We start from the raw sequence: 60,948 nt of genomic DNA, 5'->3' as shown, positions 1-60,948 counted from the left end.
CATTTAAACGTTTTCTGTAAAACATTTTCGTTTGCTGAGCAGTAGATTATCAAAAATGTTTTTAAGGTTATGAAAACGTTTTATACTCTTAATATACCCTTTATATAACCCGACATTTAAACGTTTTTTGACAACCTTTTATAACCTTTTGCGAATGATGACGAAAACGTTTTGTGTTTGCTGGGTAGTACGTTCCACAATTTGTTTGGAGTATAGACCTTTATTTTTGTGCAGGTACAGTAATTAAAGCCTTAATGTACGATCTTTTTAAATTTTTAGATTTTTCTTTTTTCGTTCTAAAATGATAATATGCAATCATTATGAAAGTTCCTAATACATTTGGACGCGAAAAACATTGGGAATTTGCAAAGAAACAGCATCATAAACTTCACCTCTATCACTCGAAACATCTCGCACTATTTGGATTAGGACAGCGAGTGCGGCCTCATAGTTAGTCTCCTACGCGGCCAGTTTGGTTACGCTCCCTCCACATGTGGAGGGAGCGTAACCAAACTAGTTTTGTACGAGACTACGGTTTGCGATCGTGGCCGACATAAAGTCATAATCTAAAAAAATTATGACTTTATGTCGGACCAACAGAAAATCGTCCCGTTTTACTACAAATATGACGAATTTGACAGTTTGCTCATAGATTTAAGTTAGAACATGTGTAAGTATTACAAATATGCCAAAAATCGGTTTTGAAAAAATAAAGGTAAATTCTGAAAAAGATCGTACATTATGACTTTAACGATCACTGCGGCCTCCGCGGGCGCATAATTCCGTTACCCTATTTCAGACAATGGTCAAGTCCAATTCTCGTTTAACCTTTGAATTTTATACACTAATAGTATGTACCTCAAACAACGTGCAAGGGCATGTAAACATGTTTAGTGCAAGGGCAAAAGTCGGTGAAGCTATTATATTAAAGTACGGTGATATATACGGTGGTGATATATTATAGTATATAGGAAGTTAATCACAATCTATACACAGTACAAGAAGAGGTCGCATGATCGAAAGCTCCTTTGATAGGAAAAACCGCAGGTATGTAACGTCCTAGATATGGGGATTTGTAGGCTATGCCTAATAATGGTTAGGGGTGGTGCAATAATTATGTGTACTCCCGGGGTGGTGAATTATAGGGGGGTGGAAGGGCAAAGATTTTTGGCAGGCCTAAAGTTTTTTTTTTTTTTTGGGGGAAAGCATTTTTGGCAGGTCGAAAGGGATCAAGATTTTTGTCACAGATATTTTGGGCATCGTTTCTATATTACACCCTAAAAAAGTGTAGGAAAACATTAGGAACACGTTCAAATATGCAAATATGCAGTGATGATCAATTTGGCAATATCTAGTAATACTTGATTCAACGTTCTGTGCATTAATTGAGAGTGTTGACAGTCCATTCTCTCAAAGCTGGCAATATTCATCTCATGTTTCTAGGTCAAATCTGTCTCGTTCGATTCGAAGGAACTCACCGCTTACAGTTGGTTTTTGCGGAATATCAATTTTAGCTTGCCAATGACATGATGTTGTCCGAGCAATATATATGCCCTTTAAGCAAAGTCATTATTCATTGAATTTATAACTGTATGACAAAACAGGCGAAAATAGTAACTTTTCGCACAAGCTTTGCATTTTAAAGAGAATTGGCATTGCTCATTGAAATGAAGCTAGTATATGAACAATGTAAGTGTGCTCTTTCATTTAATGACATAAAATTTGAAAAATATTTTAAGTATCACCTGAAGTTTTCACTTTTAAAACCTACATTTTGGTCAAAATTGTGCGTGAATAGGTTGTTTTGAACAGATTTACCACGTTCGCCTTACTATAAACATTGTATTGCATCATCTGTTGACGTAATGAATAAGAGTGTTTTTAGCGGGAAGTGTTAGCTTTCGTTAGATATAAAAAAAAGTCTGATCGGATGAAGGGAACACTTGAGGTTTTGAAAAGAACCAATCAAAGATTTTTTCATTTTTTCATATCATTTTGCAAAAGTTTCTAACTTCTGAGGGGCACATCCCCTCAGACACCCCCCTGCGTCGCGTTTCTATGTCATATTGGGTCCGTCTATTGGGCGCCCCACTTTTATACGCCTTGCTACGCGCCTGATCATTGCCATCCATAACATCCTTTGGCCATACTGGGCCCAAGGATGTATTCCAATAGGCCCAATTGATATCAATAACTAGGTTTCAATTGTACAGTTCTTTCCCTGTCACCTTGGTCTGGGGCGGACATTTTAAAAACGAATTTAGAAGAGCAGCAACGATATCACTTGCATTACATTCCAGATGTTAAATCTACATCATATGCAAAATTTGAGGAAATTCGCACGAGTCCGTTTTATTTTAGGGCCAATTGTTTATAACTGGTCTTTACATGTAGCCCTATGGAGAGAGTGTCCGTTGAGGGCGCTATAACCCCCATTTTAGGAACAAAAATGTGATTAAAAAAAAACGGACTCGTGCGAATGTTCTAAAATTTTCAGAGTATGTAGTATGAACATGTAGAAATATAGTCAATTAGTTGCCTTACCTGCTCTTCTCCCAAAAAATAAAAAGTCCTATACCTCAATGATAATGAAACCTAGGTGAGCTCCCATTTCTGTAATAGCCAGGCGGTGTCATAATCACCACCGTATAGGACGCACGTTGGCAAAATTAATAGAAATTGTTCAGAAGTTGTATTGGTTGAAAACACTGTCGTGAGCAAAGAGGGGAGGCTGACGATCTACTTGCGGTTCCCAAACTATTTCTAAATGCATCAGACCCTATGAAAGAGACCATACAGAAGGCTCTATTAAGCCTTCCCTATAAATATTTAAAGCACGGAATTTTAATTCTCACTGCACGGATTTTAAATCTCACTGCACGAACGTGTCAGGAGGCACGTTAAAATAGCCCCTGAAGTAGAATCAAGGCTAAACGGAAGTTTGACCAGTTAATGTAGCTAAAAAAGATTTGTTTGGTTTTTAGGAAATTAATGGTATTTAGGAATTCAAAGGAAGAATTATACAACCCTCAACTGAAGGCCTTATTTCAGCTCATCCACGTTTCTTAACTGTCTTTTATTTGCAGTTGAAATGGATCGGAAACTTGGAATTGCCATGATTGGTCTCGGACGACTAGCAAGATTTGCACATTTTCGCAATATTTTGTGCCATCCTAAACTTGATTTGAAGTATGTCATTGACATTGACACGACAATGGCTTCTAATTTCATAAAACAGTATCGAGATGACATTAAGGTTTTGCCACCGTCTGATCTGCAGACTGTTCTTGAAGATAAAAGGTAATTTTTCAGACAGCCATTTCATGTGTGTGCGTGAATATACAGTAAGCCAAAAAATTAAGGTACCAGTTGTGTTCACCCCTGTATATCCTAAATAAAGACATGTCAAATTTGTTGAATTTGGTTGAGAATTAAAGAAACGGTGATCTAAAACCTACTGAAGAGACGAAATCAAAAGTTGCTCTTTTGTGTTCTAATCAATGAAAGCATGACGCTAGTTTTAACGTGCTAATCAATGGAAGCACAGCGCTAGTTCCCTTGTTCGCGAACGCTTTGTGTATATAGCGCATGCAATGGAGGAAACTGCAACTTTTAAATTGGCATCTTCCTTGGGGTTTTGGATCATCGTGTCTTTATTTCTTGAACAAATTCAACAAACGGCGTCTTAAATTCGAGGTAAAAGATGCAGCTATTGGCTGGTGGTTCCAATTATGACATATTTGTCTTTGTTTAGGATATACAGGGGTAAAGATAACTGGTACCTTAATTTTTTGGCTTACTGTAAAGAGCGTTGTGGTTGTGGTGGTGGTAGAATCGGTGAGTGTTGTGGGAGTGTGGTTTATTTCGTTTCATATTTCCAGATAAACGTTTATTCAAACGTTTTAAAATGTCATGTTATATAAAAATCGTGAATACATTTTGAAAAAGTTATTGTAAAATATTTTGGGCGAACATTTTTGCAAATTATTTTGTCAACAGTTCAAAAATGTTTTACACTGCAAATATTTGAATACATGAATTCATTTTCAAAAGTCACTCTCTAGCAATGAATGTGTTACAAGTGGACTTTTATACATACTGGATTTCAATCAATGTGTTACAAGACTCACATCCTGGACTTAGGAGGTTCTTTCATACATGCTATTTTCACATGCTCAGTACACTCTTGTTCCGGCAGTTAACAGTCGCCAAGTATAAGAAGAAAAGTTTAAGATTTGTAAACAATTAATGTTCAAAGGCGTGATTTTGCGCTTAATCTGCCAAGTTTAACGTATGTTAAAAGACTGTTAAACTCGAGCGTATAAAGGTGGTTATTTGTTGTTACGTTAAAAGGCGTTAAACTGTGTAATGTTAGTGGAATTGTACTTTACCTGTTTAACGATACATCTCGCGCCACGGAATTTTAACCAATTATTGTTTAAAATGACAAAAGCAAATGGCGGCCACGAGTGAATGCTGGTCGTGCTGCTTATGGTATCCTGAAACTTCGTTCAAATAGGTAGGTTTGAGTCAATCAGGTTGCATCAAGTTATGCATAGACATCATTGAGACATAAAGGATGGATATTGATGCGTTCATTTGCTAGATTTAACAACGTCATTGGGATTGACATTCTAGCGATACTGTACTGTACTGTTCTACGTGCACGGCACATGTATATCACCAATGTGTGTACCGCGATGTTCAGTTTTGGGCATACGCACAATAGCTTACAATGTAGACGAGATGCATTGAAGTATCGGTATGCTGGATACCGTATCGAGTGTGTGAATTTATTAGCGTTGATGTATTGTATTTTAGCATTGTATCATAATGCATGCGAGAGAGAAAGGCTTACTAGATTTTAATTTTTTTTACTCGGATACATTGCCTGGATACATAGCGGGTTGAACTGATAAAAAAAACTTTATGCATGAAATTGTATTTTTGAACGAATCTCACAGTTGAACAAGATCTGATGACTTCAAATCTATCATGAATTATGTTTCAGTATAAAAAATTTTTAAAAAGAAAGAAAGAAAGTCCCAATCATAATTAAATCCAATACAACCATTGATTAAGCAGTTGTATTTCTTAAACAATCCTTAGATAAAATAGAACATATAAATCATTATCTGTTTAGAGTTATTAAGCAAATATTGATTAAAAGACCTTAAACAACCTAGTTGGTTAAGCACTTAAACTTGAAGCTGGTTAAAGTGCTATATGCATTTATTGGTTTAAAGTTTTAACCAACTATTGATTTGAGCCTTAAACAACAAGAAAATTAAGGGCCCTTAACCAATATTTCGACGAGAGGACCACGTAACTAACACGAGTTTAAGATTGATTAAGATTGTTTAAGACTTTTTTAATTGGCGAAATAAGAGTGTATAGACACAGAGGATGAATTTGAGTTGTTCTTTCATACATATAACAGGCCTATGTATAGCAACAATTTCCCATGCTTAACTCAATTTGGCCAAAGTATAGACTTGGGTGGGTTTTGTATTCATATATTAATTTGTTACACAACTGTTGAGTAAAAGTGAACACAGCAATAAAATTAGTGAATTCAACTTAGTTTTTTGTTTACAATGTATGAATGTTTTATTAAAACGTTTTTACACCCTTTACAACCCGACATTAAAACCATTTCTCTAAAACGCGTGTTTGCTGTGATTATCATGATTTTTAAATAAATACGACTGTGTATCTGCAAGCGTGGGTGAGTAGTGTCGCAGTGAGAACTGTTTTTGTCATACAAAAAGAAGACATCGGGGAATTTTTAATTAGTTTTTGTTTGTTTTATATGAACTCAGCAAAGACCTAGACTGTTACGGCTCGCATTATCCGTATCCTCGGTCTACGTCGTACTGGTAAAAGCTGGCCAAATTCTACAAACCTTTACGTCTTTCAGTTAGATTTACGTCCTGACAATCCCTTTCCAAGTCTGATACCAGTCTTGAACAGCACTAAGGCTTGCTTAAACATGTGACAAAGAGAGGTAGCAATATCTTATAGGGTTATACCATGCGCTTTATGTCTGGACAGCTACCAGCGCAACGAAAATGCGTTTTTCAACGGATAGGGCCCTATTCGTCTAGCATATCAATGGCTCAAAACTCCTCATGTTTGATTGCTTTTTGAACAGTTTAAGTTTCCACCGACCATCGATGACGCTTACTCGTTAATTCGATGTATTTTCTTTGTGGACAAAGACGGATATCGGGTGATACGTCTTCGTTGGTCAGAGACCAGCCGTAACTTGTGTATCATAGCGTATGGGACAACGCGTCCTTTCTATTGATTTCCCCCAACAAATTTAAATTGTCAATTTCAAACGTCCTTGAGGCGTTACATGTGGAAGTTTGCATCAAAGATGCTAATCGCAACCTCTAATTTTATACGGCCGATCAATGGACAATCTGCACATGTTGATATACCCCTTCTGCAACATTTGCTATAGGCATAATAGAACTGTTAATTTTGATCGCATTTTCAGTGTTGACGCTACCTTTATATGCACACAGGCAGATTCTCACGAGGAATACATCAAAGCCAGTCTGAACGCAGGTAGGTGATTACCATGTATGTAAAGCTCAGGTAGCTGTGACAGTCAGGCGACTCTTTTTGCGAATCAGTGCTAGTTTAGTTACTCCACTTTGAGAGTCATTTGACTCCATTCTGGCTGACAATCATGTAAATCTCTGTATTCGAATTCGAGAGAACTCATGCGTTACTAGATTTAAGCAAAGCGACGAATCACAAATCGGCATTTTGACTCATAACGAACATGTCCAATTTTCAGGTAAAGGGGTCTTTTGTGAAAAACCATTGACGACCGATGAAGCCTCCACCCAGTCGTGTTATGAAGAAGCAGAGAAAAACGGACGTATATTGTTTTGTGGTTTCTGTAGGTAAGAATGTATAGCCATTTTAACAGTGGAAGATAAGAAGGGGGAAAGAAGAAGAGGATTCGGTACGAGTTAAAACGCGGAAGTTCATTTCTCGTTGTGTTGATGCTGAAGAAGATGATGGAGCTAGATATTCAACGATGTTGTGTAATGTGCATTATTGTAACGAGAATAAAACATAACAGCATTATACAAAACAATGTCTCAAAAGGTGTTGTATTTGTTAACATGTTATGTTTTACTTATGTATCCCAAATTTGCATTTACAGCATTGACCAACAGTGTCATAACGCTGAAACTTATTTTCTTTTGCATTTGCAAGTGGCAGACTTTAGCCCCGGACTTAAGCCTAAAATTTACGTACGTGTGTACAACAATGCTGTGCCTACTGCTTCAATAATAAAACCGATTTATCCCGTATTGCAAGCACAGTTACCATTGTATTTTGAAAGTACATTTTGTTTTAAGAAAGAAATACCCATTTTCATGAAATTTTGTTTTCTTAGAGAATATATTCCCATACTTATTTTTTGAGTTTCGAGCTAATTTTCGGAAATGCAAATTTAGACCGCTACGCTATATATACAATAATCAGTCTTGAGTCAAGTCTATCATCGTCAGGCTAAAACTCTTTAACGACTTAAAAAAAAAGACTATCGATGAAGACTGTCCAAGATGGCGAACGTCAGGTAAAATATATTCCTAACATATTGAGATAATACCTCAGCTACTTGGTATACTTTACAATATGATAGAAATGAAAACAAATCCAAATGTTCGTCATTTTTCAGCATTTAGATTTTGTTTAATAATGACAAACTATGCATCACCTCTTCCACAAGGCAATCTCTTACGTAATACATAGAATCACATGTTTGCTTGAGCAATGAACATTGGATATGTGTGAGTGAGTTGACATGCACAAATCATGTAACATGATATTATGCTTACCTTTGCTAGTGAAGACTGAAAACAATTCGTGGCGGGCTGATGCAAAAAAACGAAAAACTCAGAGTTTTAATTAATTCCAAACTGTTTTCGTTTAATTCGTATCACAATATACAGAATGCTTGCCTATCAGTTAATACACCCAGCAAACACAAAAACGTTTTAAAAACGTTTTAAATAAGTTATATTTTGGCTTTTGGTTTAGGTAAAAACGTTTTAATAACATTAAAATGTCGGGTTATATAAAGGTCATGATAACGTTTTAAAACGTTTTGTATAAAACACACTACAACAATATTTTTAAATGTTTTCAAAAATGTTATTGTAAACTATTTTTGCAAACATTTTTGCCAAATATTGTGTCAATACTTAAATAACATTATGTTAAAATGTTTGAACCCAGCAAACACAGAAATGTTCTTAAAATGTTTTTTCAAAACCTTTTAATAACATTTAAATGTCGGGTTATATAAAGGTCATGAAAACGTTTTTAAAACGTTATTGAAAATATTTTGGGCAAACATTTTTCGCAAAATATGTTTTCAACCCCAAAATAACATTTTGTTTAGAATGTTTTGTATCAAGTTTTCAAGAATGTTTTTGGAATGTTATTAAAACGTTTTATACCCTTTATATAACCCGACATTTAAACGTTTTGCTGTAAAACATTTTTGTTTGCTGAGCACTAGATTATCAAAAAATGTTTTTTAAGGCTATGAAAACGTTTTATACTCTTAATATACCCTTTATACAACCCGACATTTAAACGTTTTCTGACAACCTTTTATAACCTTTTGCGAATGATGTCGAAAACGTTTTGTGTTTGCTGGGCAGTTAATAGCATTAATTATTTCAACGAATTACATATTAACATAATTAATTTTAATGCTAAAAAGATCACAGAACCCATAAAATATTTGTAAAAAACTTTTTTTTTCTGTTCACAGACGTTTCGACCCTTCAATTAGCAGTATTCATCGGCGTTTCAAAGAAGGAGAAATAGGACAGGTTAAAGATATTCGAATAATAGCACGAGACAAAGTCCCTCAACCAATAGAATATTTAAAAACGTCGGGTATGTATTAAAAGATATCGCAACACCAGATGAAATGTGAATATAATTCAAATGCAATTAAATCTCAAATTTGACATGGTCAAAGGCAAAATTGGCAAATAAGCCAATAATTCCAGCAGGTGCGTGCCCGTAGCAAAAGCCTCAGGGGCCCATTGACAAGGAGCAGTGCAGGGCCCTTTTAGCATATCCTTTATCAGCTCTTTCCCCCTTACTTAATTTTTTGCTTTAGCTCGGGGCCCCTAAACCCTCGGGGCCCATGGACTTCGTCCACCCTATCCACCCACTTGCTAAGCCCCTGAATTCCAGAAAAAGATGATGACAGTATATACTAGCTGGGGGTGTAAACCCCCCAGCTAGGTAAAAAACCGACAGTATGTGAAATGCAAAATTTTAAAAATCCAACATAACAACATGAACCTAATTAATATCTAATTAGACCATATATAATATTGAAATTTGTTGTACATTTTATTTTGATACGTATGACACATATCTTGAAAAGTCATCTTAACTGAGAAATTCAAGATGGCGTCCAAGATGGCTACCATTTTCTATTTTTCTCAAATCGTTGGAACCAGACATGATAGAAATCTTACCAAAATATACTATTAAAACATAAGTTTTTACACCCCCACATACATATACATTTGGGTGTTATAAACGGGCCCTTATAAAATTTCTTATAGGGTACCTGTAGGGAATACCGGACAGTTGGGAATACCGGACACTTACGTGTTTCACTCCTTTTATGCAGTGTCATCTGCTTGTTTTGCACCCGGGTTTTGCATTTCACCGCAAAGATGCTGTGCTGTATTGAGCATTATTATTAAGTTTCTCTTTGGCATGTTTGGTGGATACATTGCACCAAAGGGCAAGCATGAAGACATATTTTAATAAAAATATTATGTTTGAGTTGTTACTTGCTTTATTTCATTTTTACTTAAGGTGGTATTTTTGTGGATTTCGCTATTCATGAATTTGACCTCGCCGGCTGGTTTATTGGAGGTTTACCGTCTGTTGTTTACGCACAAGGTCATGCTTGGGTCGAAGAATTACGAGAACTTGGTGAAGTCGACCAAGCCCTCGTTGTCATGAAATATCCAAGTGGAGCCATTGTGACCATCGATCTTGGACGTGTAGCAAATTATGGCGCTGACCATCGTATGGAGGTATACATTAAATTAAAAACCCTTGTTACAAATTTACCACAAAACATTATTCATGATATTCCATATTACAAACATTGTATATTCTAGCCATGTTTCTAAATCAGAATAGGATTGGGTCATCAAGGTCATGCTTACAAGCGAGTTAACATGCAAGTCTTGTTAACACTGGCCTTACATTCGAATGTTACTCGCTACATGTAAGGAAATCGTCACTTGTAACTTGCACGTAGCTACATGCGAGTGCGTTTAGACGGGCACTACATACAAGTTAACAATTGAATGTAGTTACAAGCGACAAGCGAGAGGGATGCCATTTTCATGACCCCCTTATCGCCGGCTAAATTTTTATGAACCCACTATCTTGGGTAGAAAATGTTTATGACCCCCTGGCCGCCCACCCAGCTGTGAAATATAACTTGGAAATAGCACTTACTGATCATGATCCAAATGTTGTACTATAACACATTTTTAAACTCCAGATACACGGAAGTAATGGAGTGTGTTTACAACGTGAAGCCGTGTACCCGACGTCTGTTGTCAGTTTAGGAGACAGTGGCGAGCTACGAGAAAACCGATACGCTGACCATTATACGCTGTGGAGAGATTGTTTCGAAGCCGAACTTGACCAATTCGTGAATGCTCTCCAAGGTAGGTCATAGGATAAGTAGACATGTTAAAATCGTTAACAGAGAAACACAAAAGGAACATGCTTACCTCTCCGTTCCACTTCATGTATTCGTTAAACCACATGTTTAAGGGGGTACTACACCCCTGTGGTAAATTTGTGACTATTTTTGCATTTTTCTCAAAAACAAATAATACACTGGTAACTAAAGTTACACATATTATTGGGGCAAGGAATCCAATTACTACACTGAAATGTCAGCGACTCAAGACAAGCGGTTCAGTATATATGATAGGAAACGAGGTACATCATAGCGGTACCTTATTTCTTATCATAAATAACAAACCGCTTGTCTTGGGTCACTTAAATTCCAGTGTAGTAATTGGATTCCTTGCCCCTATAATATACACAACTTTTGTTACCACTGCGTTATTAGTTTTTTAGAAAAATGCAAAAATAGACACAAATTTATCGAGGGGTGTAGTACTCCCTTAAGCAATAGATAAAATTCATAAAAATCATATGGAATTAAGAGAAGATACATCATGGCTACCATAAAATGTAATTTTGTCGAGCGACACTCACATTTAGGCCATGAAATGGAAGCTTATAATCTTCAATTTATTGCTGGTGAAATACGCGCGGAATAGCATTGAATTTGTACTGTAGTTTGGTAGGTAAATTTTCCATTAATATTCCTTAATTACAATGTATGTATAGAGAAGACCATTTAGTTGGTTTTCAGCTTTTAAATTTTATATATACATCGATATTATTTAAAACGTAAATAATGGCCGTTTGCGCGACAATAGGGGGTGTCTGAGGGGAAGAAGTGAGAAACTTTTGCAAACTGAAGGCCCAAATGAAGCCATTTGGTGGACCATTTTGGCACTATTATTGTGTACAATTTTTTATTGAAAAATCAGAAGAAGGATTAAATGAAGGTCTAAATATTTTATTATTATTGTATAAATTATATAGTGTTTGGTGTCCAAAGCTGAAACGAAAAGGTGGATTTATTTATCCATGCACAAATGCTTTGGAAACTTGAAGGTCCAATAGAAGCCATTTGGTGCATCATTTTTACACTTTATGTCAGGGTCTATAATAGAGAATTGATTATTTATTGTCATCCAGATATGTGACACACAGCACATTAATGGGTTTGAAAAAGTGGGGGAGCGGTGGGGGACACTGGTCCCTGCACCCACCGCCGCCGTTGGTCATAGAAATTTAATCATAGAGTGTTTTTTTTTCCTAAATTTTTAGGGTTTTTAACTCTGTTTATATATTTTGTGTTACTCCCCCATTGGATGTTGTGTCATATTTTCCCTATTTTTAATTTTATCCATTACTAGTGTGACACTGTTGTATCCTTTTGGATCCATCATTTGGTTCCCTGCTGGTCAGTTGGAACAGATTTGTCCTGTTTTTATAAAGTAGTTTTTGTCAGGTGTATTTTTAAATATCTTTAACATCTTACCTTAGTTGAGGGATAATGCAGGTTATACCAATCAATTTCTAAAGCTTGTGTTTTCTTGTTATTGGTTTTTGCAGGGAAAAGTGAAAACGTTGTTACGGCAAAAGAGTGCAAAAACATTCACAAAGTTATAGCAGCTTGTAATGAATCACTGAAGACCGGCCAGCCCGTCAAGCTTTAAAACCACATAATCCTGCATGTATAGATAGTCTGTCAGTGTACCAACAACCCAGAGGCCAGAGGAGTATGCACCCTCAACTATACATATACCATTTGCAGTATCATATTTAATATGAGGCAAAAAAAAACATGTTTGTTTCCTGTAGCAGGTCAAAAAAGTCAAATGCGAAATGCGGTTTTTTTTAATAATCCATATTGATCAATCATATTTCTTCATATTCAAGAATATTTATGATCCCCTTTCAACCTGCAGATAAAAAAAGTATTAAAAAATTTGTTGTGTGATGTGTAAATGTTTACTCCAGTAGTGTTTTATATTAATTTTTGCGATTTTTTTCCCGGTTTTTTCCAGAGGTATTAAATATGTGATTTTAACCTTTTAAACTTCGTTAATTTACCACAAACAACGTGCCAGTGCCATTGTAAAACGCAAACACGCAGTGTAAGGGCAACACTAAGGGGTGGTGCAATAATTATGTGTACCCTGGGGTGAATTCTCAAAATGGTCTGCCAAAATCGCTTGCCCCCTTTGGCCGTGCCAAAAATCTTTTCCCCTTTCGACGTGCCAAAAACCTTTGCCCCCCTTTTGACGTGCCAAAAATCTTTGCCCCCCTTACACATGCAAGATTTTGGGGAACCCGAATTTAAAACATTAAATTGTCTTATCATATAATGCGAGCGCAGCGAGCAGGAAATTTTGCATATTTGAATGTGTTCCTAATGTTTTCCTACGCCTTTTTAGGGCGTAATATAGAAACGGTACTCAAAATATCTGTGCCAAAATTGCTTGCCCCCCTTTCGACCTGCCAAAATCGCTTGACCCCCCTTTGACCTGCCAAAAATGCTTGCCCCCCCTTCTGGCCTGCCCAAAATCTTTGCCCCCCCTATAATTCACCCTCCCGGGGTACACATAATTATTGCACCACCCCTAAGGGAAGGTCGGTGAATGTATACCCTATAAATAGAACTATATAGGCACCAAATCCTTCCGCATTTGGTGTTAAACTTGATAGTTCGAGTAACCTAGATCCGTACTGTAAACTGGTCATGACCTTTGGGACTGGGAGCAAGATGATTAGCCATTATCGTTTATTATAATTAAATTTAAAGATATGCAAATTGATCAATGTTCACAATTTTACAAAATGGTTCATCTTGATCTGATTAAAAAACTAATCCGCGCGCGAACTCGGTAAGGATGCATAAACAAGCTGAACATATGGGTGGCGCTGTGCCCGTAGATCAAAAGTGTATCAAAAAATAATTCTTTTATCAAATTTTATAGTTTGTACTATCTGGTCGGACCTTTCAAAATAAGCACATGGGGTAGCAAAACAAACTTACTTTTTTACGTGTATAATTTGACGTTTATTTACTGGTGCGCTCCCTATATGAAGCGAACTACAATCTACCACTGTGACAATCTGACAAAAAAAGCGTAAGAACAGGTTGGATGCCCGGTTGGATGATCGAAGGCACCTTTGTTTAAAGATCCACAGGTAGGTAACTTACTCAATAAAGGTATTTATTTCTCGAATAACTATTTAGTGAATTATTAAACTGTTAAATAGTCCAACATGGATTTATAGTAGTTCACAAATTAACTGATTGTCTGATTCACGGTGACTGAATCCCGGAGACTGAATCTGCCCTTTTCAACCAATATTCCAACCATGTTTCGTATAATGAATAATTAATCAGGTGACGTCATTACAAACTCGGTGTCATGCTTTGCCTGTTCGACTATTAATACTGCACTTGTTTTGAGCACGTCTCCTTTATCTGTTTAACCCGGCTGGCATTTCTGTAAAGTGACATGAACTGAGATATTTTGGTCAAAAATTGTGTTTTTTGTGACTTCTTTCCAATTTTTACCCGGCCAAAAATGTCAAATCTCACCATGAACAATGCTATAATACGTTTCAAATTGTGTTTGAAGTAACCCTTACTGTTGTCACTGTTGTACAGTTATTACTTTACTATTCAACAATTGACGGGCTCACTAAATCCACACATACCCATATCAAAATATAATAGGTATCGGGATAGTATCTGATACTAATACCGGAATAGTACCCGCTACCTAGTGGGATATTAGTATCGGTATAGTATCCGGATATGTTTCACATGCAAATTTTTTGCCCATATATGGACATATAGTATCGGGATAGTATCCGATACTGTTACTGGGAGACACTGATAAATAGTATCGGAATAGTGCCCGATACTAGTATCGGGATAGTACCTGATACTAGTATCGGGATAGTATCTGATACTATTTGTTTCGCATGTAAATTGTTTTGCCCAAATATGGTCATAGAGATATGTCCAGAGATTTACATGGTATACGGACAAGGTCACTGGAAAATTTCAAATGATTATAGTTGTACATACATTAAATGTGAAATGTGTAGCAATTGATTATTGCACATACATGCAGCATTGAAATTTGTGGCAAAAAGCAATTGAAAATGTACCTTATGAATGCTCAATTGCATGCTAAAACATATAATATACACATTCACATTTATTGCATGCATTGAGCACCATTTTGTCTTGGGTGCAGAATTCAACATACTCCGTGGTTTGATATAGCCTACAGTGTACGATGTTCTTAAGCTTATACTAAATTTCTGTTCAAAAACTGTCACCCAATACAACCATACCTGTATTGTGAAGCCCAGAAATAGAACACACTGTACAATTCCTTTTACAACAGTATATATTATCCCGGGATATTATCCTTTGAATCAGAGGAACTCATTCCTTGACTGTATAGCAATTTGGCTCCAAGCCGATATGGCAGTTATTCTAATTAGTCATGTGACATGGATTGGCGCCAGCTGAAAGCGGGTACTATTCCGATACTATAGTATCAGATACTAGTATCGGAATAGTATCGGAATAATACCACTATACCGATACTAGTATCCAACTAGTATCTGCTAGCAGATACTTTTGGATAGCTCCAAAATACCTACCGGATACTATTCCGTATAGTAGCCGGAACTATACCGATACCTTTTCTTTTTGCTATGGGTACTATACCATGCAGTTTAGGAAGTGATCCATTAAGTTATTTTGTAGAAAGGCTAAGGTTGTGGTCGAGATATTTAATGTCATTTTAACCTTGTCATTTTAATAATGTAAATTTGGTTAATCTACTACAAACAACGTGTCAGGGCCTTTGTAAGACGAAAACACGCAGTGTAAGGGCAACACTAAGGGCAGGTATACCCTATAAATAGAACTATATACTAAGCACCAAATCCTTCCGCATTTGGTGTTAAACTTGATAGTTCGAGCAACCTAGATCCGGCTGTATACTGCAAACAAGTGGGTATCATGTCCCTTGGGACTTGGAGCAAGATGATAATAGCAATGATCGTTTATTATAATTAAATTAAAAGATATGCAATTTGATCAATGTTCACAATTTTACAAAATGGTTCATCTTGATCTGATTAAAAAACTAATCCGCGCGCGAACACTGACGGTAAGGAGGCATTTGTGCAAGCTGAGAATAAGAGCTAATAAGGGTGGCGCTATTCAGGTGCCTGTAGCTCAAACGTTTGTCTTAAATGTATCAAAAATTATTCTTTTATCAAATTTTATAGTTTATACTATCTGGTCGGACCTTTCAAAAATATTGTCACATGAGGTAGGAAAACAAACTAACTACAATATTTTTAACGTGTTTTTCAATTTGACGTTTATTTAGTGGTGCGCTCCCTATATGAAGGCAGCACACCACTAAATCCTTCCGCATTTGGTGTATAGTCCCGGTAAACATAGGTCGGTAGTGCAAACAAGTGGGTCTCCCTTGGGAGCAAGATAAGTAGCCATGATTGTTTATTATAATTAAATTAAAAGATATGGTCAGAATATCACAATATGGTGCATCTTGATCTGGTCAAAAAGTTTGGCTCCCGAAACTAATCCGCATGCGGACATGGTAAGGAGGCATTCGTGCAAGCTGAAAATAAGGGTGGCGCTGCATGTTCCGGTCCCCGTAGCTTAAAAGTTAGTCTCAACTTGTTTAAAAAAAAACAATTTTAAATTAAATTTTAATCTTTTATTTAAGACATTGGTGCTACCAAATATGGAAAATATTTTACATGGGGTAGAAAAACAAACTTACTTTCGTGTATATTTACACGTATTTCAATGGGAGTTTATTTAGTGGTGTGCGCCCTGAAGCGAACCGTGTGGAAGCGAACTGCCCACTGCACTGTGACAATCTACAAAAAAGCGTAAGAACAGGTCGGATGATCGAATGATCCTTTGTTTAAAGTAGGTTACTTGCTCGATAAAGGGATTTATTTCCCGAATAACTATTTAGTCAATTGTTAATCTGTTAAATAGTCCAACATGGGTTTACAGCAGTTTATAAATTAACTGATTCACGCCACTGAATCCCGGAGATTGAATCTGGCCTCTTCAACCAATATTCCATATATGTTTCGTATATATGAATAATTAATCAGGTGACGTCATTACAAACTCATGCTTTGCCTGTTCGACTATTTTAATAGTCGAACAGGCAAAGCATGAGTTTTATGCACTTGTTTTGACACCAAGTCAGCCTATTAAACATCTATTATTATATTTTGATTATTATTATTTATTATTATTATTACTATTATTATTATTAGTAGTAGTGTTATTATTATTATTATTATTATTATTATTATTTTATTATTATTTTATTATTATTATTATTATTATTATTGTTATTGTTATTGTTATTGTTATTGTTATTATTATTATTATTATTATTATTGTTATTGTTATTGTTATTGTTATTGTTATTGTTATTGTTATTATTATTATTATTATTGTTATCATTCCAAGAAAGAATCCCATTGTGGTCCAATCCCATTGGGATAACCGTGAAAAGGTTTATGTATAACTTTCACGTGAAATTTGGGAGTAATGGGAACAGATTGGCTCCGGAACGGGGTGGGGGGGGGGGGGGGGGGGGAAGTGTCGGCCAATAATTTTGGTAGGTGCCCAAGTACCCTTTGGCTTCCCAAAAATCCAAGGTATAATTCATAATTTTATCAGAAAACTGATTTAAATTTTATAAAGCGTTTTTTGGAATTGAAAGCAAAAATCACACTACATTTCTCACCTGACGGCCTTCAGCTCATCCACGTTTCTTAACTGTCTTGTATTTGCAGTTGAAATGGATCGAAAACATGGAATTGCATTAATTGGTCTCGGACGCATTGCAAAATTTTCTCATTTTCGCAATATCCTGTGTCATCCTAAACTTGTTTTGAAGTATGTCGTTGAAAAAGAGACGGCAATGGCTTCTAATTTTATAAGGCAGTATCGGGAAGACATTGAGGTTGTGCCACCGTCGGATTTACAAACTGTTCTTGAAGACAAAAGGTATTTTTTTTAAATATAGTTTTATGTATATTTCTGTAAGTGTGTGGGGGTGTGAATTATAGTGTTATGAGTTTCACCTAGGTTTCATTATCATTGAGGTATAGGACTTTTTTAAATTTTTTTCGGAGAAGAGCAGATAAGGCAACTACTTGATTATATTTCTACATGTTCATTCTACATACTCTGAAAATTTTAGAAAATTCGCACGAGTCCGTTTTTTTTAATCACATTTTTGTTCATAAAATGGGGGTTATAGCGCCCTCAACGGGCACTCTCTCCATAGGGCTACATGTAAAGACCAGTTATAGACAAATGGCCCTAAAATAAAACGGACTCGTGCGAATTTCCTCAAATTTTGCACATGATGTAGATTTAACATCTGGAATGTAATGCAAGTGATGTCGTTGCTGCTCTTCTAAATTCATTTTTAAAATGTCCGCCCCAGACCAAGGTGAGAGTGCTGAATATCAATTCGTCCTTTTGTTAAAAATTATGTTACGCACGTAACATACGAAAAGGTTTGGCTACAAAAACGATTCTCTTATAAATGCATCAACGCACAGTTTCCACCTCGATACACCCGAGTACACAGATAATTCCAAAAGCACAGCGAGTCTAGCCTCTACGCAGTCTGTGAATATACTACAGGGTTGAGCGCATAGCATCATAAGAGCTGTGTGAGATCTAGTGAAAAATAGGAATCTGTGATTAGTTTTTGTCAAAACCTCGAGTGTTCCCTTCATCAAATCATAATTTTTTTATATCGAACTAAAGCTAACACTTCACCCTAAAAACACTTTTTTCGTTACGTAAACAGATAATACAATTCAATGTATATAGCAACTACATGTCAAAACGGCCAAAATGGACAGAAACCCTTATTACTTTTAGCATTTTGAGTATCAAAGAACAAATTTAAGTCTTTAAACGCCCCTTCATTCATATGACATTCCGCATGAGGCTGCACAAATTTAAACTCAAGCAACGATTGTCCATACGGAGTTTAGCATGTGCAGCATTTGGTTTATTGGTAACTGGCGAATATGCAATTGAATATGAATACAAAACAAAACCCACCCAAGAAAAAAACCCGTGTATCATTTTAATTCCTTCAGTTAGATTTACCTCGTCAATATGGTAAGTTTTGCGTGCAAATGAGTGGGTTAAACTGTATTAGGTATGACGATTAGCATTTCAGAGACTTCGTGGGGTTTATTTTAAATGCTGGACTTGGGTGGTTTTTTGAATCATATACAAAGACAACAATGTTGGAACGAGATTACCACTAATAAGATAATACAAAATAAAGCACACAGGTATGTATAATGTTGATAAGCATTCTGCCATGTAATATAAACCACACACTTTCCTTGATTAAACCCATATATTTTTTTCAAAAGTCACTCTCCAGCAATGAATGTGTTACAAGTGGACTTTTATACATACTGGATTTTAATCAATGTGTCACAAGACTCAAATCATGGACTTTGGTGGTTCTTTCATACATGCTATTTTTCACATGCTCAATAGACACAGAGGATGAATATGCTTAACTCAATTTGGCCAAAGTATGGACTTGGGTGGGTTTTGTATTCATATATTCAATTTTTACCTCTCTTTTGGGTCTCTCTATGTAAAAACCTTTAATTCAGCCTGCTTTGTCAGATTTATGTGAATGTTATGGTTTCAAAAACACGAATATTTCGGGACCACTAGATGTATCCTGACAGTAATTTTCAATATGCGATTATTCATGATAACAATATGGCAGCTCACATGAAAGCTGAATTGTAGTGTCTTTTAAACATGCTTTGACCGTGCTTTGGTGGAATCTTGGAAAAGGCACAAAGCGATCCAGGGTGCGAGTCCAGTATAGAGAAATAGTATTTTGCTGCGTGGTCAATGGGTGAAATATCGCTGTGCGCACTACAATATTTTCAATTTCAAAGTCTTTCGGGCGTTACAAGTGGACGTTGTTTATACGGCCGATCAAAGGACAATCTGCACGTATTGATATTTCTTTGCCCCGAAATTTGCTTTCCTACTGTTGGGATTCAAAGCAAAACCTGACTATAGACGAATCCAACGAGCCATGGTCAGGATTTGGTCGGCCATCCATCTTTGGGTCCCCGCAACACCAAAAGCCGCTTAAAAATCGATGTTAGATTATTTTGTGTTGTAAACTGTCATCATTCTTTCGTCTACGTGAACACGGGTGATAGAATGCAGTTTAAAATACCCTCCAAGACCGCATTATTTCAAATTTTAGGTGAGATTGAGCCGACGGGGACCCAACTTTGGCAGCCATTAAGGTATAGGAATGCGTGAAATTGGATTCGTCTATAGGCATGATTATAGAATTGTTCATTTTGATTATATTCTTTAGTGTTGATGCTACTTTTATATGCACCACGGCAGATTCTCACGAGGAGTACATCAAAGCCAGTCTGAACGCAGGTGAGTGATTACCATACACGTTAAGCTCAATTTAGCCGACCGGTGCATATTTAACGGTACCTGAGTTAAAAAGGATCAAACAGTTTTACGAGTGTAAACTAAATTTTTGCCACAATAAATAATTATAATCGTTACATGCTCCTTATCATACTGCAGTTACTGTCCGTTTTCCTATACACAATACACAGTGCTCTTTCCCATTGACGCGTGACCTCTACAAATAGCCCTACGTTAAAAGTATGGGGATATGACTAGTATGGCCAATATTAAAAGTACTCTTCTAAAGTTCTAGAAAATATAGTTTTTAACATGTCCTAAATTTTAGCTAATTTAGATGTTTGGAAATATTCGTACTTTGGTGTTTTAGTTAATGTTATAGGTAATAGTACATTGCCTAGTTAACGTCGCTGTGTGAAAAATAACCGGCCAATATTAAAAGTACTCTTCTAAAATTCTAGACAATATAGTTTTGTAACATGTCCTAAATTTTTAGCTAATTTAGGTGTTTGGAGAGGGTCGCACTTTTGTGTTTTAGGAAGGATATGTAAACGACAGATAACACCAAAAATATGAAGAAATTATTTCCAAACCGTGTTAAGTCAACAATCATTATGTTGCTCATTTTCAAGAATGCTGGTTTACAAAAAGCAGGCCATTGTCTCATTTCGTGAACAAAGGTACACATACCATTGTTTCCTTTCGTTTCCTTTATAATCGGTTACCCAACTGAAGCTATAATACCAGCTTTATTGCGATATCGCACATGAAAACAGACACATGTGCACAACCAGAGAAGATCCGATTTAATCAGTTGAGCTGTTTCAATGAGTGTTATCTTGGTTTAATAGCTTTTAATGGGGTTTAAGTCCTGCAAAGGTCGAGATGAATTCTACTGTAGACATGACTGCATCATGTTGCGAAAGAATATATATAATTAGTAACACAGAACTGTCAAAACTGGAATTTTACTAAAAATGCCTATATAGTTTATGCTGATGTAACGCTTCAGACGCTTAGGAGTCTGCTGTGTCAAGTGAAAAGAAAATGGGCACTGGGCAGCTCAATATCGAAGCATGTGTAGACACAAGTTCCACCTTATGCCGTAAACCTTATGCTGGGTTGCAAATATTTGAACATCACCTATGCTCGTATGTTAAACTAATAAACTTGCTTAAAATAGTTCGCCTTTTGTACTATGATTCGTTTTAATGCTGAATAGTGATTCGTTTGTTTGCTAAAATCATGTTACGCATGAATTCTCCTGCATTAGATATAACATGGAATCATATGGTAGTGAGCCAGAGGGCAAGGGAAGCATATCAATTGAGTCTTTGCAGATGTGCCTGAGAAAGATCATGGGCGTATCACGTCTGGACAGAATACGTAACACCATAATACGGGACTTACTTACTTACTGCTTACTGCTCCCTTAACCGGCTTGGTCGTCGGGGCACCACTGATGACATCTTGACAATCTCTCTCCATCTGTTCCTGTCTTCCACTGCCCTCTGTGAGGTGGCGAAGTTCAGGCCAGTCCATTCTCTTATGTTGTTTTCCCATCTCTTTTTCTGTCTTCCTCTTCTTCTTGTGCCAACCACTGTACCCTGTAGGATTGTCTTTGCTAAACCAGAGGAGCGGGAGATGTGGCCGTACCAACGTAGTTTACGTTGCCTGACTGTTGTTAGTAGGTCATCGTAGGGACCAATAGCGTGCTTCACTCTGGTCCGCACCTCCTCGTTGGTCACATGGTCTTTATATGATATGTTAAGGATCTTCCGGAAACACCTCAACTCCAGTGCTTGTATTCTCCTTTCCAAGTCAGCTGTCAGTGTCCACGTTTCACAGGCATACAGGAAGATGGATATGGCGAGGGTGCGCATTAGTTTGATTTTTGATCCCAGTGAGATGTTCTTGTCATTCCATAATGGCTTTAATTTTGCCATGGCACTGGTTGTTTGAGCAATCCTGGAAAGCACTTCAGGTTTTGACCCCTCATCTGATATAACCGCACCAAGGTATTTGAAGCTGGTTACTGTGCCTAGCCTTTGGTCACTTATTTCCACTGCTTCATTGATTCCTGAAGGATTGTTGGTCATCAGCTTGGTCTTTTCTGCACTTATTTCCATTCCATACCTCAGTGATGTTTGATGAAGGTTATTAATCAGGGACTTGAGTTCTTCCTCACTGCCAGCTAAGCCATCTATATCATCAGCGAAGCGAAGGTTAGATACTGCTCTGCCTCCGATGCTAACAGTTCCCTCATGGTTCTCTAGTGCATCAGCCATAATTCTTTCCAGGAACAAGTTGAAAAGCATTGGTGATAGCAGGCAACCTTGTCTCACCCCGACTGATGTTTGAAACCAGTCTCCTATGTTACCATTTGCCAGCACTGCACTCATGGCATTACTGTACAGCTGTTCGATGGTACGCACTAATGTTGGGTTGATGTTATACGTCCTCAGAGTGGCCCAAAGTGCAGCATGCCACACCCTATCGAACGCCTTCTTAAAGTCAATGAAGACATGGTATAGGTCCTGCTGGTGTTGGAGATGTTTTTCACAAAGTATTCTTAGGTTGAATATCTGTTCTGTGGTACTCCTTCCTGCTCTGAAGCCTGCCTGTTCTTCAGCGATGATGTTCTCCGCAAGAGGTTTCAGTCTGTTCAGGATAAGTCTTAACATTATTTTGCTGGGGTGGCTGATGAGGCTGATTGTGCGGTAGTTCTGACAAAGCTGGAGATTCCCTTTCTTGGGGAGTGTGTCCAAGGTGTAGGCCATTTGCCCGTCTTCCAAATGTTGTTACATATCTTTGTAAGCACGTCAATAGCTGCATCACCTGCTGCTTGAACACGGGACACACTTGGACAAAAGCACACAGTCATTGATAAAATTACTCAAAAAAGGATCCGCTTCTTTGTCCACATACAGCAAATGCGAAATGACGGATACCCCAAAATTGTAATAGATGGCGCGGGCAATGTACATGGGAAAAGACCACGTGGAAGACCTCCCAAAAGATGGATGGACACTATCAAAACTGCTTAGCTCGAAATATCACGTCCATAGCAGTAGCAGGAAGAATGACCGAGTGGTCTGGCATGGATTCACCATGGATAGGTCAAGGTCAAGGTCAAGGAGTTTATGCTGCGCGATATAAGTAAGCGATACCGGTGTATAGGGTTATAAACATCTCAAAAAATGTAACTAACCCCCCTTAAATAATGGTCATTATTCAACAAATCTGTCAAATGTGTTGGAAGAAGAACTTTTTTTTTGCACATTTAGATTTAACCCAAGATTTGAAAGTTGCAGTAAATTCTATTGATCCGTATTCAGTATAATGGAAGGAAATATGTGTAATGATATCTGAATGTTTTTGCAGTGTTGTCCAACTTTCAAATCTGGACCTCACTACATCAAATTGACGGGTGTTTTATTGTTTTCTAGGCTATCGTATCAAATAAGGTGTCAAAATGCGCAGATTTTAAGTATGTTTCCAACGCATTTTACAGATTTGTAATACAATAGCCCGTTTTTGAATAATGACCATTATTTAAGGGGGTTAGTTATTTTTTTGAGATGTTATAACGATGCATTGCCGCACCGTCTGATCCCTGTCCCAGATTTCATGATAAATCATGCGTAACATGATTTTAACAAAGAGACAGATTACTGTTCGGCATTCTGCCAAACTCATAAGGGGTGGTGCAATAATTATGTGTACCCCGGGGGGTGAATTATAGGGGGGGGGCAAAGATTTTTGGCAGGCCAAAAGGGGGGGGGGGCAAGCATTTTTTGGCAGGTCAAAAGGGGGTCAAGCAATTTTGGCAGGTCAAAGGGGGGGCAAGCAATTTTTGGCACAGATATTTTGGGCACCGTTTCTATATTACGCCCTAAAAGGCGTAGGAAAACGTTAGGAACACGTTCAAATATGCAAAATTTCCTGCTCGCTGCGCTCGCACTATATGATAAGACAATTTAAGGTTTTAAATTCGGGTTCCCCAAAATCTTGCATGTGTAAGGGGGGGGGCAAAGATTTTTTGGCACATCAAAGGGGGGGCAAAGGTTTTTGGCACGTCGAAGGGGGGCAAGCGATTTTGGCAGACCATTTTGAGAATTCACCCCCAGGGTACACATAATTATTGCACCACCCCTAACTTATATCAATTTCCAGGTAAAGCGGTATTTTGTGAAAAACCATTGACGACCGACGAAGCCTCCACCCAGTCGTGTTATGCAGAAGCAAAGAAAAGGGACTGCTATTGTTTTGTGGTTTCAATAGGTAAGCATGTATAGCCCACGTGGCAGAGGTAAGGTGAGAAGGAGAAGAGGAAGAGGAAAAAGACGAAAGAAAAATCGCAATTATTTATAGTCGTTATGCCTACGGCCATAAACCCATAATCCTCAGCACAATTTACATGAATTCGCTCACCACTATGGCCCAATACACATTATAGAAACCACTGAGGAACAATCAGGGACTTGACAGACAGGATCACAGACAGGATCAGCTCCTCGATTTCCGTATACGGGTAACCGAGATAATAGTGAGGTTGCAATATGCAAACGCCGCGTCACTCTCCTGTGACGGAGCGATGTCGCTTATTAATCCAGTATTGAAGATTCTGCACGTATATACGAAATGAACGTGCGAACGACGTAGAAAATGCACACAATTGGTCCGCTTTACAATATTTAAAAGGCAGTCAAGGACATTGAACACACGAAGGAAATCCTAACTATTAATAATGACATGATCAAGGGGAATGAGTCACATGTCGACCCTGGTCGAAAATGAGTTTTACATATGTTTCTAAAGAGGACATTTAGGGCTTTCAGAAACTGAAAACCCCAAGTTAATATGATCCATTTTGTTTGGAAGAAACCATCATTACAATATAGCACAGTGAGGTGTGAAAATTTAACTTCATTCATACGTGTGGTTCATACGTGCAGATTGTTCATTGAAATGCGTGTGAGATCGGCCGAATAAAAAAGAGAGACAAACGATAAAATATGTATTTGATATGTATTCCGAGTTTGCATTTAAAATATGACCAACTGCTAGTAACGCTGCAACTCAGTTTCATTTCTATTGCAATAGCACCATTACACAATTTTCAACCACATCGTTAGTGAAAACTTAAGTCTATGGTAATAATTGGTGGCGCGCAAAAGGCGAGAAACCCCGATATTTAAATACATGCCAAGCTGATTTCTTACAATTCACGCCAATATTTCGCCTCACAATATACATAGAACTTGTCTAACAGTTAATTCCAATCAGTTTTTATTTGCTGACACAACGATCAGATATTTTTTATAGCATTAACTATGTTAACGTATGATACATTAACATAATTAATTACAATGCTAAAAGAGCTATGTATGTCTGTCACACCTGTACAAACCTTATGAACAAACGTTCCTATAATAAATACATAAAGTAGATTCTGAAAATAAGTCAACGCTATAAACATAATAAGTACGGAAGCCGAATAATATTTGTATGAACTATTTTTTTCCGTGTACAGACGTTTCGACCCTTCAGTTTGCAGTATTCATCGCCGTATACAAGAAGGAGAAATAGGGCAGATTAAAGATATTCGAATAATAGCACGAGACAGAACTCTTCATCCAATTGAATATTTCAAAACGTCGGGTATGTTGTCAAAGAAATGTACCTTATTGTATTAAGATACCACAACACCAGACAAGATGTGGATATACACTAAAAAAAAAAAAAAAAAAAAAAAATCATATAATTTTTCTTAAAATCCTGTGCATCAAAATGAACCAAAATTACACACAGGATTACTTCAATACCCTACTCTAACATGTCTAAACATATGTCAGTAACCAAGCAGTTGTCCAACTGACACAACAGCAAAATGCACTGACATTGAACAGCTTCCTGGACAACATTCACATTGGTATAAGAACCTTACACAGATGACATTTTGAGTAAGTGGAATAGTGTGGAATGGGGCTGATTTCTGCTATTCACGCACTTTCTTCAAGAAACAGTTCTTGTTCTACACTATTCCACTTACTCACAGATTTCTTGTGCTGGGTGCCATTTATTTGGCCGTGAATGTGGTCCAGGAATCTTGGGAACCAGACATGATATACATGTAGATTTAAAACAAGGTGTACTAAACAAAAGTTTTCTACCACATACATACATTGGAGTCTTTCTCACGAAAGAAAGTGAACCATATCCTATCAAACTCTTCTAAACATGAGCATACCGTAAGCGTTCGCCTAATGGCGCAAATGGGCTCATTTGCCTTGGGGTAAACTTCATGTGCAAATAAAGAGCTCCCTCTGAAATCCCAACAAGAATTAAGGTTCCGTGCCCTTATTTGCTGGTGGGGATTTTTGCAGGAGGCCACTTAGGTTGTGCCCGAAATTCCATTCAAGGGAGCCCATAGCACCATTAGGCGAACGATTACGGTATTCACAAAAAGTGTCCCTTTGGTGGGGGATGGGGATACGTTGCACCATGCAATTGCAAGCAATAAATTCAATCGAAATTTGTTTGAGTTATTCCTTATTTGATCTATCTTTTATTTTTTACTAAAGGTGGTATTTTTGCTGATTTCGCTATTCATGACTTTGATCTCACCGGCTGGCTTATGGGATGTTTACCGTCGGTTGTTTACGTACAAGGCCATGCTTGGATCGAAGAATTACGAGAATGTAATGACGTTGATCAGGCCCTCATTGTCATGAAATATCCAACTGGAACAATTGTTAGCATTGATCTTTGTCGTGAAGCTAAATATGGCGCTGACCATCGTATTGAGGTATACATTACATTACATTACAATACCCTTTGGTGGAAATCTAACATAAATTGTATATTATTTCTGACCTTCCTGGATATACGTGTTCCTAGATGGTATCGGTAAAAAGCAAACATTGTAGATTCTTGCTGTACTATATAGTACTCCGGTCATCAGTGGGGCAGGGTTGCCAACTCTCACCTATTGAGCGCGAGTTTCACTCATTTGGGCACTTACGCACGATCTCACGCCAAGGTATTAAAATCTCACGCCAAGTTATTAAATGTCACGCACCTCAAGGTAGTAAATTTTCCACGCATCGTCAATATATAATAATACCATTTACCATGGTTTAAACCGCTTGGCAAAAACAGTTTTTAATATTAATAATAATAATAATATTTATTTCTTATATAGCCCATTACATACAAAATCTCAATGCGCTTTACAATATATTAAAAACACCAAAACTACAAAAATTAATTTCACAACTCATTTCAACTATATCAAAAATATACAACTGATACCCAGATAAAACTCAGAACCAGCTGAGATGAGACTAGGTTAAAAGGTAAACAAATTTAAAAGTTTAAGAAACATCACTAAATGCATTGGTAAAAGGTGAGTTTTAAAATACTCTTGAAATGATTGATGGAATCTGCAGATCTGAGTTGTATAGGCAAGTTGTTCCACAAGACTGGAGCTGCATTACAAAAAGCTCTCTCACCATAAAACTTTGTATTGCACTTTGGGACACTCAACAACTTTTGTGTAGTGGAACGTAGTGAACGGGTAGGTTGATATGTATTAACCAATTCTTTTAAATACAATGGGGCTAGATCATGCAAGGCCTTGAAAGTAATCAGGAGCACCTTGTACACGATACGCTGTTCAATCGGAAGCCAGTGGAGATCGTATAAAACTGGCTTCATGTGGTCACGATATTTTGCACGAGAGACCAGACGTGCAGCAGAATTCTGGATGCGTTGCAATTTGGCAATCTCATATTTTGGCAGGCCAAACAGAAGACTGTTGCAGCAGTCTAGTCTCGAAGTGACGAATGCGTGTACAAGGCGCTCAGTTGATTTACTATCAAGATACTTGCAGATCTTTCCAATCTTGTAGATAGCAAAAGAGGCAGATCTTGTAAGCTTTTACATGCTCTTTCATGTTAAGTGCACTATCAATCACAACACCAAGATCTCGGGCTGAGGTCGATGGATCTATAGCTGCATTACCAATGGTAAGTGGTGGTAGTGGCAGGGTCTTGACAAATTGAGATGACAGATGAATAACCTCAGTTTTTGTATCATTCAGCATTAGCTTATTGGTAACTGCCCATGCCTTGATATCTGAAACATACCGTTCAATTATATCAATACTCTCACTACGCTTGGATGGATCAAGAACTATGTACAACTGTGTGTCATCAACATAAATCATATGACTCAACCCATAGGATGAAATGATGTCACCTAGTGGGGCGGTATACATGGTAAATATGAGTGGACCCAATACGGATCCCTGAGGTACGCCCTCATGAAGAAAGAATTCATCAGAGGTGACACCGCAAACATCAATGCACTGAGAACGGCCCTTCAGATAGGATGACATATATTTCAACGCAGTGCCTTCAATATCATAGCGTTGACGCAGTCGATGCAGCAAGATGTCGTGATCAATCAAATCGAACGCAGCCGAAAAATCAAGTAAAATGAGAGCGGCTTCCTGACGCTGATCAACTGCACAAAGCAGGTCATTCTGAACGCGCAACAGAGCCGTTTCAGTGCTGTGATGTTTGCGGTATGCTGACTGCATTGGAGCATGCAAATTGTTTTCATCAAGATATGAATTCAACTGAGAAGCAGCAACTTTTTCAATTGTCTTGAACATGAATTTAAGATTTGATATAGGTCTATAATTATTTAGTTCTTCTGAAGCTAGACCGGATTTCTTGAGCAGTGGAACAACTCTCGCGACTTTGAGTTCTTGTGGCATTTCGCCTGAAATCAGCGACATATTGACCACGCGAGTGATACTTGGGAGAAGAGATTCCAAGCAGTCTTTCAGCAGCGATGATGGGATCGGGTCCAAAGGACACGATTTGATTACCGAGCTTGATATGATGCTACCAACATCCTCCTCAGTTACAGCTCTAAATGCGGTGAACTCACTAACACATTGGTCGCGTATTTCAGCAGAAATGTTGAGCGAGTCCGAGTTGTCAAGTGCACTCCTGAGATTCTTGATCTTGTTTTCGAAGAATGTTCCAAATTTGTTGGCCAGCTTTTTTGCGTCATCATGTGGTGGTAAAATTGGCGCAGACGTAGGACGTGTCATATCATTGACAAGTCGAAATAATTGCCGATCATCACATTCGGAGATCTTGTTACGATGGTGATCACGCTTCGCTTGTTCTAGTTGTCGGGTGTAAGCTTTGCAGCTCTCAATAAATACTTCACGATCACATTCTAGTTTGGTTTTCAACCATCTGCGTTCATGACGACGGTTTTCTTGCTTTGCGGAGCGAAGATTCTCGTCATACCACGGTGCGTTAGGTCGTAGTACCATTGACTTCGATTTCAATGGCGCATGTTTATTCAACAAATCTCCAAGCGTCTTTTCATAATTTGAAACAAGGCTGGAAAGATCATCAGCTGGATCTGTGGACAGAGGAGAGTTTCGGATATCATCCTGAAACTTCAAAATGTCTATCTTTCTTAATTCACGAAATTTCACAACTTGCTTCACCGATCGCGGACGTGAAATGTCAATATCACACTTGACTGCGTAATGACGAGGGTGAACATCACGGACTACCTCAATGTTGGAAACCACGTCTTCCGCTTTCCTGGTGATAATAACGTCAAGTGTATGCCCATCACAGTGTGTCGGCTCTGTGACAAGCTGTTCAAAATCAGCAGAGTCGAGCAAGTCTTTCATGATGTTTGCATTTCTATCATCACTGACGTCGAAATGAAAATTCATATCACCAACCATTACTACCCTTGACGGCTCAATTGTCATCAACTCCAAGAGCGAAGAAAAATCGTTGAAAAACATGTTCGGTGTAAGTTTATTTACTTTCGAAGGTGGTGGTCGATAGATAATCAGAAGTCTCAATGGCGGCGAAACTTGACCGGTGTTGGTTATGAAGAAGTTCATATATTCAAAGGATGGATAATGACTCACTTGATTTTCTTTTACATCAAGTCCTTTATGAGCCAGAAGACAAATTCCACCGCCTCGACTGCCCTTACGGGGCGGGTGATGAACTTGAAAGTGAGGCAGAGAATTTTGGAGATCAGCAATTGGATGATCATCACGATGATCACCATTTAACCAACTTTCTGTTATTCCAAGAAGATGAACTCCGTTGTTTACGACAAAGTCTGCAATTGATGTTGTCTTATTACATAGCGAAGTGGCGTTATATGTTACTAGGCAAGACTTCGGGGAGTCTACCACTTTCGGCGGGAAAATTCCACTTGAGATTGGAACACGCGTCAAGTTATGTTCAGATACTGTTCGATGATGAACAAGATTGTGCAATGGATCGAGACGATGATGAATGGTGGTGTGTGTTGGAATAGTAAAAGTTCTACGTAACCTTCCACCGCGGTAGCCTCTCTTTGTTGGTTTATCAATGTTCCATTCTTTCAGTTGTTTCCAAACTTCGGGTATGAATGGCCGCTGGACAAAAGTGTTTATCACACCTCTGCCGATGTTCATCAACATGTCCTTGGAGTAGGTCAAGCGAGGCATCCTAAAAATACACAAGTAGTAACTACACAACTGCCGAATTCTGATTCATAACAACAATGTAAACGTATCGAGTAGCGCAAATGTCCAAAACGTACTTCTTATTGATGACGAGAAATCAAAAACGATTAAAAATCACCAAGAAAGAGTCTTTGATTACTCACAAAACAGATGTTATATACAGACGAAAGTTTATAATTTCATAAAAGATGAACTTTGATGATAAAATGCATAGCAAAAAAGTAGAGTGCAGCCGTCAAGGGCGCCACCAATAGTTTTTGCCGGCAAAAATGGCAAAAACTAAAAAAGTGATTTAAAAGTTTAGATTGTTTATGTCAAAACGAATTTTTGATTTAAAAAATTAATTTCCTGAGTGGAACAAGGCCAGGTTTTGTAATTATAAGTAACCTATTAAGAAATTAAAGGCATGCGTTTTCATTGCTCACTGCATTTTAAGGACTTGATGAAACAAAAAAATATGTTGAAAGATTTGTATGATTACTGTTTATGAGCTTTCTGTGTTACTTGTTAATATTGAGTGACTATATACGAGTTTTTGCCAGTTTTTGCCATTTTTGTCGGTTTAAAACAGGCAAAATAAGGTTTTTGCTAATTATTGCCACTTTGCTGGCAAAACCGAACCCTGTGGCACGTTGTTTCTTACTATTATATATAACTTTCAAGTATCCCTTACTGACTGTCGAAATTCGCATGTTGTACTTTATATATTTAAATTCCAGATACACGGAAGTAATGGAGTGTGTTTACAACGTGAAGCCGTGTACCCGACGTCTGTTGTCAGTTTAGGAGACAGCGGCGAGCTACGAGAAAACCGATACGCAGACCATTATACGCTATGGAGAGATTCTTTCGAAGCCGAACTTGAACACTTTGTTAATGCGCTCCAAGGTAGGATCCTAGGATAAGTAGACATATTAAAATCGTCAACAGAGAAACACAAAAGGAAATTGCTTGCTTCTCCGTTCCGCTTCTTGTATTCCTTAAACCACATGTTTAAGCAATACATAAAATTTATATTTTATGTATAGAGAAGACCATTTTCTTGGATTTCAGCTTTTCAGTTTTTTCAGCTACATTTTTATATATACATCGATATTATTAATAACGTTAATAATGGCCGTTTGCGCGACGAAAGGGGTGTCTGAGGGGGATGTGCCCCCTAGAAATGAGAAACTTTTGCAAACTGAGGCCCAATTGAAACCATTTGGTGAGCCTTTGGTGGACCATTTTGGCACTATTATTGTGTACAATTTTCGAATATAAGATCCGAAGATGGATTAAATGAAGGTCTAAAATTTTCATTATTATTGTATAAATATTATTGCTTCAAACATGGTGTCCAAAGCTGATACGAAAAGGGCGATTTATTTATCCATACTCAAGTGGGTTGGAAAATTTGGCAAAATGAAGGGGCAATTGAAGCCATTTGGTGCATTATTTTTACACTTTCTGTCAGGGACTATAATAGAGAATTGATTGTTTATGTCCACCCAGATACATTATGTGACACACAGCACATTATGGGTTTGAAAAAGTGGGGGAGGGGAGGGGGGGGGCACTGGTCCCTGCACCCACCCGGTTCTGCCGCCTTTGGACACGGACAAGTTTGATTATAAAGTAGTTTTTGGCAGGTGTGTGTTTATGTTTGTCATTAACATCTTACCTGAGTTGAGGGATAATGCAGGTTACCAATCAATTTCTAAAGCTTGTGTTTTCTTGTTATTGGTTTTTGCAGGGAAAAGTGAAAACGTTGTTACGGCAGAAGAGTACAAAAACATTCACAAAGTTATTGCAGCTTGTAATGCATCACTGAAGACAGGCCAGCCCGTGAAACTTTAATGCCATACATTCCCTGTATAGAGTCACACATTCCCTGTATTTCAGTATCCACCAACAACCAAGGGGCCGAAGGAACATGCACACGCAACATGTTCAACTATAAATCTACCATTTCGTCTGTCGCAACACATAGTGACGTAGAGTGATTTTTCCAATTTTTTTTGTTTCATATAGCATAGTGACATAAAGATTTAGAGTTAGCTATATCCTATAATAGTTGTTCCTTTTGAACTATTAAAGGTATAGTTTAATAGTTTGAACCTTAAACTTTAATTTCAAACGGAATCGGGTCACTGAGAGATAACAGTGGAGGAGTAATTATTCTCAAACCCACTATCATGAGTATGCGTTGCGACCGACGATTTGAAGAATTATCATGCTATACAAATATATGCTTTATCTGGAGCAACAGTGTATTTTCAAGCTTTTACAAACAACAAAATCAGTCAAGAGATATTACCATCTGTCATCAATACAACAAGCAGATCATAAACATCTACCTACTATTGCTACCCCTTTATTACCCTTTATTATGAGATAACTCAAAATCTATGCATAAAAATTTGAAATTGAAATAGTAAAAGGAAACCCAGATTTGTTATGCAAATTTTGATGCCTCATTTTGTCTTAATAACTCAAAATTTGTTGCCATGGTGACCCTTTGAATGAAAAAGACTCCCATTCAAAAGTTGCACCTAAACCCAATGTTGCTTTTGCTGCCTGGTCGTCACTGGTCACCGCTAGTCCTTCGAGAAGGACAATATCCACACCGGCCCACGGACTATATAAGCCGGCACACACCGACACCGCCTGGCTAATAATTATTTGGTGCAGAAGGGACACTAAAATGAATACACGGGATCGATACACGTGAATTGCTATGCACGATTTTGATATCAGACGAAAATCTTCTGATACCGGGTTAGAAAATGATGAATATCTCCCGTCATGATTTTTTTCTCAAGAAACCAGATTTGGTCTCATAAACTTGGAAATACGTGTTGAACAGATATGATAGTCGCTAGAATGCGCTTTGAAAATTGGCCGTGCGCTTTGAACTCAAAATTTGACCATTTTATATTGCGTTGGTCCTGTTATGGACTACAGCGTGCAGCGTGTAGTACAGCTGCACTCACTGTAGGCAGTATAAAAGTCGATGACCATTGACCTCAATGGGGTATACAAGCTTAATCACGCACAACCAAGATCGATTACCCGGCTATTGTGAGTAGCCTTAGTTATGTCCCTCGACTAATTATTAGTTTAAAAGAGCTTTAAAGGTTTGAACCAAATGGCTAATCGTGGCTGTGGATTTAACCTACCATGGCGATTCCTGCCATGAAGATATAGGGTCGAAGACACTGTGCGGCAGTGGTCCTTCCTAGATTCGACATATCTCCCTTCGGAAAGTCGAAGGAAATGTCAAACTGACGAGTCACGCCTGCTAACAGCTACTGAGGATATTCACAAGGGGGTGACACTAAATTCACGGTTATTCTATCAAGCACGCAAACGAATGACAAATCTCGTTGGTTTGCTAGCTAGAAAATGAGGCCAGTTATCGATTATCGGTTGTATCCATTATGAATAATTCATATTCGACCACATGATCAAGTTGGTGAATACTGACGCCGTTAGTTTTACGAACTTTGTTCAATGAGAGTATAGCGCGCCCCCAATACATCTGGGCACAAACCACTCGAACACGATCCGGTTTATGAAATGGCGGACGCGTATCTCCCATCAGGCACCAGTGATATGTTTTTCAAAGAAAGTCTACTAAGTTAATTTGAAAATGACTTTTTGCAATAGTAATGTTGAAATTAGGACTTGCTGTCAATAATACGAAGGAAATTCGTGACAGGTGTAAGGTATGAAATACAAGTACATGTAGTATTTGAAGTATAGAAAATATTTGACATCACGTCTGACCTTCATCACATCATCTATTGTGATGTATGCCGAACTCACAGAAGGAAAGAGAAAACGTGGTGGACAGAAACTTCGGTATAGAGATGTTGTGAAGCGTCATCTGAAGACAGCTGACATGGATGTTGATACATGGGAGACGAAAGCTAGTGACCGGGTCAATTGGAGGAAGAAGATCCACGATGCTGGGAAAACAGTGGAGCGGAAGCGAAAGGAGAAGTACCTTGAAGGATGGAGAAAGAGACACCCATCAACTTCGACAACTGAGCCTTCATCGAACTCGATGGGCAGCCGATGATGATGATGATGACCTTCCAGTTTGGCGCAATTTTGTATGTGTGTTTTTGGGCGAGAAACGCACGGCGTGTCTCGCCCTTTTGCGCTGAGTCTTGACCTACATATTACTTACACTGTTGCAGAAAATATTCGTGCTGTCTATATACTCGGGAAACTACAGAGGCGATAGTGTTCATGAACATTTGTAATTATTACTTCATTTTGATATCTAATCAGTGCTATAAAGTCATCTTAGGTAGCAACGTGTTTGTATTAAATGAAAAAATTAGACTAGAATTACTTGTATGCAAATCCGAAAGTTGCAACAGATTATTTTCATTTCTTTGTTTGTTGAACATGATTGCCAGTTTTTACGTAAGGTTGGGCCCATGGTACCACGAGGGCGTAAACAGATTAATTTACCGTACCCACTGATAGTCGGTCACTGAATCAACTATTCACACACGGATTTATTTGTCAACCTTGCAGTCAATTAGTTTATGTCAAAGTGTCCTTTTTTGAGATCACATGCAAACATTGAACATCTCATTTACATAATAATGAACTCATGTCTGTGAGCCCATTTTAGTGGCCATTATCTTATTTACATAATGGTTTTGACCTCAATTCATGAGTGGTGATTCTATGTTTAATTAACCTACTCCTCTAAATATTTTACCGTTAAGTCCTATGGTGGAGGGCTTTTTTGTTGTTTAGTCCTACAAAGGTGGGGTGACTAAAAAGTAGTCTGCTGGTAGACATGTTTTACCGTACAGTCCTATGGTGTAGGTTTTTTTATTTTTTATTTTGTTGTCCTAAAAAGGTGGGGTGACATAAAGTAGTCCTACAGTCAGTATAGTCCTACAGTGGGATTATTTTACTGTGTAGTCCTACGAGGAGGTGGCATAGTGCAGTTTTGTCCACGACAAATTCACCGTGACCTTTTCAGCCATAAAACCGCTTAGTGAAGATTAAACCGAAATATGAAGTACTAGACTAAACCATTATAGTAATCGATTGTCCAATGCAAATTTCTTACCACGTGATAATATTAATCCAATGAGCGATCGAATTGTCCGCTACGGTCGACTAATTCAATCGATAATGACGCTATTGACACGTACGGGCGGAGCTCCACTGACTGAGTTTTGGGGTATTTTTCACTGGTTTGCTATCATTTACTTATCAAGGCGGTCACCCGTTATTATAAGGACAATGCTAATAATTTAAAGATTGACATGTAGAGAATAAATCATACTTGATTGACAGAAAGTACTAAATTTGTACCTATTACGGTTTCGTGACACCCTTCTTGCAAATGCGACCAAGTCAGGGCGGCCCGGTTAAGCAAAATGAGCATTGGATTAACACGGGAGTTTGGATAAGATGTAGATTTCCTATCTCATACAAATGTATGGTCCCCCGTTATTAAAGCTTGTACCGGGTTAAAAAATACAGCTATTTTGAAAAGAGTAAGTAATTGAAACATAGAGAAAGTACTAAAATCATAGCTTTTATACTTTTTGATATATGACGCTAACTAGTTCATCTCCTATATCTACAACACAGCGCTACCAGTACGGGTCAATTGCCTATTGTGAGTGCCCCTGTGTTGTGTGCATACATGTAGTTAACAATAACTGCATGGTGGGTCAATACGTAGTCCTACATAGCACTGGCGTCTGAGCTGTACTCTGATACCTGTATGATTAGCTCGCTGCGCTCGCTGTTCGAGAGGCGTCGCGGTTTGAGAACGGGGCTAGTTCTAGTCCTACAGTGGAATTCTAGCACGCAATTCAGTCTTACTATGCAGCAATTTCTTACCTTACATACTTTGCAAGACTGTATTTCATGCTTCAAAACCTAACTCAATCAAACAATTACAATAAATGTAAGTTTATATCATACGGAAAAAACAAAACACCTTTGGATATATTACAATATCATTTGGCAAATTTGATTGCTCTCCTTGGTCTCTTCGTCATTTAGATAACTTCCAACACCAACCTTCCTAGTTTAATCAAAATTTCACTCCTCTGCTAATGATGACAAGTGGAAATCGAAGTAATACTGCATTATCAATATGGAACTACACTTTTATCTTGACAATTCATTTGCTCGCCCTATTCCTTTTTAAAGGAATTTTTATTATTCGTTTCCTCGCGTGATAAATGATAATATATATTAAATTATCAATCTGCAATTATCAGACATACTGGTACTTGGCTTCCGGAGTGAATAAGTATTTGATAAAATGCCATATTATTGGGATAGGAGTCTATGATGCAGCCGGGTGCGGTCACCGTTGTATCACCAACAGCTACCAACTAGCTTTAGCTGTAGTTTCAGTCGCTGGAGCTCCGCAATTCAGACGATAAAAAGGCATGTAAATCTCAAAGTGTATACACTTGATACATTTAATATTTGGCCTTTTTTTATATAACGAAACGGTATACGAAATATACCAGCTTATAGTTAATAAAGAAAGGTGATTATACGTATTCGCATATCAATTTGGCATGGATGCAGGCCCGTCTGCATAACATGACTACCCGCCCGCAATAAGTCGGGGCGCAAATTTGAATGACAATACACTCTTTACATATCAATGCGCCTCATGCTAATGATTTGAGCCCTCTCCAGGAATTTACTCTATTATATTCAGCCAATCCGATTAGCTGAATATCATCAGTAGCTGTCAGTAGGTGTGGCTTGGCTACCAACTACCAGCATAGCAGCTTCTAGTTCGGGATTGATACCAGTATTGCATAACAGTATCTAATATTATGCCCACTTCCATTGTCTTGGATTGTGCTGATGCTTTCTTGATCCACGCGAATGAGTATCGACTATGACACTGGCTCATTTGCATAGCAAAATGATCCGTCTCCTCCGCAGCCAATTTGGTTTCGCTCCATCGAAATCAAGCTGGCCACGGAGGAGACTACCCTCCTTTGTGTTTGTTCATTTGTGTATGGAGAGCTATTCTTGGAGTCTATAATGACTTAGGCTACGCTCTCAGCTAGAGTCCGACGCTGCAGTGTACTAGAAATACCTTTTCTGTGAAATCGCTATAGAGCCAACCGGGAAAACGTATTCATTTTGAAAATATAGCATTAAAATTAGTATCACCCTTGTGGCCCCCGTGCCGTGGAAAACCTTAATTCTTTCATTAAAAGAAATGAAAAAAAAAAAAAAAAAAAAAAAAAAAAACACGGATCCACCTGTGCACCTATAAAATGGGCACAGCAATTTGTCTCAAATATGAATGAATTTTAAGAAACATACGGGATATGATGAACCATTGACCTGACGCCATGATAGTAGGGTCTATCAGGGAACGTCTATTATTATCGGGAATTGCCTGTTACACATGATCGCACACAAGGTCGTAGGCAATTGGTCGGACCTCATCTGCTCAGAACATATTGACCCAGGTCAGCATACCGCCATATCCTTCCCGACATGCTTAGTAGCCAAGTCCGTAGAAGAGTGGATCCACACACTATGTACACAAATATACATTTGGCCACATTTTATTATACGATTAATACGAATTTATTAAGGCCAAAAAAAAAAAAAAAGGTTCGTCTCAAAGCTGACGCGCGCGTTTGTAAAATCCCACGATTTGACAAAAGACAAATGCGGAAATTTTTTTTATTTAAAAAAAAATTTTTTTTTTAGTTTTTCCAGAAAAAAATCGGCGAGAGTCAGACTTTTTTCTCAAAATTTTCTCGCCGTGATTCTAAACCATCTATCTCGCTTTTTAAGAAAGTTTCCAAGCAGTGCACTTACTATAAAAATGTTGCTTTATGCCATAAAAGTTCGCCGAATTCAATAAAATGCAGTTCCAATATCGCCAAAGTGCAGAATTCAACAGCATTGCAAGCACATGGATGAGTGTAAAAACTCAATAAAACTGACATTTCATTTCAAATGAGTTCAAGTTTAGGCCAAATATCATTATATTAATCGAATTAGTGGAATATTTTGACTATAAAACATAATTCATGGTCAAATTTTTGTCACTTTTTCTTCGACTCACGCCGGGCCGGCAGTTCAGTGAGTTGTTCACAAATTACATGACAATCTAAACTGACCTAATCTGATCAACAGAGGGCCAGGTAGGCAATACATATATATATTTTTTTAATTTTTTTATTATTTTCGTATTTTCGGGGCCTACAAAATACCATGAAAAAAAGTCGGGAATAAAAAAATAAAAAAAAAAATCGCATTTCGCATTTGTTTTTAAATTTCTCGTCAGCTTTGAGACAAACCTTTTTTTTTTTTGGCCTAAACATGGTAACAAATATTCTCTAGCAAATCGGTTATAGATGGAACTGGTAGGCATATTATAAATTCGGGGTATTAAATGTCTTCCTGACCAGCCAGATCTGCGCATGGTCAAAGACGAGTATCAGACCGACGCAAACTGGCTTAGTCTCCACATCAGCCAGTTTGGTTCCGCCCCTCCACAGGGAGCGTAACCTGTGTAGGAGACTCGGTCGGACCTGGTCGGACCTCATCTCTCCCCATCAATTGTGTCCTATAATCCCCGACATTGCCCTTATGAAGTCACATCGCCCTGGGTCTATTAGTTGTTTTATATACAATGTATATACCGTATTGTCATAATACCAATATTTGTCACAGTAATGAGGGCGCACTATAACGTATAAACACGTATAATTTTATCGTGTGTATTGACTCAAAATAATCATCAAATATCACCATTTGGTTTTGCCATCAATATTTCATTTTCATCATCACCTACTATTTGTATCCTGTGGATCATACTTGGGACCATATTTGACTGGTTTTGTTACTTTCAACGATATTTAAGTGACTTTTTGTGTCCGGAATGGGTCCACCAACAGTACACCAACAATGGAACTGAGAGGTAGGAGCGGGAAAGTTAAACCCGTGAAAGATGATGATGTGAGTACTGATATTCAACCTCAAACAGAGCCTGACTTCGAAACCTTTGTCAGAAGCTCCCTAAGAACTATAATTGATGGTCAGAATTCCTTACGTGAGTCAATTACTAGCCTCCAAAAACGTCAAGACAAACTGGGAGCTATGGTCAAGAAAACGAACAGAATTTTGATGAATCGATTGAATTTCAATCATCCCGTACATCAGACATAGAAAAACAGGTCTCAGCTTTAAAACAACAAAACTCTAAGCTGATACACCAAATCATGAAATAGATCAACACAAAAGTGATGTGAAGAAATTGCGTGAATCAAGTGATAATCTAGAAAGGCATTCACGGCGTTATAATTTGTTGTAAATTTGCTCTCAATGAGAGAAGACACAACTTATTTTGCTCTGAGTTTGCTGTCTTTTTTGCTACTTATTTCAATTTGAACTTGCCTTCAATTTTTGACTTGAATTTGTTTTTAAACTACAGCATGTAGTTTTTGTTGTTTGCTTTATATTTTGTTGTCTGTCCCTGAAGAAGAGCAGTTTATCTGCTCGAAACGTCGGTTGTTTTTGTCTGTTTAGTGTTTGACTGCTATGTACACAGTGATTTTCATCACTTCCAGTGTACTGTTTTCCTGACACTTTTGTGGGCTCTGAAATTGGCAATTTTTGGCCATCGAACTTTGCCTGTATTGTGCCTACTCTTGATGTTTGGTTAAGGGGTACTACACCCATGCATTTTTTTGCATTTTTTGCATTTTGTGAAGAAATGAGAAAAGAAATTGGACAAAGTGGTATGCAAAATGAAGGGCAAATCTTCTCGTTCAATTGGTGGCATCAGTATCAATGAAGCGTACATGCTTCTAATGATATAAGCCAAAAGGTGGTACATCACTGATGTTTTAAATTCACTTCATTTTGGAAAGCTTACTATCAACGGATTTCGTTAAAATTTTGGATATGTGTTGCTAACACATTAGGGAAATAATGTTGATATGTAAAATGGGAATAAGCGGTCCCTGATCTCTTTTATGACTTCATGAACTTGGTGCTCCACAACTATCAAAAAACGAACCGGTTAAAATGCTTCTATTTTCAATGTTGAGCTATATTTTGTATTTTGAACTTGCGACACTATTTCACTGAAACTTAATTAAGCCATAGGTAACAGGTTACCACAACCACACTACAGCAATGTTGAAAAAGATTGTATTTTTTGTCACCCATACCACCATATTAGGTAGTTTTCCGTAAGCTTCATTTTGTGATTTTGGTAACTATTTTATATTTATTTGCCCAATTCATCTCAACTAGGCAATCTAAATTGTACTCACCATTTACATCCCAAGGTATTTTAGTATATCCACCTCACATATTTCCATTATATATCCAGTAACAGACAAAATATCAAAATTGATGCCTCATTATGACATGTATGATATCACAGACTACCACATGTTGATGCCTGAATTTGACCTGAACCAATTGACCTATAACCTGACCTTTGATGACCTTATAGCCTTTTTTAATCTCTTTTCCTAACACCACATTATAGAAGATAAATACATGGTGTACTATTAAATTGTCTATGTGGAAGAGATTAGGCCTATTTAATTTATTCAGTGTTATAATCAGTGAGTACATTTCTATAGATGGTATAACAAAGGATTTAATGTATTCTATTCATGCCCCTACTTGAACATGTTGAAAAGAATAAATTATGGACAATTTATGGTTTGTTATGAAACACGCATCTGAGTTACCAGGATACATGTAAACAAAAAATATATAGGGCTAAAATGACTTACTATACAATGGTTTAAAAGCACCTTTTTTATTATTATTTTATTTTTTTCTTTATTTCACATGATCCGTGCATATATTGCCTAGCTATAAATGAAAAAATATTTTTTTAGACCAATCAAACCAATACATGGGTGTAGTACGCCCTTAAGCGTGTCTGTTTATACATTTATGCACAGTGATTTTCATCACTTGTTCTAGTGCAGTTTTGTATTACCATTGATCCTTGTTGTTTTTGCAGGTTCAGCACTTCTGTGGGCCTTGGAACTGGTAAATTTTGGCTATCTAACTTTGCCTACTTCTTCTACTTGTCTGCATTTTACTTGTTTCCCCACATCAAGTTGGTGTACCTTGCCTTTTTCGTTCCTGTTGTTCTTATTCAAGGTATCCTCTTGTATCATTTATTGATCCTTGATGTGTTTTGTGTCCTCGTCCGTTGGATTCACCATTACCTACTTTCTCATCATTATGTACTTAACGCTCTGCATGCTAGCCACAGGCTTCGACATAAATAGGCCTAATTAATGCATTTTACATTCTGATTCCAAATATGGTCATGGAAATTTACAATTCTTAAATTTTTGGAATTGTTTAACAAAATTTGAAACTTGTGGTCTGCAGTCGACATCCGTGTGGAGAGGGTTAAGCCAAACAACTTTAACCAGTGGTGTGTGAAATTGTGTACCGTACTAAGCCAAATACTAGTCATGTTCAGACGGTCATAGGATTCTCGAGGATCGGCATGCTCGAGAATTGCGATTCCTAAGTCAACCCCCGAGTGCGTGTCCACATGTGACTCAATTGCATCCTGGACGGAATCCATGAGTTTTGCAATGTCTGATCCCGTGTCTGATGCATGTCGTCAGCTTTGGAATTGCAACCGGTAGCTTTCTGTGACGTACCTACTAGTGGCGCACCGAATTGAGCCGCGTATTAAGGTCATAAGTTATGCCCAGCACTCGAGTATCGCAAAATGTATCGTTTACACTAGCCCTAGAACTCCGGCCATAGTATCCGTTTTTTACTTCTACTAGGGCCAGAGGCACTTACATTGAAAAATTTGTTGGAGATGCTTGAACGATCCAGTACAAAAAATGACAGCATTTCAATGCTTGATCGAACCAGTACAAATGTGTGTCAGGTCACTATTTAACATGATAAAACCCACTTGAGAACACACAATCGCCGGTCATTTCTAAAGATGCATTTATACTCAATCGCTTTTGCAGAAACCTGAATCGCACGCATGATCAGTGTACTAAATCGCCGTCGTATTTGCCTGCTGAGCATGCGCATGATTCGCTGTTTTTCAAAAGCGACACGTAGGCCTATATTGACACCCTCTGTCGGTCAACGTTCTCTAAAATTGTACACATAACTTGTGTAGTTAGCGACATTGATTCAGTCTGATGATGAGTAACCCATGGGTATAAACACAGCTTTACACAATGACTAATTTACATAGGCACAAAAGACCGTGTTCTTGTACCGTTACTCAGCCAAACATGGCAGAATAGGTCCCGGATCTTCGTACATGTTCCTATCTCCTCAACGTTATACCTTTCCAACAAGGAAAGAGATACGAAAGGCGAACGTCTAGTTTACACGGCAGTAAAACTCGAGGATCACTCGGGGGAAATCGTGAAATCCCCTAAATTTCTTGGAGATAAATTTGGGGATACATTTTTGGGCAAACTTAGGGATTGGAATACCCGAGAGCGTTCACATGGCAGATTACTCCAAGTTTTTGCTTGAGAACTGCGTTGCATAAGCAGAAAGCCCTCTGTGTGGACGGGCCTAGTACTATGTGATCAGTTGTCCTTCATTGGTTCATCTCTATTATTTGTAGGCGACAATTCTATGAATGGCCAGTGTATTCATTCCTATTCAGTCAAATGGATGAATGGGGTTTATTTGTTGACTTTCTTGGGATTAAATATGTGTCTTGCCGTCGTTTTATCTTTTCAGTTTCTGTTTCCGTAACCGTATCCGTTTTTGTAAGTCATTGTTATTCTGAAGTGGTAGTCTCCTAGGTGTGACCAATCTTTTATTCTAGCCTTTTGTTAGTTACTGAAAATTTGAAGCTCGTGAATTTCAGATTTCGTTTTGGTAAGTTATATTGATTTTTTACATAAAATCTTGAGATGTGCGGTTGGGTGCTAATCTAGACAAAAGAAGAGTCTAAATTTTACGGTCCTAAATTCACGGGAAATTGTACGGCTTCAATTGACTTGTGTTTGGTGTATAGACGAATCCAAAATGTGAAATGATTCGGCCTTGGCGGAAATTTTAAACTGCATTCCATCACCCGTTTTACACCTTCCGCGAAAACACAGGTAGACAAAAGAATAACACAATGCACAAAACACACAGCATGGTCTATTCGTTGTTGAAGTGACATAATAATCGGATTAACTATACGCGGTATCTATGCATTGATGTACTTGCGAACAAAAGGACTATGTATATGAATAGATGCGACGGGATTATCTCCATTATATATATTATTAGCTATTATTCTATTAACCCTCCTCGTCCTTGCATCTTCTCTAGGTGTTAGGCGGCTTTTATTTGCACAATTGGACGCTCAAAACACCAGGTTGGTGCTAGCGGCTACCCAAAGATGTCCGACCAAATCCTGACCATGACTTGGCTACTTGGATTCGTCTATATGCACTTACGCCTAGAGGTAAGTGGCTCCTAAAAATAGTCTTGCATTGAAATATATACTAACCATATTGCCAAGTTATAAGCAAAAGTCTTTCATATTGGCGATGAAACGAGCGTCTAAAATAGTCAAATATCTCCCAATGAGGCGCGTACAAGTGGTGATTTGGTAATCATGTTTTATATTGAAATGCAATACAAAAGAATTGCACTGGAGCAAAGATAATGTATTCTATTCATTCGTACCAATGGTAAGCTAATCTGATAATTGGCTGGGTCTATATGTAAGGCTCGGGTTTATTTTAAATGTTATTTTTGCAGAGCTTATTTTCAGTCATGGATCATACTGATAAATTTCGCAACGGATGGAGAGGGAGGGAGGGAGGGAGGGAAATACTTGAAACTGAACAAGTGAGATTGGGAGGGTGAGGAAGAAAGAGAGAGAGGAGAGAAAGACTAGAAAGAGAAGAGAGTAGGGACTGGGGAGGGAGTGGGGAGACTGATCATTGGGGGGGGGCAGGGCAGGAGGAAGCAAAATAGGGAGATAGACATTGATGGAAGGGCGACACTGTGGCCATGCACAAGTGCTTTGGGAATCGACAGGCTCATAAGCGGACCTTTTGTGATTTTAGGGCTTATTTGCAACGTTTTTACAGAAAAAAGTGGACTTTGTCATTCGGATTGGCATGCATTTTGTCAAATTAATGTAGATCAATTTACCAAGAGGGCGCTAGGCCATTAAAAACACTGGTGTTAACATAATCTTTTCTCTCCCGGTTTTATTGACATAAGCAATCACCTCTATTGAAATAAGCTGATTGGTACTTCAGAGTTAACAATGAAATCAGATTACAGTAACTTACTGAATCCCTTGCGTTTTCGTATCTGAACAAAAGACTTACGGAAACTGAAAAGATAAAAAGACCCCTAGTGCAGGAGCTAAGGTAGGCTCGCAGTGACATGCGAAATCTAGCTGCTTCTGCATCCAGTGCTCTGGGAATGGTCATCAGTAAAGTAAAAGCCCTGGGTGGTATCAATTTCAATTCTTTCACCAAGCTTTAGGGACGCACCATTAGATACTCAGGGGGGGGGGTAGGAAGTTAGGGTCGGGGAAGAAATGTTTTTTGCCGCCGAAGGCGCAAGTTTTTTTTTTTTTTTTATAATTTCATGCATTTATACACAGTTAGGTGGGGGAAGGTTTTTTTTAAAAGTGTTGGTGGGGAAAGTTTTTTTTTGCTAATGTAGTGGGGGAAGTTTTTTGTTGTTGAACAACTTCCTACTTCCCCCCTGAGTATCAAATGGTGCGTCCTTATGACTCTTTCGTTGGTCCAATTTTAGACTACGGCAGAGGGGTCTGGGTATTGATGAGTTGTCCTCGATTAATTCTGTGTTCTCCCACCGCGCTTGCCGATTTTTCCTTGGTGTTGGGAAATATGTTCCAAATGACGCCATGCTTGGTGACTTGGGATGGGTTTCCCCTTTTGAGCGTCAAATGCAGTCAGTGGCTAGAATGTGGACAGCAACCGCTACCCAAGTAAAGTTTTTCAATGGTCCCAACATTTAGCAGGTAAAGGTATTAAGAACTGGTGTTACAAAGTAAGATCGTTATGTTCTAAGTTTAATTGTGATCTAATTCTGAGTATTTCTGAACAGATCGGTACTCGAAACTTAGTTAATCATATATCCGATGCTGCTAAATTGTTTGTAGAAAATCGTTGGAAAGAGGCAATCTTTAATGACCGAAGAATGCTCGCAATAAACTTCGTACGTATCGCACCTTTAAATCCACTTATGGCACTGTATAATTAGTTTTGCAGCTTGTGCATATACAATAATAATTATATTGAAATAAATTTTAATAATAATTATTGAATTTAATCAATAATTAAACAAAAGTCGGGCCCTTAATTAAATAATTAGTCAAGTTCATTGTTTATTACAATATTTGTTGTTGCTGGCTATTCTTATTGCTATTGTCATTTCGAAATGAAACCTATCTGAATATGTTAATTTACCGTGTAATTCGTTCAATTTATCGTCAGGAAGATGATAATTTTCTGAAATTTGCGATATAATACGACAAATGTTATTGCGAATTATTAAAAATTGATATTGTGACATGTGGTTTTGTCACATTTATTAGGCCTTAAATAGCCCCCTCGCTTGGCACGCTTGGTTGGAAAACTTTATCCCTCAGCCTAATTTGCATGTCAATGTACTTCTGCTTAGTGTTCGTTCAACCCTGGGCAGTCATCATTCCACCTCAGAGGAGTCAAGAAGCAAATAGGTTTTTCATAGAAAGTATCTGGCCAGGGTAAGTTAACATTTCCTTTAATTATATTGTTTTTCATTAAGAAAGTTGATCAAGTGAAATAGCACTGTTTGATTCATGGTTTAGAGTAATTCAGTAAAAAGTTGGGTTATTATATATTACCACTATTTGTGTTATAATCTAAAACGTGGTGCTGAGTCATGTTGAAATCTGGAGAAAGGGGCAGGATTGGTCTTTTGGGTGGGTGAATGATATTTTATACGTACTAATAGATAGGGAGAAATTTAGATATTTTTGATAGTACCACGATATTTTGTGATATTTAGACATTGAGAACAATAGTTAGACAAAATTGATAACTTTATCAAATATCGGCGATAGCTAAACAAAATTTATAAAATATCGGATATAATTTTGATATATCGTCTAGCTAGATCTTGAGAACGATAGTTAGCCTATACAAAGTTAATATATATCATCTCTTTAGATTTAGATGACGATATTAAGGGGGTACTACACCCATGTGGTAAATTTGTGACTATTTTTGCATTTTTCTCAAAAAAATAATTACACACTGGTAACAAAAGTTATGTATATTATTGGGGCAAGGAATCCAATTACTACACTGAAATTTCAGTGACTCAAGACAAGCGGTTCAGTATATATGATAGGAAACGAGGTACATCCTAGCGGTACCTTATTTCTGATCATAAATAAAGAACCGCTTGTCTTGGGTCACTGAAATTCGAGTGTAGTAATTGGATTCCTTGCCCCTATAATATACATAAATTTTGTTACCACTGTGTTATTAGTTTTCGAGAAAAATGCAAAAATAGACACAAATTTATAGAGGGGTGTAGTACCCCCTTAAGATAAAGGAGCAAGGAAATTTTATAAAATATGGCGATATATCTGATAGTTAAACAAATGATACATATCGTCTAGTTAGATTTAGTTGGCGATATAGGCAAAGTAGCATGGAAATTTTTATAAAATATCGGTGATATATCTGATAGTTAGGCAAATGATACATATCATCTAGTTAAATTTAGTTGGCGATATTTATATAAGACAAAGAAGCATGGGAATTTTATAAAATATCGGCGATATATTTGATAGTTAAACAAATGATACATATCGTCTAGTTAGATTTAGTTGGCGATATAGGCAAAGTAGCATGGAAATTTTTATAAAATATCGGCGATATATCTGATAGATATCGTCTAGCTAGATTTAGATGGCGATATTTAGATAAGACAAGCATGGAAATTTGATAAAATATCGGCGATATATCTGATAGTTAGACAAATGATAGATATAGCTATATTTTGAGAACGAATATCTAATATAATTGCAGCATTAATATATAGCCATTTAAGCAGTCCATTTAGGCCCTATAGAACATTATTGTCCTCTGCTGTATTAAGATCAAGTGATTCTCCCATTATCATACTTTTGTAACAATGTTCACTTAATAATTGCAGCTATAAAATAGCCATTTGCCAGGCAGTCCCTTTGTCATTATTTAGAACGCTTTGTTTTCTGCTGAAATTTAGTTCAAGTGATGCTCCCATTATCATACTTTCATGACAATGTCCACTCATGTTTCTGAAATATTAACATATAGTTGCAGCTATAAAATAGCCATTTGCCAGGCAGTCCCTTTGTCATGTGTAATGGGATCAAGCAAAATCAGTCGAAACTCGGAAATATTCCTTCTGTTATTTTAAAAGAGAAAAGAGAAAATATAAATAAAATAATTAAATATTTTGCAATTCTCTACTTTGGACGCGGGCAAGAAACAGGAAACTAAGAATCAATTGTAAAGGGCCTTATTTCTCAATGTAGGCCTATACTTTAGTTTATGTCTTGACATTAATATGAGGATCAGTCCCTGAAAATTTGGTGATCATACCTTTTCCCGGCCCCCCCAACTCAACACAAAAGTTGATAACCATGAGAGTTACCAAATTGCTCAGAAAAGGGGTTATTTTTTTACCAGTAGCAAGGACCGCGAAATTGGCAAAATAGGGGTATTTAATTTGCACTGTCCGTGAAATTGGACAGTGAAATCAGCAAAATAGGGGTATTTGATTTGCACTGTCTGCGAAATTTGGATAAAAGGGGTAGGCCCCCTACTTGAGAAATTCAGAAATTTTATGTCAATATTTAGTGTCATTGATAAGGGGTGTTTGAAATTCTAATCATTGAAAATTGGTATTTGAAATTCTGTTCATTAAAAACTACAAAAAAGGGGTTGTTTTGGCCAACTTTTGTCCTCGATTTTGTATGAAAAAGGGAAGTAAATTTGATGAAAAATCATTGCAAAGGGGGCCTACAATTTTTGGTAACTCTCATGGTTGTCAATTTTTGTGTTGAGTTGGGGGCCGGGTACCTTTTACGCATAAGCCAAAATATAAAATTAGATGCATATATTTTTTTAATTGATTCAGACAATCCTGGAAAAAAATAGTTGACACTCTTATACTGATTAAACAATTCAAATGCGTGCCTTTGTGAAGCACAGACTGCTCATATCTCACCCTTATTCAAAATGTTTCAATGTTTCTGCTTCTTTGTCCAACATTTAATTGGGGAGAGAACAGGGAGGCAGATATATACCAAACCAAAAAGTTTGCCAACATTTTTTCCAGGATTGTAGCTTTTGTAGGCTACAATTTGTAGCTAGAATGTGCTTCAATGAACATGTCATATACTGTATTGCGAATGAATTGGTGTGATGCGCCCATAACATCAGTGAACTCACCTTGAACCATGCTCAGTCATAAATAATGTTCATAATAATATGTAGGCCTATGCGAATCTACTATTAATTATGTATAATGCCGTGCAATGCAAGGACCTTTAGTGCAGGGACAAGTCGGTGAAGGTATTAATAGTCAGAGGATATGCATGTAGTACCTACAAAACAGGGCAAGAACGCATTTTCGTATACTAGTAGTAGTAATCTTTGATAGGAAGCTTCAGAGGTAAAGTAACTTCTTTTTCATTGTCTGGGCGAGGCTGGTTTAAAGCTGTTTAAATTAAATCCACGGCTAGTTTTTAATATAAATTTCTTTTTATAACATGATATAATTATTTATTGTTTCACAGCTGGACGTACAATTTAATATCCTGCAGCAAAATACTACAACCCCGGGGAAAAAACACGCATGGGATGGGCCTGTCTGGGTTATGTATTATTATAGGCCTACCACACATAATGTCATGTACATGTAGTTCCCAGAAAAACATTATGGAAATCCATGTATTCCAACCGTACAGTATCTATGAATAATTAATCGGCTGACGTCATTAGAAACTACAGATGTTGTGTTTCGTCTATTATGACTAATATAATATGCCTACACGTGTACGTGTTTGAACATCAAATCAAATTATTATTATTATTTATTTAGTAACTATTAGTTATTGTAATTATTTTTTTCTTTTCTTCTTCTTCTTATTATTATTATACCCCCTGTATAGTATTGTTATTATTATTATTTATTTATTTAGTAACTATTAGTTATTGTAATTATTCTTTCTTTCTTTCTTTCTTTCTTTCTTTCTTTCTTTCTTTCTTTCTTTCTTTCTTTCTTTTTCTTTCTTTCTTTCTTTCTTTCTTTCTTTCTTTTTCTTTCTTTCTTTCTTTCTTTCTTTCTGTCTATCTTACTTCCTTTCTTTATTTCTTTCTTTCTTTCTTTCTTTCTTTCTTTCTTTCTTTCTTTCTTTCTTTCTTTCTTTCTTTCTTTCTTTCTTTCTTTCTTTCTTTCTTTCTTTCTTTCTTTCTTTCTTTCTTTCTTTCCTTCCTTTCTTTCTTTTTTATTTGCAGTTAAAATGTCTCAAAAACATGGAATTGCATTGATAGGTTTCGGTCGCATGGCAAGAATTTCACATTTTCGTCATATCCTGTGTCATCCTAAACTTGATTTGAAGTATGTCGTTGAAAAAGACACGGCAATGGCTTCTAATTTTGTAAAACAGTATCGAGATGACATTGTGGTTGTGCCACCGTCGGATCTACAAACTGTTCTTGAAGATAAAAGGTAAATGTTCAAACAGACATTTCATGTGTTTGTGTGTGGGGGATGTTGGGAATGGTGGGGTGTGGGGGTTGTGAGGGGTGGTTTGCAAGGGTGGTGGTGGTTCAATTATACTACAATTCAATGTAGTATACTGAGAAATGTTTAATTACTAGTACTTTAAATTGTTCCAGCCCTATTAATAGTGTATGAGGCTGCCTCCTCAGATGGGGTGTTTGGTACCAGTTGGGGGGGGGGGGTTAGCAAAGCTGGACTTTTACCATAGGTATTTGACATCATGGGCTACATAACAACGTCATTTTGCATTTAGGATTTTATTGCTTTGCAAAGTAGCAAAACTTTCTTTATATACGGCCCAATTCGTGCCTGGAAAAGGCTATCCCCTCTTACAACCTATCGACAGGTCTGATTTCTATAATGAGGTGTCACCGGGTTTGCAAGAGATAATCTAAACACCATGAAATTCACCACATGATGATGATGATGAATGGACTTAGTTTTGTGCAATGTAGTTATATTGAACTTTTTCTGAAGTAAATCGCCTGCTGTATAGTTTTCGATACAGATGATATGTTTACTTTGTGATTAGGCCTGACCATGACCTGCTAGTTTTGATTAACCAATCAGTTATGTGTATTGTCAGCATGTGATGGCTATAGGCCAATTGCAAACATGTTTATAAAAAAGGCTAAAAAATTACTACACTGAAGAGACTCTTTGCCGGGTTTAAGGGCTAAATAGTAAGTTGTCATGTGGGGCAAGATTAGATAAAGGCATACAAACTAGGGTATGAGATATTAGGAATTATTTCCTAGCCTCTTAACCACAGGGTTGGTGGGCTATAATAGCTATTCAAGACACAGGATATGTAAGGGATAAAATGTGCATATGAGATATGGGGGCATAGTTTGACCTATCTAGGACGTATACCGTTCTTGAGTTATAACCGAAAAGGTCAAAGGTAACGTTTTTGGCTCTATGGGGGTCCAAAACATTCAAGTGCTTCGATTTTGACAAAAAAAAGGTGTCACTTGAATTGTTCATATAAATAACGGTATAGGATTGCACCATCTCTATAGGATGTTTCCTAGGTAACGCAACAAAATAGGTCAAGTACCATTGAGGCTTATTGACCTTGACCTATTTTGCTTTAAATTTACACCACTTGTACAAAAGAGGATCTCAATTCTACCAAAGAGCTCCCTCAGGTTAGGCCTATATTCATTTATTTTCTTGCCCCAATCAATTCAGTGCATGCAGAAGCTGATTTCTTTTTTATTGTATTTTCAGTGTTGACGCTACTTTTATATGCACACCGACAGATGCTCACGAGGAATACATCAAAGCCAGTCTGAACGCAGGTAGGTGATTACCATGCATGTAAAGCTAAACCTCGCATTAATATCCAAAACTGAGCCCGTCAGTGTATATTATAGCTCTCATTATGGGGAAAATATTTTTTCCGGGAAAAATATTCTCTGGGAAACATAATATTGGCCCTCATCGTACACCGTTTCATATACTGGAAGTACTAGTATCACATTTGCTTAGAAAAGTTCGTCTGCTGTTAATTCTCTGATTTGTCTTAACGATATTGACAAAATGACGAATAGCGATTCGTCTGTTTGCTAAAATAATGTTACGCGTGAATTCTCTTGAACTAGAGAATAGGTAATCACACAGTAAAGAGCCGTAACATAACATGCAAATTGCTTTTGCCAAACTCATAACGATTATCGACTATTAAGTCTGCAAAAAATTAACGCAGCTGTTATAAATACGACTATAACTTCAGAACTAATAATAATTTGTTTTCACACTATTTCGACATAAAAAGAAGGATGATTTATTTACGCGCATTTACGTATCCAATTTGTCCAATTTCGTTCAATATTAACAATACAGCAGTGTTTTGAAAGAAAAATGTCCGAATTTAAAAGATGCAGTTATTTGTATTGATATGAAGTAAGCGCGAAGATAATGGCTTTAGGTGCTACAGTGCTGGCATAATAACCATTGATAGATGTAGACTGCACTTTAAAATTCGGGCGTTTTTCTTTAAAAGCACTACTGTGTTGTTAATATTGAACGACGTTTGACAAATGGGGTATCAAATCTGCGTAAATAAATCATCCTTCTCTTTATGTTGAAATATTGTGAAAACAATTAATAGTTCTGAAGCTATAGGCGTATTTATAACAGCTGCGTTATTGTTTGTGCCGACTTTATATCCCAATATCCAGGTAAAGCGGTATTTTGTGAAAAACCGTTGACGACCGATGAAGCCTCCACCCAGACGTGTTATGCAGAAGCAAAGAAAAAGGGACTGTTATTGTTTTGTGGTTTCAATAGGTAAGAACGTATAGACGAATCTCACGAGCCAAGTGATAGTCAGAATTGAGTCGGCCATGACTGGGTCCCCGGCGCACCAAACTGGTGTTGTGACTGTCCAATTGGGTGGATTAAAGCCGCTTAAAAATCGATGTCATGTTGTATTGTGTTGTACACTTTCATCATTCTATTGTCTACGTGTAACACGGGTGATGAAATGCAGTTTAAAATCCCCGCCAAGGACGCATCATTTCATGTTTTAGGTGGAATATATCCAACGGGGACACAGCTATGGCTGCCATTGAGGTGTAGGAATGCGTGAAATGAGATTCGTCTATAGCCCATGTGGCAGTGGTAGATAAGAAGGGCGACAAGGAGAGAAGAGGAATATTGAAATGAAAAGATTGATTGAAAAGATGCAATTTGATGGTAGATCGTACAATTCCTGGTGCTGTAGTGTGTGCATTATGGAAGCTCTCTAGATGTGTTGCAGACATACAGACTTGGATGATTGAAAACAAGTTCAAATTAAATCAAGAAAAGACGGAGTTCTTTTCTGGCAACATCTCCCCATCATTTTAAAAAGTATTGCTAATATTAGCCTTATTCTTGAGGGTACGGAGATTTTTCCTTCCACTTTGGTTCGTAACCTTGTGGTTGGTTTTGATCGCTCATTGGAAACATCAACATAATTTGTCCATATTTGGATTTCAATACTTGTCAAAATACTGTCAGGACCCTCATTCTCTCACATGATTACTTTTGTTCAATGGTTTTCTGCAGACTACAGAAATTACAGAATAAATGTGCCAAGCTGACTACAGAAATTACAGAATAAATGTGCTAAGCTGATATATCGTAAGCTCAAATCTGATCATGTGAGCATTAAGAGCATAAAGAGATTTTCATTGGCTACCAGTTCATGAGAAAATCAAGTTCAAGACACTCACGCTTGTGTACATACAAGTATAAGAAATTCATTTTCATGTCGTTTGCAATAGCGCCATCGTCTATCTCGCCATTCTGCTTACTTTGCGTAACCACGCTCGAAAATAGTCTAGACCACTTGGTGACGCGCTAGTAGAAAAAGGGTAAAACAAAGACCAATATTAAGTGCCAAACTGATTTCTTTCAGTTCACTCCAAAAAGTCGACTCATAATATTATTATACAGAAAACTTGCCTGTATCAAATTGATCAATATCAGGGCAAAGAGCAGGTACACTACCAACAGCAACAAGCCGGATAAAGAGCCTGATCTCGTGTGAGATACTATAATAAGAGTTCCAACAAGGTTTAACAGGCCACAGGTTTAAAGTTATGCACAAAGCTTTCGAGATAATATCATCTTCAGTGTGTTTACTTTACTACAGTCTATACTCTACAACAGCAATCACAGCAATGACTGCAATATTTAAAGAATAAAGGTATTGGTTTTAGCCACTGGAGTGCATCTATTACGCCCAAAATAATGATGTCGCCCGTGTTATATGAGAAGATAGATGCACGACAGCGGCTAAATGCAATACTTTTAATCTCATTCTTAAACACTTCAATTCAAATAGAAATATCATAAGAATTATTTTAAGTAAAACAAAGAGGCGAAGCCGAGTTGTTTTACGCTAAAAATAATGATGTCGCGTGTTATATGAGACGATAGATGCACGACAGCGGCTAAAAACAATACCTTTATTCTCATTCTTAAACAATTCAATTCAAATAAATATATTAATCATTAGCATACCAAATTTTATCAAATTAAATCCTACATTTTACAAGGAACTACCTAGGGCTTAAAATCGACCAGTCCCGTTGTTTCTATGCGCCTCCGATTGGTTCAAATAACGAATACGTGTATCGCGTTGATGCACACGCGCTGACCCGGGTGATATCGTGTCATATCACACGGGTAAGAACGAATCAGATTGCAGGAACGTTCTTAAGTGTTTAAAAATGAATCTTACACTACTACTACTGGTACTAAATTGATCAATATCAGTTATCATTTAAAAACAAAATTTTTGTTTTTTGATAGTGTTAATTCTGTTAATGTATGTATAAATAATAAAAGTAATAAGAGCACGGACCTTGGAAAACATTTGCATATATTTTTTTTCTGTTTACAGACGTTTCGATCCCTCCATTAACAGTCTTCATCGGCGTATACAAGAAGGAGAAATAGAACAGATTAAAAATATTCGAACAATAGTACGAGACAAAACTCTTCAACCAAAAGAATATTTAAAAACGTCGGGTATGTTGTCAACGAATTATAGATAATCATGGTTGCAATTTGGAAACAAGGCCAAGAAGAAAAAAATTCCAGAAAAAGATGACTATAGGTAAAATAAGTAATTCTTGGCCAAGCTCGAACATACCTTTTGCGTCCATGTAGCGTACTAAGTGAGTACGCAATGTAAGGCGCGTGCATGCTTTCTAGTGTTCCGAGTGTTCCACCTTGGCCAAGAACTACTTATTTTACCTATAACAGTATAATGCAAATTAATATCATCAAAAGACTCCTGAAATCCTCCCTGTGTTAACTCAGGAATGCAAAATGGCATCCAAGATGGCTACCATTTTTTTATTCGTTCATAATTTCTGTTACCAGACTAGTAGAAATTCAAACACATTTTTTAAACATAGGTTTTTACAAATTATCACATTCATTCAATCCAACGGAATAATTTATTACACGATTGAACAATCAAAATGATCCAAAATCAAGATGGCGTCCAATATGGCGTCCATTTGCTCATTAACTTTAGAACCACACACAATAATAGTTTAAACAACTTTTTTTTTACACACATTCATACATTTGAGTCTTTTTAAAAACATTTTCACCCAAGAAAGTTGACCCTATTATATTCTAATTTTCTATCATCTATTTTTTTACCTCAGGTGGTATTTTTGCTGATAGCGTTGTTCATGAGTTTGACCTCGCCGGTTGGTTTATAGGAGGTTTACCGTCGGTTGTTTACGCACAAGGTCATGCTTGGTTCGAAGAAGTACGCGAACTTGATGACGTCGACCAAGCCCTCGTTGTCATGAAATATCCAAGTGGAGCAATTGTGACCATCGATGCTTGTCGTGAAGCAAAGTATGGCGTTGACCATCGCATGGAGGTATACATTAATTTAGGGACACACCATTTGAACATGCCATATGACTTCCAAGGGTCTGGAAGTTGAGGTCATAGGCGTAGATCCCGAGGGATGGGGGGTGGTAAATTTTGCCAATATTTTGCCGAAGCCCCACCAATGTTGACGCCTGTATGTGGGGTTTTGACCAAATTAACCACATATTTGGCCATTTAGCCCCAAAGTGCAAACTTTTTCGTGCTTTTGCACCATATTTCATCACTTTACCTTCAATATGGCAATTTTTTTCGCGCATTTTACCATAAACTTATTCTTTCGCCAAAGAAATTTTTCCAACCCCATCCTCCCCAATGTCAAAAAGAAATCTACGCCACTGGTTGAGGTCGGGGCAAATTTTGATTTTCGCCGCCGAATGCGGCAATATTTTTTTTACACTAGGTATTGCCCAGTTATTGTACTGGGGACAAACTTGCAAAATCGTCCCGCTGATACGCTAACATCTGCTCTCTGCTAAATTTGGCAATTTTTAATTCCAAATCCCGGTTCCAAATGTGCTAAAATAAGGATAATTGTGGCCTAAAACAGGTCGAAGGGTAAATGGTAGTCACAATCTGTGGTACTATATAATTATTATACAATATACGAGTATATTTTGTTACAAATTATTAAATTGGCACTCGATCTGTTTCCTACTGTGATATGACTTAAGCCACAGGTTATATACTTTACTATTGTCAAAATTCCAGATACACGGAAGTAATGGTGTGTGTTTGCAACAAGAAGGGGGATACCCGACATCTGTTGTGAGTTTAGGCGACAATGGCGAATTACGAGAAAACCGATATGCTGACTATTATGCGCTGTGGAAGGACTCATTCGAAGCTCAAGTTGAACACTTTGTTGATGCTCTTGAAGGTACGATCCTATAACCATGGAAGAAAGAGATAAGAAGGAACCACAACGAACACATTCACTTTGTCCACTCCTTTACCGACATTTAATTGACATTGTTATTCATGAGGATTTACTTTGATCAATACCCCGCGTTAAATAGGTGATTGGTATTGTACTCTATGTATTTGCATGTCTTCTGGAGCGTGTCTGAAGGATGATTTGAACTAATGACCTTCCGTGCAAGCACTCTATACGCTGGCGAAGTTACGTAATAATCGGATTAACTACCATAGCAATAGGTGAAAACAATTTTTGAATATACCGCGCTGCACTGATACGTTCATGCGGTACCTCTTCATTGAACCATATCATGCTGATTACTTGCACCTGTAAGATTAGTATCTTTGAAAAGACCAGTATTGTTTTCAATCTATGATTGCAGACATACACAGGTGATGAGTGTAACTTGCTTGTAGTGTAGCGCGATATGTTCAAAATTGTTTTCACCTATTGCTATGGTAATTAATCCGATTAATTACGTAACTTCGCCAGCGTATAGGATTTTCTCTGGTGACGTGATCATCGGTCATTGATGGCCTACATCTTTTTCTTCCATTTCGCCCAATTTTCCCGAACTTTGATGACTTTTTTCTCAGAGTTGGCAGTCTTTGGCACTGAAACGAGTTAGCTAGTTACGATTATACACATATAAACTATTAAATTAAACAGGTTTCATGTACCGGACTCAACCGGAACATTGTGCATTATTTAAGAACATTTTGCATCTATTTTTCATCGAAAAAGTCACCAAAATCTTACCTTATTTGCTAAAGATGAAACTCAGCAAATAAACGGCCGATTTTGATGACCTTTTCGATGTGTTAAAGGACATTTTCTACACAACACAACACAAGAAAACAGTTTGACTGTAGATCCCAAAACAAAGCTACTATACATTTTCAGAGCATCAGTGAAATTCCATAATCTTACTTCTGGGTAGCGTTTGTTTGTTCTTGGATGGGTTTGTTATAGTTTTTTCAGTAATGATTTCGCCAAGCATCGATCGCGGTAAATGGATCATACATGAAAGTAAGTACCATTGATAGCTTTTCTTTTCATGCGTCAATGGATAAGCGGATTAAAACTTGGCCGATCGAAGTCGTTGTGGTTCCTTCTCATCTCTTTCTTCCATGCTATAACGTAGTTGATAACATAATAGAATATTCGTTCAACAAGTATTCGTTACTCCATCAATTCAATACATTTTTATATTATAACGAGTATGTGTTGACGGAAAATCAATTATATGTTATGTCGAATGTCTAGTGGAAATATATTATCGATTTTACTTCATCAAACATTCGTTAGAAGTAAAACATTACTGGAAATAAAATGGGAATAAATCAAATAACGGAGACATCGAAAAATTCTATGGAACCTAAGATTTATCACATGCACTTCCATAGCGCATGGAAAACATAACCTCGTTATTGCTTGTTCATTGCTCTCGCATCTCGTTACATGGGTATACTGCAAGTTGGTTATAATTAAAGACATAGATAAAAAAAGGAATAGCAGCAAATGGCGACAAATTACGTACTTTTACAAGGCAAAAAGCAGCTGTTTTAGGCATTGTTGACATGGTGCCTTCGCGAAAGAAAGTTTCCTACTATAAAGACCTAACTTTTGAGATGGTTTGCATGTTTGAAGGTGCACAATTAACAATAAGGCCAAGAAAAAAATTTGTTTGCTTGCCCTCAATTGAATTTTAACAATTGGGTCGGTCGGTCGGGATTTCTGTTTTTTTTAATTACTAGGAAACTGTTTGTATATGAAAAATCAGACAATTTTGGTTGACAGACGACGTCAGACGCGATAAAATCTTTTTATCTGTCTTTAATTATACTATATCTAGCACTTATTCTATTGTTTTTGTTCCTATTCTCTTAAATTGGCCGATTGAAATATGTCAATCTTTTTACGATTGATGATAGGAATCAATCTAAATAGATTGCAAAATAGATTGAAATGTTTTTTTGTTTTCACTCTAACGCTCTTTGTAGACTGATGTCACTATCTAATCAAGTGTTACTCCTAATGTACTGCCAAGTGACATATTTTGCATATGTTTGGAATGAGATTTCAAACATTTTCAATCATTTTTCAACTGGAAAGGACAATGAAAATCAATCCTTTCTACTGCAAAAACTCAATCGAAAAAGATTTTCCCCTAACTTTATTCACTAAAAGATTGTTAAAGTTTGAGAAGTACTCCTTTTGATTGATAAAAAAAGTTTGAAAATTCAAATTACCCGACTGAACAGTCGAAAACGATTTGTCCCTAATTCGGGACGGCGAGCTTGAAAATTCAATCTTTTTGATTGAATATTCAATCGGGCAATAATCGTCGGCCGTATCACATACTGACGTATTTGCAAAATACGCATTTCGAGAAAATCGAACTTGAAAATCTAGTGATTTTCATTTGCTGCATAATCTTGATTAAAATATTATTGTCGATTAAAACCAGGTTAACAGTAATGCAAACCACCAAAAAAACGTTGACAACGTAAAGAAAGCAGCAAGTTTAAAAAGCCCCCACCTCGGCTCACTTTTTGAAACTTGGTCCCATTTGTAAAAGATACTGATTTAAACTTTGTCATAATTATCAACTTAAAACATTTCCAGAAGTGTTATGTATCTTTAATGTGCCGATGCGATATTAAGTTGTTAGCATTCTGGAACGATGAGAAAGGTTATTATGTTGTTCTTGGCCAATATCCTATATATGTTTTGTTTTATAATAAGTAGGCATGTTAATGGCAATGATGCTATTGTTTAAACGTTAAAAACACCGATTTGCTGTTGATATTCAAAATGGGACCAAGTTTCAAAAAGTGAGCCGAGGTGGGGGCTTTTTAAACTTGCTGCTTTCTTTACGTTGTCAACGTTTTTTGGTGGATTTTATTTCTTTTATGAATGTAGCCAAGCAGCTTTAAGTTTGGAAAGTCATCGGGTTACGAAGTACTCCATAAAACGAATAAAACGAAACATAGATGTTTGAAATTATATGTTATCCTTGATTTATGACAGTAAATAATTTAATAAAACTTTATCAGCCGTTTATTTTTAAAACTTGCTAGTCACAGCTACCGCGTGACTGTAATGTTAATAGGGATACATATACATTTTAATAAACTTTATTCAAGGCAACTAAGAAAATGTAAATATGAACAACACATACCCAATGTTGACGATGCCAGCGAGACACATAGTCAGTGCGATTTACTTCAAATTGAAGCTGAGAAATGCAAGGCTTATACTACGGAAGCGTCTAAGTGCCACGACTTAGCAAGATAATTATGTTTTAATGATTGTAGTTTTTGTAGCCCTGCGGGGCAATCTAGTTGGATATCCAAATTTCGCGGTTGATAGTTCTTTGTAGCCCTGCGGGCAATCTAGTTGGATTTCCCTATTAAGCGGCGGTTGTTGGCGGTCTTTCGCGGTTTGTAGTTTTAATTTCCCTCATTCTTCATGCCAACCATGATTGTGATTTTGTAGCCCTGCGGGGCAATCTAGTTGGATATCCAAATTTCGCGGTTGATAGTTCTTTGTAGACATGCGGGCAATCTAGTTGGATTTCCTATTAAGCGGCGGTTGTTGGCGGTCTTTCGCGGTTTGTAGTTTTAATTTCCCTCATTCTTCAAGCCCTGCTCTCTATCGGGGGGTCCGTGTGTCTGTGGTGGGGACAGTCCCTCCTTTTAATAGGCATTTGGGTATTTTTGCCGCTTTGCTAATTTGCCTTTACGTAACTATGACTTTAGTGGCCTTCCATATTTGGTTGTATCTTTTTGGATACATTTTTGTCCCTGCTGGCCTTCCATACTATAATAATTTTTCACACCTATAGATGTATGCAATAAACCAACCAGAACGGTATAACAATTGAAATGACAGTCATGTTGGAATACAGTTCTACGATAGCTGAAGATGACAAAGGGACAGGTCTCTAGATCGATTCAACAACCATTCATACATATC

General features: G+C 37.4%; 5 protein-coding genes across 7 annotated transcripts; 4 read left to right on the top strand and 1 right to left on the bottom strand.

Annotated features, from left to right (window-relative positions):
• Window positions 1-933: 933 nt before the first annotated feature.
• On the top strand, window positions 934-8,951 carry LOC140154565 (uncharacterized oxidoreductase YrbE-like). The gene is made up of 5 exons (XM_072177131.1): window positions 934-1,047; window positions 3,087-3,300; window positions 6,506-6,576; window positions 6,812-6,920; window positions 8,813-8,951. The coding sequence occupies exons 2-5, from the start codon at window positions 3,092-3,094 to the stop codon at window positions 8,949-8,951; spliced, it is 528 nt and encodes a 175-aa protein (XP_072033232.1). The 5' UTR covers window positions 934-1,047; window positions 3,087-3,091.
• Window positions 8,952-9,884: 933 nt separating this feature from the next.
• On the top strand, window positions 9,885-12,598 carry LOC140154264 (uncharacterized oxidoreductase YrbE-like). The gene is made up of 3 exons (XM_072176849.1): window positions 9,885-10,109; window positions 10,589-10,757; window positions 12,292-12,598. The coding sequence occupies exons 1-3, from the start codon at window positions 10,032-10,034 to the stop codon at window positions 12,393-12,395; spliced, it is 351 nt and encodes a 116-aa protein (XP_072032950.1). The 5' UTR covers window positions 9,885-10,031; the 3' UTR covers window positions 12,396-12,598.
• A 1,182-nt stretch (window positions 12,599-13,780) lies between these two features.
• Window positions 13,781-33,447, top strand: LOC140155504 (myo-inositol 2-dehydrogenase-like). 2 transcript variants are annotated; one of them, XM_072178368.1, is made up of 8 exons: window positions 13,781-13,893; window positions 17,578-17,791; window positions 20,178-20,248; window positions 24,422-24,529; window positions 25,782-25,909; window positions 26,833-27,056; window positions 31,538-31,706; window positions 32,554-33,447. In XM_072178368.1, exons 2-5 carry the CDS (start codon window positions 17,583-17,585, stop codon window positions 25,835-25,837), a joined length of 444 nt encoding a protein of 147 aa, XP_072034469.1. In that variant the 5' UTR covers window positions 13,781-13,893; window positions 17,578-17,582; the 3' UTR covers window positions 25,838-25,909; window positions 26,833-27,056; window positions 31,538-31,706; window positions 32,554-33,447. The 2 variants fall into 2 exon arrangements, with proteins under 2 accessions (XP_072034469.1, XP_072034470.1); XM_072178369.1 differs by lacking the exon at window positions 13,781-13,893 and adding an exon at window positions 16,593-16,687.
• On the bottom strand, window positions 28,128-30,800 carry LOC140154563 (uncharacterized). Its single transcript, XM_072177130.1, has one exon. The coding sequence runs from the start codon at window positions 30,798-30,800 to the stop codon at window positions 28,128-28,130; it is 2,673 nt and encodes an 890-aa protein (XP_072033231.1).
• A 13,067-nt stretch (window positions 33,448-46,514) lies between the features above and the next one.
• Window positions 46,515-57,159, top strand: LOC140155503 (uncharacterized oxidoreductase YrbE-like). Of its 2 annotated transcripts, none has more exons than XM_072178366.1 (7): window positions 46,515-46,575; window positions 50,369-50,582; window positions 51,870-51,940; window positions 52,823-52,931; window positions 55,036-55,163; window positions 55,814-56,037; window positions 56,760-57,159. In XM_072178366.1, exons 2-7 carry the CDS (start codon window positions 50,374-50,376, stop codon window positions 56,940-56,942), a joined length of 924 nt encoding a protein of 307 aa, XP_072034467.1. In that variant the 5' UTR covers window positions 46,515-46,575; window positions 50,369-50,373; the 3' UTR covers window positions 56,943-57,159. The 2 variants fall into 2 exon arrangements, with proteins under 2 accessions (XP_072034467.1, XP_072034466.1); XM_072178365.1 differs by lacking the exon at window positions 46,515-46,575 and adding an exon at window positions 49,315-49,523.
• The last annotated feature ends 3,789 nt before the right edge of the window (window positions 57,160-60,948 follow it).

This window comes from Amphiura filiformis, chromosome 6 (genome assembly GCF_039555335.1).
Source record: "Amphiura filiformis chromosome 6, Afil_fr2py, whole genome shotgun sequence".
Taxonomy (NCBI): domain Eukaryota; kingdom Metazoa; phylum Echinodermata; class Ophiuroidea; order Amphilepidida; family Amphiuridae; genus Amphiura; species Amphiura filiformis.
This window is presented reverse-complemented; position numbering and strand designations above follow the sequence as displayed.

Coding starts and splice junctions, on each gene's coding strand:
- LOC140154565 (XM_072177131.1), top strand. CDS start 3,092: ATGGATCGGAAACTTGGAATTGCCATGATTGGTCTCGGACGACTAGCA. Junction 3,301..6,505: donor ACTGTTCTTGAAGATAAAAG/GTAATTTTTCAG, acceptor TCGCATTTTCAG/TGTTGACGCTACCTTTATAT. Junction 6,577..6,811: donor CAAAGCCAGTCTGAACGCAG/GTAGGTGATTAC, acceptor TCCAATTTTCAG/GTAAAGGGGTCTTTTGTGAA.
- LOC140154264 (XM_072176849.1), top strand. CDS start 10,032: ATGAAATATCCAAGTGGAGCCATTGTGACCATCGATCTTGGACGTGTA. Junction 10,110..10,588: donor GCGCTGACCATCGTATGGAG/GTATACATTAAA, acceptor TTTAAACTCCAG/ATACACGGAAGTAATGGAGT. Junction 10,758..12,291: donor ATTCGTGAATGCTCTCCAAG/GTAGGTCATAGG, acceptor TGGTTTTTGCAG/GGAAAAGTGAAAACGTTGTT.
- LOC140155504 (XM_072178368.1), top strand. CDS start 17,583: ATGGATCGAAAACATGGAATTGCATTAATTGGTCTCGGACGCATTGCA. Junction 17,792..20,177: donor ACTGTTCTTGAAGACAAAAG/GTATTTTTTTTA, acceptor TATATTCTTTAG/TGTTGATGCTACTTTTATAT. Junction 24,530..25,781: donor TTGTTTTGTGGTTTCAATAG/GTAAGCATGTAT, acceptor TTCCGTGTACAG/ACGTTTCGACCCTTCAGTTT.
- LOC140154563 (XM_072177130.1), bottom strand. CDS start 30,800: ATGCCTCGCTTGACCTACTCCAAGGACATGTTGATGAACATCGGCAGA.
- LOC140155503 (XM_072178366.1), top strand. CDS start 50,374: ATGTCTCAAAAACATGGAATTGCATTGATAGGTTTCGGTCGCATGGCA. Junction 51,941..52,822: donor CAAAGCCAGTCTGAACGCAG/GTAGGTGATTAC, acceptor CCCAATATCCAG/GTAAAGCGGTATTTTGTGAA. Junction 52,932..55,035: donor TTGTTTTGTGGTTTCAATAG/GTAAGAACGTAT, acceptor TTCTGTTTACAG/ACGTTTCGATCCCTCCATTA.